Genomic DNA, 64,698 nt, shown 5'->3' with positions numbered 1-64,698 from the left:
CCCGATCCCCTGTGTGCAGGCAGGATGAGAGTCTGAGGGTGCTCATGTCTCAGGGGCTGACTCGGACAATCTCCACGGTGACGCCACCAGCCTGATATCCAGGACACAGGACAGAAGCATCCCCGGCACCAGGCAGTCTGCCAGGGTCGAGTGTTTGTGCAGGCTGGGCCCAGCTGCCTTGCCCAGCTCCAGACAGCTTCCTCCCTACAAGTCTCTGCTTACTTAACAACCATCTCTCTTATTCCATCTTCCTTCACCCCTCTCCCTCCCCACTGCACCTGAAGGGCTCCCTGTGTGTTTGGATTTCACCTGGCTTGCCAACATTTCCTGTCTTCAGACCTGTAGAGAAAGGCTGGCTATTACCCAAGCCTGTGCCTTCTCTACCTGGGGGTGGGGAGCAGAGCAGGGGAGGGGCCCTGAGGACCCCAGGCTCCAGAGTAAAACCAGCTCTGCTGGTTGAGAAACATCAACCTTGTGAGAATCCCATTCCACCAGGGGGCGCTCCCTCCCCAGCAGGATTGCCCTGCTCATTTATTGCCCGTTTCTGTTCTAGAATACACCATCCACGTAATGCCAGCTTTCCAAGGGGGAAAAATTCATTGACTATAACCATCAATTGTCAGGCACATTCCGATTTCTTACACCTTTTTTAGCCCTAATCAGTTTGGCTCAGTGGATAGAGCGTCGGCCTGCAGACTCAAGGGTCCCAGTTTCAATTCTTGTCAAGGGCATGTACCTTGGTTGCGGGCACATCCCCAGTAGGGGGTGTGCAGGAGGCAGCTGATCGATGTTTCTCTCTCATCGATGTTTCTAACTCTCTATCCCTCTCCCTTCCTCTCTGTAAAAAAATCAATAAAATATATATTTTTTAAAAAACCTTTTTAAATAAAACTTCATTGTTGAAAGTATTACATTCTTAAACCTTTTAAAATTTGTTTTTAACTTTCTGTCTGAGATAGTAGCCTTTGATTCAATCACCCAGGCCCCAGAGTACTTGCTCTCCCTTCAATGTACTTTTTTTAAAAAAGAAAACATTATGTCTGAGAATTGAGGAAATCTGATAGTGTTAAAACTGAAATAAAAGTGTGTGTGTGTGAGGGGGGTAGATTTGTCATGGAAAGAAGCCAGGGCAACTCAGAGCTCCTCTCCTGCAAAGTTCAGAGGCTCCCACAGCCAGCTCTTGGCCATCGGTGCCTGCCACCCTCTGGTCCAGGCCCCCCTCCCCAACCTCCATCCCAAACCCTGGTCTCCCAGAACCACTCCTGTCTCTATAGTCCACCCCGACTAGGCAGCCAGAGGGAGCTTTTCAATGAGAGTGCATTGCACCCCTTATTAAAATGCCCTCAGGGTTCCCAAGAGAAAAGAGCCTTGTGTGACCCCGCCCCACAGGGCCTCCCCACAGGCCCTTCTCCCCTCTGCCACTCCCCTGAGCCACCCTGGCCCCTTTGCTGCTCTCTGAAAATGCCAATTCACCCCCACCTTGGGGCTTCTTCCTGGCCATTCCCTCTGCTGGAAGACTGCACCCCCACCCCCTCAAAATAAAGAGCAGCAGGCACTGAGCTGGAAGCAGCTGTCACAAAGCCCGGGTACCACCATTCACCACAAAAGCATCTCCCCTTCTCAAGTCCCAGGCTGCTGCCTGGGGCACTGGACTCACGTGGGACGTGCAGGACTCGGGGGATCTGCTCTCTGTGCCCCGAGCACGGAGGCTGGTGGTACGGTCCCCTTGGGGAGCTCAGCCGCACAGAATACCCAGCAGCCACCACACCCTCCTGTGCCCCTTGGCTGACTGGAAGGGCCCCACTCCCATTGCCCACCCCTTGACCTTTGTCCCTGCAGTGTCCCCCCCCCCTTTTTTTTTCCAAAGTAAAGAAGTTGGAACTTGGACTTATGTAGAGCCAGGGTTAGTAGATTATGGAAGTATTCTTTTTCTTTTTTTAATCCTCACCTGAGGATATATTTTTTGTTTTTTACTGATTTTTAGAGAGCATATTTAGAGAAACATCCATGTGAGAAAGAAACATCAACTGGTTGCCTCCCAAATGCACCTCAACCAGGGATTGGTGCATTTTCTTCTAGATCATTTGGCGCAATCTGGCTACGTGCCCTGACCAGGAATCGATCCTGCAACCTTTTGGTGTCCAGGACAATGCTCCAACAAACTGAGCCACCCAGCCAGGGCCCTGCAGTGTCCTTGCCTGACACCATCCCTTACTCCCCACCACCTGCCAATCCAAGACCTACTCGCCCTTCCAGACCCCTGTCAAGACCCATCCAGCACTGAATCCACAACGAAGCCTGGATACCCAGAGCCAGTGGGATCCACTGCCCCTTCCAGCATCTTCACCGAAGGCTTGAGGCTCACAGGCAGGGTCTGCAGTCCCTGTGGGGAGGGACACTCCAACATCCAGCCAGGACCAGCGAATAGAGGACACACATCCCCAACAGAGGAAAACCACAGTGAGATCAACCTCAGAAGATCCCCCAGGGGAGACAAACTTTGAGCTAATAGTTATGAGTATTTATTGGACAAACAGTTCTCCAGCACCTGCAATGTGCCGAGCACCCCGCCAGGGGTGGGAACCTTAAACAAGACAGACCTTGTCCCGCCCGCCCTGGGGGAAGAGGACACAGTGATAGACATAAATACTGAAATTAGAGGAGAGCAGGGCAGGGCTTAGAGACGGCAGAAGGTTGGGCATTGAGGGGATGTTTGAGCAGGGCATGAAGGAGAGGCCATTTGATCGACCGGATGCCTCTCTCAGAGAAGACAGCAAACACAATGGTCTGGGTGGCTCTGGGCTTAAAGGCTCCCTCCTCCTGAAAGCCATCTTGGATCGCTTCTCCTGGTCCCCAGTGCATCTGCACACTGTTCCATGAGCTTCACCTGCCTCACCCTGGATGCTTGTGCTCAGTAAGATAATCTGGTGGATAAATGGATGAGAAGATGTATTCACACAACAGAGGGGTGATCTGTGTCCCCAAGGGGAAACGGCTGGGTGCTCCTACTCTGATGTCCCCAGTGCCCGGGACAGTGCCTGGCATACAGCAGGTGCTAAGTGGTGTCAGAAATATGGAAGTGGTGCCAGAAAATGAGGTCAATGGTGGCTTCTCTCTGAGGACAAGGCTTCCCCAACTCCCCTCCGTGACCTTGCGCCCCATCTCCTGGTGGGGGGACACCTGCCCTCCGTCTATCAGTGGGGTTGTGACCCCTCAGCCCAGCAGGGCCCAAGAAAACGTTTCTGCTCCCCAGCGGTAAATGACTGCTCCTTGCTCTGATTGTTAGCAGTACACTGGCAGGGGGGTGGAGGCATGGCCTTCCTGCTCCTCTCAAGAGCAGCCTGGCAGTGGCCCTAGATCAGCCGTGGGCAAACTACGGCCCACGGGCCAGATCCAGCCCGTTTGAAATGAATAAAACTATTGAAAAAAAAGACCGTACCCTTTTATGTAATGATGTTTACTTTGAATTTATATTAGTTCACACAAACACTCCATCCATGCTTTTGTTCCGGCCCTCCAGTCCAGTTTAAGAACCCATTGTGGCCCTTGAGTCAAAAAGTTTGCCCATTCCTACCCTAGATCCTGGAGAAGGTGACCCTCATGGTTGGTCTACAAGGAATTGCAGCGACAGACCATTTGCACATCACATGAGGGAAGCTTGAACGCGAAGGTGATGGGTTGTGTGGGTGTGAGTACATGAGAGACTGAATGAGTGAGGGTGTGAGTGAATATGAGGGTGTGAGCGCATGTGTGCACAAGTGCACAGGAAGACAGAAAAACGATCTAGAACAGTGGTTCTCAAACTTGGCTGCACATTAGAATCACCTGGGAATCTTTTTAAAATCCTGATTTCTGGGCCTCATTCTCCGGAAATTCTGTTTCTTTGTTATGGGGTGGGGCCACAACATTAGTAACCACTGATCTAGAAGAAAATGCACCAAAATGATCCCTGGGAGAGAGAATCCAGATGGTTTTTATTGGCTTCTGTGCTTTTCTGTATTTTCCTAATTTGCTATGCTCAGCCTGTGCTACTTTTAGAACCAGAAAAGAGCTAAAATAAGTCACTTTTTAAAAATAAGCCATTCTTTAAAGCCATGGTTGCAAAAGGCAGAGAGCAGACGAAAAGGAGACAGGTGTAGCTCTGCAGGCACCTGGGCCTGGGGAGGAGAGAGTGCTGTGGGGTGACCACAGAGAGGCAGGGCCTCCAACCCCGCTTCCTCACACCCAATTCTTGTGTGAAATTGCCTTCTTTGCCCCATTGGGAATCTCAGCTCCTGCTGACCCTGATGCTCCAGAGTTATCTGCCCAGTGTTCAGGTAGGGCCTGGGCCAGGAGGGGCTGGGTGTGGGCGGCCGGAGAGACAGGTCGAACATATCTTGGCTAAGCTCAGCCCCACCTTTTGTCCTGGGGCCTGAGATTCCACATCTTGGGCGCCTGGTGCCTGGAGGGGCTGCCTACAAGTTCAAGCTTGGTGTCCAGAGACAAATCTCCATGATGCGCTGCAGCTGGGGTTAAGAGGTAGTGTGCAGACTCCACAATTATTTTAAGTGCCTACAACGTGCCAAAACTGAAACACGTGGGCAAACGCAGTAAAAGACTGTTGTTAAGGGCTGGGTCTATTGAGAGAGGGCTCCCAAGTCCCAGAATCAGGTAGACGCTCCCCCAGAGGTTGGCATGTCCTGACCATATCAAGATCTTGGGACTTAAAGGGGACCCTGAGTCTCCCTCCAGGTCAGGGCTGTGCAGAGAAGCCTTGAAGAAAACCTCCGAAGCCTGGTAATTGCCAGGCCTCCTCCTCTCGCCTTCCCCCACCTCGGTTTTCAGAGGAAGCTGGCCCTGCCAACATGTCCAGTGGCCTCCAGAGCTGTGAGACAATGCATCTCCATTGTTTTAAGCCCCCAGTTTATGGTGCTTTGTTACAGGAGCCCTAGGAAATGGATGCGGGGATGATGTTGGGGTATAGCATGCAAATGTGTCTTGGCCTCACTAATCCTGGCTCCTGGATGACCCCTTTGCCTAAGAGCCAAGCCTTGGAGGGTTTGGTTCTCCGCAGCAGAGAATACAGTGCCCGTGGGAGGAGGCACGGTGACACAGGAAGCTCCCTGCTAGCGAGCAGAGGGAAGCCGCGCTTGCAGGCTGTAAATGAGAAAGGGAGAAGCAGTGGACAGAGATGTGAAGCCCCACATTCGCTCCTCAGGGCTGCGCCTCGGGCTGGATAGAAGGGGCCTTGGGAAACAAGAGTTACAACCAACTCACACCACACACAAAAATAAACTCAAAATGGATAAAGGACTTAAACATAAGACGGGAAACCATAAAAATACTAGAGGAATCCACAGGCAGCAAAATCTCAGGCATATGCCGAAGCAATTTCTTCACTGATACTGCTCCTAGGGCATTGGAAACTAAAGAGGAAATAAACAAATGGGACTACATCAAAATAAAAAGCTTCTGCACAGCAAAAGAAACCATCAACAAAACAAAAGAAAGCCCACTGCATGGGAGAACATATTTGCCAATGTTATCACCGATAAGGGTTTAATCTCCAACATTTACAGGGAATTCATACAACTTAACAAAAGGAAGATAAACAACCCAATCCAAAAATGGGCAACGGACCTAAATAGATACTCTTCGAAAGAAGACAGAAGGCCAAAAGACATATGAAAACATGCTCAAAGTCACTAATCACCTGAGAGATGCAAATGAAAACGACAATGCGGTACCACCTCACACCTGTCAGAATGGCTATCATCAACAAATCAGCAAACGACAAGTGCTGGCGAGGATGTGGAGAAAAAGGAACCCTCCTGCACTGCTGGTGGGAATGCAGACTGGTGCAGCCACTGTGGAGAACAGTATGGAGTTTCCTCAAAAAACTAAAAATGGAACTCCCATTTGACCCAGTGATCCCACTCCTAGGAATATATCCCAAGAAACTAGAAACACCAATTAGAAAGGATATATGCACCCATATGTTCATGGCAGCACAATTCACAATAGCTAAGACTTGGAAACAGCCTAAGTGCTCATCAATAGATGAGTGGATTAAAAAACTGTGGCACATCTACACAATGGAATACTACGCTGCAGTAAAAAAGTTCTTACCATTTGCAACAGCATGGATGGAACTGGAGAGTATTATGCTAAGTGAAATAAGCCAGTCAGAGAAAGATAAATACTACATGATCTCACTCATGTATGGAATATAATGAACAACATAAACTGATGAACAAAAACAGATCCAGAGACAGAGAAGCATCAATCAGACCATCAAACCTCAGAGGGCAAGTGGGGGGGGGGGCGGTAAGGGGGAGAGATCAACCAAAGGACTTATATGCAAGCATATAGGCCTAACCGATGGACACAGACAACAGGGGGGTGAAGGAATGAGTGGGCGGGGGGGGGGGTGGGTTGGGGGTAACGTGGTGATAAGGACACATATGTAATAACTTAATCAATAAAAAATTTAAAAAAAAGAAAACAGAGACCTCCAGGAACCCAAGCCTGCAGTCCACCTCCTGCCGCTCCAGCCAGCCCCCGCCAAGCACGGCGCTGTGGGTACCATGGCACAGCAGCGGTGGCCGCTCTGGCTCTCCACAGGCCGCAGTGCCTGTGACCAGAGTCCGCACGTTCCCCAGAACAGGATGTGGAGCTGCCGAGAGGGCTGGTCGCCCAGCAGAGGCCTTGACAGGTACCTCTGTGCCAGAGGGGGACAATGAGCTCAGAATGATGAGGAACTCCAAAGCCAGATCGTGGCAGAGCCAGGCCAAAGTGCCATTCGCCACACTTCCAGGTCTCCCTTGCACAAGAGCCAAACAGGGTATAAATACAGGAGTCCCTGCGCTGACAGTGATGGAGGACAGACACACAGCACAGGCAGGAGACAGACAGATGGCTGCTGGTCTCACTCTTGTGGGGGGTTGAACCAAGTTCCACAGCTCACCCCAGCGTCATTACCCAACCAATACTTCACCTATCTCGGGCCAGACAGCTGCAGCCCATGCCCTGTGGGAGGGACTCTCCTCCCTGCACCCCGCCAGGGGAAACATGACCCGATCAGAGAGCGAGCCTGGTGCCCAAGGGGGCGAGGGACACAGCCCAAACTCATGGACTCCAACATCCATGAACATTTATTTTCTTTTCCAGGCCTCTGGTGAAGAAGGTCAACGTCACCACCCAGGCAGAGCGCGGACAGCCAGGGGAAGTTGCTTATCCTCTGGGCCCAGCAGGGGTATGCCAGCGACAGACAGGACCTGGTCGTCCTGCCAGAGGACAGCAGAGAAGGCTGAGCTACCTCAGCCCCTGACGTGAGCCCTTCTTCACAGACCACAGAGGGGCGTCCTTCCGAGCCTGGGAGACCTGCTTCAGGGAGGAGGCGACCAGCGTGGGCATGGCCGATCTCTGCAGGGTGTGCCTGGATGCCTGGGACAGGACTGAGCGAGCCGACTGGGCCATGGAGGCTGACTAGGGCCGCTGCGAGGCCGAGGAGGACTGGAGCCCCGGGGGGGTGAACCTCCTGGTCAGGAACCCAGAGCCTGAGACTGATGAGAACAAGGAAGAGAAGGAGGAGATGTTAGTGTGCATGCTGGCCGCCTCCTTGCTCGGATGCAGGTCCTTCGAGACATTGTGGGTCACCGTGCGGATCAGCCGGACATGCTGGTCTATGGCCTTAGGCATCATGAAGTCAGGCTGGTGGGTGGGTGCCAGTTCAATGAAGTACAGGTTTTGGTAGATCTGAGGTGAGATCTGTGGGGAACAGAGCAGGGGCGTGTGGGAATAGGCAGGGGGCACCAGGACCCAGAGCAGGCTCGCAAGAAGGATGGGCCCTGGGGTCTTCCCAGGCCAAAGAAGTCTCCAGGGTCCTCTGGTTGCCACTGATGGCCACAGCCTGCTGGGCCCACAAGCCCACTGTGCCTGAGGCTCGTCAGCCCTCCTCTTGGTGCTGGCAACCATCCTGTGAGGTTGGCACTGGACGGTCCCCATCTTAGAATGAGGCCTCAGGCTGGACCCTGAGTGGGGCTCAGGTACAAGGAGCTCCCAGACGTGCTTCCACACCTGACATTAGCACTTGCCAAGATGCACTTTGAGTCCCGTCTCCAGTAGAGGGTAGGGAGGCCAAGCGGGCCCTTTTCACATGACCTTCCGCCAGCCCGGGACAGAGAGTTACCTCACTCATTCTAAGTCCCCGCCACAGAGGCTGGGAGCTCCCGTAATGCCCCTCTGGCAGAGAAGGAGGGAGAGGCTAAGAGAGGATGGGATCTGCCCACGTAAGAGACAGGATGGGGCTCAAAGTGGGTCTCCCCCAAGCCTCCACTCCTTTCTCTCCCCAGGAGAGCCCCCTTCCATTCCCCCTGCCTCTCATTGACCATGCTCCTGTCACCATCACACCTGTGTCTGCTCAGGAGGAGCCCACAGTGTGGAGACACGCACAGCAAACACACTAACAAACTAATAGCCAGACTCTGGGAAATGCTTTGAAGGCTGTGGACAGGTGCCAGGCCCAATGGAGGACATCCTCCCATAGACCCAATGAGGCTTGTCCTCAAGGACAAAACCTGTGTCCGTGGTTTCAACCAGAGCCTTGGCAAACAATTTCATGCTGAAATTGTCCTGCTCAGAATTCCATTAAAGGACCGATGTTCCCCTCACCCCACGGGAGGCCCCTGTGGGCTCTGACGGAGCCGCCAGCCCCAGCATCTCAGGGAGCAGCCCCACCCTGCCGCACCTGGTACTTCATCAGGCCATACTGCACACTGGTGGACAGGAGCCCGGGACTCCGCAACCGCTCCTTGGGCTTGTACGCCGCTCCCAGGATTTTGCTCACCTGCAAGAGTCATGGGCAAGAGTGAAGGCTCAGGACTGAGAGCTGTGGGCCCATCACACCCCCGTGTCCCCTATCAAGCCTGACCTGCTTGTCCTTGGACTCCCACTTGTGCCAGGTGTTCTCAATATCTTTCAGGGAGCGCTCTCCAGCCCATGGGGACGTCATGGTTAACTTCTGCAGCTTGGCCCAAGCTTCCGCCTCTGTGTCTGCCTTTCCATTCAGGAAAGCCAGGAGAGCCACCTCCTCCCGCCGCTGGTACACCAGGGCCGCAGCCAAATCCTGCTCCTCCCTGATGTGAGGGGCTTTTCTTCAGAAGATGCCCTCCGCACCACAAGCCAGGGACGCCCTCCCAGGAGCCCCAGGAGGGTTTCTCCCTCCTGGATCTGAGCCTCTCCAACCTTCTTATTCCTCCCGTGAGGCAGGATGCCCAGGGTGCATCACTGACGTTAGCAAAGCCCAGATTAAACTGGTTCCCAACAAGTCCCGTGATTCTTCCCATGACCCTGTGCTCTCCCCCGTGGAGGTCTGACACCCCATCCTGACCTTACCTATACGTTCCCTTTGGAATACTTAGATATCCTCTCCCAGGGTATTGCCTCTGCCTTGTTTGGTATTCTCCCAGAGGACTATAAAGGTGCATGCCTTGACAGAAACATAGGAGCCACAAGGACTCTATGGGTGCCTGGAAAACTCCTGCTTACATGTCAAAACCCAACTCCAAAATCTCTTCTCCTATGAAGCCTTCCTTAGTTAATCCACCCTATCAGAAGACTGTCCTCAGCCATCCCTGTTTGTTTGTTAATATGTTTTTATTGATTTTAGAGAGGAAGGTAGAGGGAGAGAGAGAAACATCCATGATGAGAATCATTGATCAGCTGCCTCCTGCACACCCCACAATGGGGATCAAGCCTGCAACTCAGGCATTTGGCCTGACTGGGAATCAAACCATGACCTCCTGGTTCATAGGTCAATGCTCAACCCCTGAGCCACGCCGGCCAGGCCCCATCCCTGTTCTTAATATCCATCACTTATCACATAGAATAGCGGCCATGAGTTTGCATGTCCATCTCCCCAGTGCACTGTGAATTATCAGAAGCAGGACTCATGCTTGTATTGTTTGGGATCTCTAGAACCTAGTACAGGGCCTGGCAACCAGCAGGGCCTTAATAAGTAATTTTTGAATAACCCCAAATTATCCAAGATTTGGCCAAGGATAAGGGTAGAGCATGGGTGGAGGAGGAACCTGTAGAGGAAAGAACAAGTGGGAAGCCTCCTGCCTTTCCCATGACTCAGAAAAAGAATCCAGTGTCTGTTCAGGACCAGAGCCCTGGGCACTCTCCTGCCAGGGCCCTGTGGCCACATAGAAATGGCGCCTGCAGGGAAGCCAGCACTGGCAAATCTGAATCTGGCTCTGGGGCAGGGTCCCATCTAAGGACATGGGTTTTTATGCGGCAAAGTCAAATGCTCAATCGTTCAGCTGAGCTGAGCTGAAAGAACAGAGCCTCAGGCTCTTAGACCACAGCTGCCACCTCTGGAGTCAAGTTTCCAGCAGGTCCCAGGCCTTGGGCCTTCCAGGGCTTTCCCTGAATGTGCCCAGCACCACCCAATCCAGGTGAGGATGCCTGGGACCTGGAGAGGCTCCCAGCACCCCCTCTTTGGGCCAGAGGAAACCAGGTAACTCACGGCAGCCCTGAATAGGTCTTCTTGGAGGCATGTATGGATTCACTTTTTTTCCTTAAGTTTTTATGTAGTTCTTTGTCATCAAGATTCTGGATATCCTTCAGCCGGCTCCAAACTTTCAGGCCAAATGTCCCTGTGATTTAATCAGACCCAACTCAGTAACAATGACTGGCCTAGCCTCCCCGACTCTGAACCTCTGCCCCTCACCCTCCACCCTCGAGTCAGTCAGCAATCCCTTACACCTGTCCCACACTTCATAATGCCCACCATATGTCAGGCATGATGCTGGCTACTCAACAACTATCTGAAGGAATCAGACACTAGCCCTAGTGTATACTTGGAGCTCAGGCCTAAGGCATCCTGCCCCACGTGTAGGAGAGAGTACTATGGCAAGGACTGAGTGATCCTCATTTGGGTTTCAAGTAGCTCATGTATGAAATGGCAATAATACAAAATGATCAGGTGTACCAGACATGGGGCTGGGGAGGAACAGGCCTGGAGTAGAAAGCAAGTAGTGAGCACAGAGAAACATGAGTCCTTCCACTTCTGGGCAGGGGCAGGGTATAGTCGTAGGCCATTACCCTACTGCAGAATTGTTTTTAATTAAGAAAAACAGCCGAAACCGGTTTGGCTCAGTGGATAGAGCGTTAGCCTGCGGACTGAAAGGTCCCGGGTTCGATTCCGGTCAAGGGCATGTGCCTGGATTGAGGGCATATCCCCAGTGGGAGATGTGCAGGAGGCAGCTGATCGATGTTTCTCTCTCATCGATGTTTCTAACTCTTTATCTCTCTCCCTTCCTCTCTGTAAAAAATATCAATAAAATATATATAAAAAAAGAAAAGAAAAACAAAACAGGTATGTTACAAAACCATATTTCTATAAAACCACTGGAGAGCTGTAGAAGCAAAGAAAATAGATGAACTAAATTTACAGAAAGGAAAATGTCTTTCCAAGAAGAACTGAAATCAGGAGCTGCTTTCTTTTCTGGGAACATTTTCTGAATCTGGACACAGGCTAGGGTGAGAATCAGGCTCAGCTTAGCAGAAGGAAGCTACAGGAAGGAAGAGAAACCAGCAGAGCCTCTGACAGCCATTCTGGCTGGCATGATGGATTAAGTTCAGGGGAGTTCCAAATGCATAGTTCTTTTTCCCACCTGACATTTACTTAGTACTGGGGGAGTTGAAGGTCTAGGGTTAGGCTAGAAAGACAGAGTGAGATCATTAGGAGACAGTGTCCCACTGGAGGAAGAAGCCTATAACAGACACAACAGACTTCACTCCAGAGACAACTGAAGACAGAAGTAAGGTCAGTCTACCTAAAGATACAGTTCAGTCCCAACCCAGCTCAGTTCCTGATTGCACTGAGATGAGCAGCCCTATACACAGAAAAGAGCAAATGTAATGGAGGAAAATCATTATCAACTTTACTCTCTACGGTCCTTTATACAAAGTTCAGAAAAGTTTTATTTTGAAGTATTTCTGTTTTGGGTTTTTTTAATGCCTATGACATGTGAAAAGATAGGAAAATGTAACCAATAATCAAAAGAAGAAATAGGCATTAGAATCAGACTCACAGATAATTTAGACATTGGAGTTAGCAGATAATCACTTTAAAATAACTATTATAAATAATATTTTAAAAAAATAAAGGAAGATATAACAAAATGGAGGAAGAAAGGGGAGAGAATTGCAACAGTGAATTGGAATCTATAGAAAAGGACCAAATTGGTATTCTAGAACTAAAAAATATAAAAATACAAGAATTAATCAGATAGATTTAATAGCAGACTGCATATAGGAGACAGAATTGATAAACTGGAAGGCAGGTCCATAGAAAAGATCCAAACTGGAGTGGAGAGATTGAAGAAAAACTGGGGATGAAAGTTTCGGTGGAGAGTCACAGACATGGTGGCCATAGGGTCAGAGTATGTGCCTTGGATGGATGGGTATAGAGTTAAAACTAATGGGAAAGCTGACAAGCGTGCCTGCAGGTCTAATATGTGCATCTATAAGTGTGCATGCAGCCAAAGAAAAGAAATTCAAAGAGCCGCTAATGAAACCAGAGAAGCTCCCCATATATACTTCACCGCCTCTCCAGTCTAAATATGCTGAAGAGCAGCCTGGAAATTTACAAATGGGCTTTGCCTCCATCCGCACTACAACTGGTTGTTATATTGGCTGGTGCAAGGATGTTTATGTCTTTGTGAAATATGGATAATGGAGACAGTTCAATTTGGAAAAGATGCACATGTTTATCTGAAGATTCCACCATGAGATTTTCTTCTGGAAATTGCAGTGATTACAGTTTCAGGATTGGTAGGCTTGGTTTCAGCAAGAAAAGGTTCTAGATTTAAGAAAATAGCTTATCCATCAGGACTGGCCACTTAAGTAACAGCTGTTTGTTACCCAGTTCAGTCTGTAATAATTGCCAAGGTAACCTGGAAAAGGGCATATGGTATGAGCCAGCAAATTTATGAAGCAGTTAAATCATTGTACACACAAAAACAACAAAAAAGTCACTTCCTGAATCTAAAGGAAAAACTAAGCTGGGAAGTTATGCAGAAATAGAAATACCTGTGAAAACAGCTCACGACCTGAAATATTCAATGGCTTTGTCAACAGAACTCAGATCTGAAACGAAGACCAAATCAGAGTCCACCTCAGGTGCTACACAGTTTATGCCTGACCCCAAGCTCGTGGATCACAGGCAGTCCCATCCAGAAGATGTGGATATGTACAGCACTGAAAGCTGAAATACTGTACATAGAGACCTACAAGATGTGTGAAATTTCAAATAATAATGGGGGGGGGATCATGTCATGGGTATTTGTGACACATACAGCATAACTTAAAGCAAATGTATCCCTTACATCTTCTAATGTATAGTTTGACCAATCACATAAGTGATTAAAACACAAACAGCAAATACAATCCAAACAATATTAAATGATTGGTGAAGAGACAGAGGTAGTAGTATTAGGATGCATTTGATGACTTAAGGGTGTTTATAAACAAAAATATAAATATATGTATGTGTATATCTCAGTGCTTGTACACACATATACTTGCTTTAGTTTTTTCTAATTAATATCAGCTAAATTAGAATGGTTTGTGAAAGGATATATTCCCTGTCCTCTTTTTTCATTTCCCAGAGCTGTAATAAAATAAGCATATTTTATGACCAAAAAAAAAGAAAGAAAAAATGAAAAGAACAGAGCATGTGCGACACGTCAAATGTCAAATGTTCTAATATACACATAATTGGAACCACACAATGAGAGGAGAAAGAGAATGGGCAAAAGAAATATTGAAGAGATAATATCTGAGGATTTTTCAAAATGAATGAGACTCCAGATTGAAAAAGATCAGCGAACTCCAAGGAGGATAAATACAAATGAAATCACAATATGGCACATCATAGTCACACTGCCAAAAAAAAAAAAAAAGCAGTCAGAGAAAAAAGAAAAATTACCTTCAAAGTATCAACTTACAACTGACTTTTCAAGAGAAAACAGAAGACAATGGAATGGTCTTTTTTAAGTACTGAAAGGAAATAAACTGTCAGCTGAGAATTCTATGTCCAGTAAAATAATAAACTTTTAAGGCAAAATAAGGACGTTTTCAGAAAAATAAGAGCTTAAAGAATTTATCACTAGCAGATCAGCTCTATAAAAAAATAATAAAGGAAGTTCTTCAGACTAAAGGAAAATGATTGCAGACAGAACCCTAGAACTTCAGGAAGGAACGAAGAGCAGGAGAAACGGGAAATGTGAGGGTAAATGTTACTGCTTACAGTAACATTAAGAACAATGCCTTGCTGGAAGTCATAACATCTGTAGAAGTAAAACATATGGGAGCATTCACACAAACAACAGGAAAGGGAATGTAAGGTTCTTGCATAGGAAGTGGTATCAGGTCAAGAGTGCATATTATTATCTAAAGAATAATTCAAAGACATATCAGTAAAAACTAACAGAGGAATAAAACAGGATAATTTTTTAAATACTTGATTAATCCAAAAGAAGACCAAAAAAAAGAAGAAAGAAAGAAAGAAGTGATGGAATAAACAGAAAACAAATATCAGATGATAGACTTAAACCATGAAAGTAATTTCATTAATATTTAAATGGATTAGACATCCAATTAAAAGGCAAAGATGGTAAACAGAATAATAAAATAAGGCTCGGTATAAAGAATCAAGAATACAAAGAATATTCAAGAATACAAAGGATATTGACCTGGCTGGTGTGGCTGCTGGTTGGGCATCATCCCATGCACCAAAAGTTTGCCGGTTTGACTTCCGGTCAGGTCACATGCCCAGCTTGTGGGCTTGATCCCCAGTAGGGACATGCAGGAGGCAGCTGATAGATGTTTCATTCTCACATCGATGTTTCTCTCTCCCCCTCCCCTCCTCTCTCTCTAAAAATCAATTTTTTAAAAAATCTTTTTTTTTAAAAAAGAAAAGAAAATGAGAAATTTTATCGTAGAACAGAAATAAATTTAAAATATTTTAAAAATGTAAACCCGTAAAGTTTACATGGGTGAAAATTCAAGAAAACCTAAGTGAACTTAAGAAAGTAATAGCCATGACCGGTTTGGCTCAGTGGATAGAGCGTCGACCTGCGGACTGAAGGGTCCCGGGTTTGATTCCAGTCAAGGGCATGTACCTGGGTTGCAAGCACATCCCCAGCAGGGGGCGTGCAGGAGGCAGCTGATCGATGTTTCTCTCTCATCGATGTTTCTCTCTATCCCTCTCTCTTCCTCTCTGTAAAAAAATCAATAAAATATATTTAAAAAAAAAAAAAGAAAGTAATAATCCTGTGATAGGAGAAAAGAGACCAATATAATCGAAGGAGGATGAATCCTCCATAGACAAGATGAGAGGAAACCAGATGAATTTTTAATGAACTTTAAACAACCTCATATGGCATGACAGATTATAATCCAGAAGATTCCAGGCACAGAGCAAGTCTTCAGCTACTACCAAGCGCTTTGAAAGACTGTTTAGCAGTATCTACTGAGACTCAATGTATATATACCCTGTGGTTCGGCAGTTCCAGCCTAGATATATATCCAACAGAAATGCATACATTTGTTCACCAAAAAAATCTGTGTAAGAATATTCATAGCAGTGTTATAGTTAATAGAACAAAATAGCCAGAAAGAACTCCAATGACCACCAATAGTAGCAGAGATGAAGAAATTATGGTATATCAACAACCAATTACTATTGAGCAATGAGAACAAATGAACTACTACCTTCAACAAATGGCTGAATTGCACAAACAATAATGTTGAGAGAAAGAAGTCAGACACAAAGGCTTTGTCGCATTGTTTCATTTATACAAAGTTCAAAACCAGACAAAACTAATCTCTGTATTTGGAAAATAGGATAGTGGTTGCTTTTGGAGGGGTAGATAGAGATGGTCGGGTTGCGGGGGTGAGGGTTGCCCCAACGACTGGTAATGTTCTGTTTTTTTATATAATGGAGGCTATATGGGTATAAACTTTGTGAAAATTCACCAAGATGAATCTTTAGATTTGGGTACTTTTCTGCATGTTATAATGTAAGAATTACATTTATTTTTTTAAGAAGAAAAAGGAATATATCTTATCAGACATATGATTTGCAAAAAAAATACAAAGACAATTAATAATGTGAGTAGGTGGATGGGTGGACAGATAGTGGATGGATGGATGGACAGACTGCCGAATGTGCAATTGAATAGATTCATATCCTGTAATACTATTTAACAAAGAAAGCTGCTGTGGTCTGAAACCCCTATCCCATGGATTATAAGGTTTAAGTCAATTTATGTTCTAACAGGGACAGGGACAGGAAGGGCCATGGGGCATGGCTGAACTTCAGCAGGACCCATACCAATGGCATCGCCGGAGAGTCTCCAAGCCTTGATGTCCCGGTCGTGGCCAGCACTAATCACCAACTCATAGCTGTCCACATACAGGATGTCTGCCACACTATCCAAATGGCCCTTCCAGGTCGCCAGAAGCATGGGGGGAGCCAGGGAAATGGTCTGGCCATCCACGACCTACAGGAGACCGTACAGGATAATTACTTATAGCAAGACCATCACATAGGCTCATCAGAGGGCACCCAGGGCTAGACAAAGCAGAGCCCTCAGGAAGGAACCAGGACAGGAGCCAGGCCTAGTTCTAGACACACTCCTACATGAATTTCTGGTGACCTTAGTTAAGTTCCCACACTTCTTTGGCCCTCACTGACCCTTTGGTAAAATCATAAAAAGCATTTACATATTGCTATATTATTTTTAATGCTTTTATTAATTTCAGAAAAAGGAAGGGAGAGGGAGAAAGGGATAGACATAAATGTTGAGAGAGAATCATTGATCGGCTGCCTCCTGTACGCCCCCCCTCCCGCCCCTCCCCAGCTGCCGCCTCCCAACTGGGGATCGAGCCCACAACCTGGGCATGTGCTCTGACCAGGAATCAAACCCTGACCTCCTGGTTCATGGGTCGATGCTCAACTACTGAGCAACACTGGCCAGGCATATTACTATATTACTTACCAATGCCCTCCCTATGGATTATTCCATTTGAACACAACAACCTTATGGGATGTGTATGAGTCTCACCATTTCACAAAGAAGAGAAGTGAATCAGAAATGTTCAGTAACCAGCCCAAGCCACATGCCGCGACAAGAACCCAGGTCTTCTAAAGTTATTCATTTGGGCATTGGTAGTAGAATAGGGTTAGTGGGGATGAGATATTATGTTATAGTATGAAAAAATAAACTCTTCTTAACAGGGAAATGAGTGAAAATATCCAAGACCACTGAAAAAAAAAAAACAACAAGATTAATTAAGGGGGCCCAGCCGGGTGTGGCTCAGCGGTTGAATGTCAATCCAGGAACCAAGAGGTCACTGGTCTAATTCCCAGTTAGGGCACATGCCCAGGTTGCAGGCTCACTCCCCAGTAGGGGGTGTGCAGGATAATTCTCTCTCATCATTGATGTTCCTATCTCTCTCTCCCTTCCTCTCTGAAATCAATTAAAATATATTTTTAAAAAGATTAAAATATGTAATACTTTCAACAATAAAGATTTAAAAAGAAAACACCATTATAACAACTTTACACTATTACAATTTAAAAAAAGATTAATGAAGGGGGACATATTTTACCATATGTTAAATCATAATAGTACAAACTTTAAACAAAACAATGGAAGACACTAGAGAGCTCAAAAACCAACCCAAATAAAACTTTGGTCTGTGATAAAAGTGGCAGGAAAGCTGTGGTAATACAGAGCAGGACCCAGTAAGCTGTGCTGGAATACCTGATGAACTACTAAGAGAAACTTAAATTATTGTCATATATCTTACAACTAAATAAACTGTAGATGGGTCAAAGAATTATTTTCAATGAAACCATAAAACTTCTAAAAGAAACAATGAGTGAATATTTATCTTACTTCTGAATAAGCTTAAAAGAGAAAGTAAGTCTGGAGATTCAAATTTGGAGTCACTAGCAAATCAATACCTTCATAAATAAAATTAAAAGGCAAATGACAAATTGGGGGAAATATTTGTAATATATGTGACAGACCATGAGTTAATACCTTGTAATATATTTTTAAATAAGTACAAAAGATGGTTACTACAACAGAAAAATGGGCAAAGGACATAAAGAGGCAATTCACAAAATTATACATGGTCAATAAAATAAGGAAAGGTGTCAACATCATTAACAAGCAAAGTTATCTTTGTTAAAATCAAAAGAAATCATTTGTATCTAAATATCAGCCTAAAGTGTTTGGTATGTGTGGTATTTTTTTTTTTCACTTCAAACATTTATTTATGTATTGAATGCCTTCTCTAAGCAAGACACTCTGATTGCCCCAGCGGTCCTTCACTCAGACGAATACCACTAATACCTTATGTTGTGAAAGATAAAACAAAACAGGCTAATAAAGTGCAAAATTGAATAAACTTTCTGGAATGCAGTTTGGCAGTATCCATTAAAGGTCTTAGAAAGGTTTAGATTCTTTTTGTTCTATTTAATGCTTTTTTTCCAATTTACATTCAATATCCTTTTGTATTAGTTTCAGGTGTACAGCTTAGTGGTTAGACAATCACATACTTTATAAAGTATTCCCCCTGATATTTCCGGTACCCATCTGGCACTATAGATAGTTATTACAATATCATTGACTATATTTCCTATGCTGTAGACACCCCCATAACTATTTTGTAACTACCAGTCTGTATTTCTCCATATCTTCATCATTTTTACTCAGTCCTCCAACCCCTCTCCCCTCTGGCAACCACCAGTTCGTTCTCTGTAACTATGAGTCTGTTGCTATTTTGTTTGTTCATTTATTTATATTGTTCTTTAGATTTCATATAAGTGAAGTCATATGGTATTTGCCTTTCTTTGACTGACTTATTTCACTTAGCACAATACCCTCTAGGTCCATCCATGCTGTCACAAATGGTAAAGTTTCATTCTTTTTATATTCCCAAAGCGGAATCACTGGGTCATAAGGCAGTTCATTTAAGATTTATGTTCTTTTGCATACTACTTCCTTGGGATAAATTACCAGATGTGCAGATAAACAGCTACAAACAAATAAAAAATATTCATGAAAAAAAATATTTGCTCTATAGTTTTATACTATTAAAAACATTTTTATTAAAATATAATTCACATACAATTTACTCATTTACAGTGCTCACTTCAGTGTTTTTTAGTATATTCATAGAGTTTTCCACCACCGTCACAATCAAATTTAGACCATTTCATCACCCCATAGTTTGTATAAATGGAATCATATAGTATGTGACTGGCTTCCTTCATTTAACATACGGTCTACAAGGTTCCTCACGTTGTAACATGCATCGGTACTTCATTCCTTTTTATTACTGAACTAGTGACCCATCGCACAAAATTGCACGAGACCCGGGCCCCCCCCACCTCCCACCCCCGTGCCATGGGACCACTCCGAGTCCCAGAGTCCCGCCCCATGTGGCTGGCGCACCACAGGATGGTCCCCGAGTCCTCGAGTGCCACCCAATGCCCCGCCTCCTGGCCACGCACAGCGGCTGCCAGGCCCTGCCCCCACGGCGTGCACACAGGGCCTCGGAAACCCTGGCAGAAGCTGCGTGGAGCAGCCACCGGCCCTGCCCCCACTGTGCCCACCACCATCTTGTGATGGTGTTACAGCGTGAGGGTCAATTTGCATATTGCCTCTTTATTATATAGGATAATAGCAAATACATACAAAACATTCATTTCCAAAACCAGATATTACTCTGTACAGTATATATACCACAATTTATTTTTCCAATCTACATTGATGGGCATTTGGGTTATTTCAAATGTGAAGTTATTACAAACAGTAATCCTATCAACATTCTTATTCATATTTCTTAGAGCATAGATTTCTCTGGGTTATAAACCTAGGAGTAGAATTGCTGACTTATGGAAGAGGCACATCCAGCTTTAGTAGCTATAGTTCTCCAAAGTGATTATACTAATTTATATTCCTACCAGCAGCGGAAATTCCAGCTGATCTGTATCCTTGTCAACATTTAGTATTGCCTATCTTTTTAGTTTTCGTCATTCTAGTGGGTGTGCAGTAGTATCACATGGTGGCTTTAATTTTCATTTTCCAAATAACTAATGAAAAGGTGCTCAACTTCATTAGTCATCAGAGAAATACTGATTTTTGAACTATATAAATGTATTACCTGCTCAAGAAAATACATAAATATTTTTATTATTTTTAAAAAGAATGCATGATTGCCTAGCCAGCCTGGCTCAGTGGCTGAACATTGACCAGGAGGTCACAGTTCAATTCCTGGTCAAGACACATGTCCAGGTTGTGGGCTTGATCCCCAGTGTGGGGCATGCAGGAGACAGCCAATCAATTATTCTCTCTCATCATTGATACTTCTCTCTCTCTCTCTCTCTCTCTCTCTCTCTCTCTCCCTTCCTCCCTCCCTACCTCCCTCTCTCTTCCTCTCTAAAATCAATAAAAATTGTTTTGTAAAAAAAAAATTTTTTTTTAATGCATGACTTCAGAGCCCTCACTGCAATGATTAAAGCCCATCAAAGGTGTGTGTGTGTGTTTGTATACATGTGCAAGTGCACTCATGTGGGTGCATTTAATGTGTGCATCCTTGTGTTTTACTGGTTAATGGTGACTTCTGGTTAACAAAAATTTGTCCCAATCAACCAGACAACCTTGAACAGGAAAAATGAGAGACTCAGAATCTCAGTGCAAGAATCATGGTCCAGCTATTGAGTAAAGCATATCCAGTACTCTTCCTACCTCCTTCTTGTCCGAGGGGATGCTGTATTCAAGGTTGGTCTGGATCAGTTTAGGAATTAAGAACTGGAACTTGTTTGTTCCACTGGATTGAGATGACTGCCCATCAGTGACTGTGCAGTAATCATCGATGTCCCAGATCTAGGCACAGAATGTGAGTTAGTGGCCCAGCACCACTTCATTCCAGCACAAACTCACTCTGGATCCCTCCCAGACCACTGCTCCTCACTTTAGCGGGGCAGTTCTTATTCACGCCTCTAAGATAACCAGATGGTCAGGCCCAGAAGGGGCCCAAGTAATCTTCTAGGTCAGACCCCTTACTAGCATGCAGAGAGGGTGAGACTGGCCCCAGGACAAGACACTCTTGCCTTGTGTCTCACCACAAAGCATGAAATCAGTTCCTGAAACAACAGACCACCGATAAGAGGCATGGCTGGGGGGTGAGGGAGCTTTAGGGAGACGGATGGAGCACAGGATTCACTGGGGAAGGCTTCGTGGAGGGGCCTTTTGAACCAAACCCTCAGTCCTTCCACTGGGCACGCCAGAGCAGGAGAGGACTTTAAAGGCAACCCATCCTACTGCCCACTATTTCACAAATGAAAATATACCCGTAGGGATTAGGCTAGGGCCACCTGTGACAGAGAGGAGGCTAGAATTTGGCTGACACCAGCCTCTCAGTCTCCATGCCATGCCAGCTTCCTCACCTTGATGAACCCTTTACTATCCCCCGTGACAAGAATGCAGTCATTTTCGTCAGTGGCCATGGCACCCACGACCACATCTCCGAGGCCTCCAGAGTCCACGCGGAACTTCCCCAGCAGGCCTCCATACCCATAGATGGACCAGGCGTAGATGTAGCCGTCAATGCAGCTGCTCAGCAGGGCAGCCGTCTGTGGCAGGCGAGGCCTGCTTTGCAGGAAGATTATCTGTGCAAGAGAGGTGGGCCTGCTCAGCTGGCTGCTGCCACACGGTGCTGAGGGGCCCGCCTGGCAAGTCACCACACTGACCTGGTCCCCCAATAAACTAGATGCCCAGTGAGAATGGTGATGGGGTACCACACTTCCTACCTCACTGGCGACCAGGAACATTTTGCTGAACTATGAGCTCCTAGATGGCAAGGATGTGTGTCTGTTTTTGTTCATGACTTTATCCTCAGCAACTAAGATGATGCCTGGCACACGCTACATGATCAATGAATAGATGCTGAATTGTCCTAAGGCTCCAGCAAGATTTTCTGAGACCTGCAGCTCAGCCCAAAGCGATTTGGAGGATGAGTTCATTCCCTTTCATATATCACTACAGTGAAACATTTCCGTTTTCAGCCAATTGCCAAAAATTCTTCACCAAATTCTTCTTCAAGTCTTAGTTGGATCATGCCCTTTGCTAAATCCCCCTAGTGCTCACTTTCGCTTACATGGTCACTCCCATGGTTTACGTGGGGGCTACAGTGGGGAGTTACTCTGTATGAGGAGCATGTGAAGAGAGCCGCTCGCCTGGGACCCACCTCGCATGAGGCAGAGAGAGCACAGTTAGGGATACAAAGTAAATCAGGCCACGCAGGGAAACTCATACGAAGTCAGAAATTACAGTGGTGGCTTGCGGGTTCCCACAACATGCCTTCAACAACAATAGAAATCTCATTTATTCTCGTCCTGGGGTCCAAAACAAAATGCTCAACCTGCTTCCCATTGGCCCAGGTGCCAGGATCATAGAACCAAGAGTCCCTAAACCAAAGGAAACAGCAAGCATTTCCCCATTTTTGCAAGTGTACTTGTGCACCGTACAAAATGTGGACAGCACGGGTCGATGAAAAAAAATTAAATCATCCACAGGATCCCAATAACCAGAAATAATCACATTACAATTTTAATGCATTTCCTTCAGCTTTTTTTCTAATTGCATCGTCTATAAAGACTTTTATCATATCTCTTAAAAATGTAAAACATCCATGCAAGAATAGACAAATATACCAATGGATCAATAGAGAGGGTCCAGAAATAGATTATAGAAGATTATCTTATATAATAATGATAGAATTTCAAGACAGTAAAGAAAAGATAAACTATTCAATAAATGGTATTTGAGTAACTGGCTACCAATTTAGGGAAAAAAGAACAACTAGATTCATACATCACACCATACACAAAGTTACTTAGATGAAAAAAAAGCTGGCTAAAAATATATAAAATCATAAATGTCTAGAAGAAAATATAACAAGCCCAGCTAGCATGGCTCAGTGGTTAAGCATCAACCTATGAACCTGGAGGTCTCGGTTCAATTCCCAGTCAGGGCACATGCTGGGGTTTCCGGCTTGATTCCCAGTGGGGCGGGGGGGGGGGGGGGGCGGTGCAAGAAGCAGCTGATCAATGATTCTCTCTCATCAATGATGTTTCTCTCTCTCCTCCCTTCCTCTCTGAAATAAAAATATTTTTTAAAAGAAAATATAACAAATTTTTCTGTGACCCTAAGCCTCAGTGTGATACCACAAAGGCAGATGAGGGGAAAATATTTTTAATACACAAACAGGCAAAGGATTAATTTCTAGAGCATATAAAGAGGCCAAAAACTTAATAAAAAGAATTTTAAAAGTATATGAATAGACATTTATTTCATTAAAGAAATACAAATACATGACAAATATACAAAAAGGCTCAATATCACAAATAATCAAATAAATAACCCCCCAAAATGCTGTTTTCCACTCACCAGACTAGCAGAAATGAAAGGCTAATGTCCACCTCCTCTGTGAAGCCATCCCTGACCACCCTATTCAAACAATAGTGTCCTCTTCACCTCCTCCGCCATTCTCCCTGCCTTCTTCCCAGTTTTCTTGTTCTCTGCTGTGCTGGCTCACCCTGTGGCCTATCATTTATTTTACTCACTAGAATGTCAGCTCCATTAGGGCAGGGGTTCTTGTCCCTCACTGCTGCCCCCACCCCCAGTGCCTGGCATGTGGTGAGTGCTCAATGAATCACTGTCAGTGCCCGGACAGAACGAAGTCACTGACCCGAAAGGAGGGGCTTTAGTCATCTCCCTCGGTCAGAGTCACGGATTGAAAGGACTGGGGTCTGTTGGCAATTCTGCTCCCAGGAATCCATGCTTTCAATATATTCCCATAAGTGCAGAGAAATGCATATACAAGGATGCCCAGTGCAGTGCGGCACGTAAAAGCTCAATGCAGGAACTAACCTGCCAGTCTATCAATAGTTTATGATACATTCAAACTATGGGGCACTGTGCAGTGATGAAAAAGAACAAGTAAACGTCAAAAGAATAAGCTGAATCTAAATTACTGATATAAAAACATATCCATGGTATATAGCTCCTTTTTTAAAAAACAGCAAATGGCACAGCCAGTGTGGCTAAGTGGTTGAGTGTCAACCTATGAACCAGGAGATCACGGTTTGATTCCTGGATTCCCCATCAGGGCAGATGCCTGGGTTGTGGGTTCAATCCTCAGTGGTGGGGGGTAGGGGGGTGTGCAGGAGGCAGCCAATCAATGATTCTCTCTCATCATTGATGTTTCTCTCTCTCTCCCTCTCCTTCCTTTCTGAAATCAATAAAAATATCTTTATAAAGAAAACAACAGAAAATGGAATGGCAGGACTATAATTTAGCTATAACCTAGCTATAATTTTACATCACTGGTCTGAAAATAAAAGGCCAAGGCTAAACCAATCCATTACCAGTGACGGTGACCATTACTTTGGGATGGAGTGGAGGGTTGGGGGAGGCAGAAAGGATACATGGGGGACCTTTACTCTTCGCTTTATGCACACTTTTTTGTTTTTTTACCAAAACAAAACTTTTAAAAGAGAGGAAAGCACATTCAGAACCTGGAGGAGAGAATGTTCAGAGGCTCGCCAGTCTCCGCTCCAGCGCACAGGACCCAGCTCTGCAGGGCACTGTTCCCCTGCTCGAGGCCCTGGTCCCCTAGGTAAGGGGGCAGCCCTGCCATACCCAACACAGCTATGATTCTGACTTTCATTGGCTCAGTAGATACAACACCCTGTGAAAGGCACAGCTGAGGTTTAACAGGTCCTGGGCTTAAGAGTCTTGAGTTTGCTTTGGGGGAAACCCATACAGTCTCTTAATGACCCTGTCTTTGCAGATGAAAGCTGGAAGGGGCCTTAGGTGACAGCACAGTGAGGGGTGATCAGAGCCTGAAAGGGGAAAGGTACAGGAGGAAATGAGAACAGATATGACCCAATCCCCTCACATGTCATACAAAACACCTCACCAGAGCACAGGAGGGCATTTAACAGTGGATTCTGGAAATGCTACTTTTCCTTCCTCCCAGTCCAGCACCCCCAACCAGGAGGGGACACTGTTCATCTTCCTAGACAACCCCCATACCCGTGGAGCTTCCCCCAGACACAGCAGTCCTGGACCCAAATCCTGAGCAGTACCATCATCTCCATCACTTCTCTCCAGACCCTGAGGAGAACCAGGCTGGGCCCCAGGCCCCCACAGGCACTGCATTTCCCACCCTCACCCCACTCTCCACCCCTCCTCACACCCCAGACCCTGCCTGAGCATGGCCCACCTTCTCCACCGATGCATTGGACTGCTGGAACTCCCTCTTCTGAAATTCCCCTTTTGTCCTTTCAGTCTCTTGGAGGAGGGACTGCCTCTCATAGTACATTTTTAAGAGCTTGATGTTGCCAACACTGTATTGTTTCTGGAAAACAAAATGGGCCTCCCAGGTCATCATAAGGGGGTCTCCCTGGCTAATGGGGAACAGAGACTAGAGGCAGATGCTGAAGGAGCATCCCCCAGCCCCACTCAGTAGATACAACACCCTGTGAAAGGCACAGCTGGGGTCTAACAGGTCCTGGGCTTAAGAGATTCGAGTTTGCTTTGGGGGAAGACCCTCCCTTTGCCCTGGAAGAGATACCCTGGCTAATGGTAAGAATAAAGGGGTGTGGATAGGCCATTGTTCTAGGACAGGGGTGGGCAACCTTTTTGTGAGTGCGTGCCAAAACCAGCAAAATCTCTGACTCAAAATTCTTCTGCATGCCAACCCTAATTTTTTGAGAACTTGTTACGCCTACTTGATATCTTTTAAGGTGTACGTATGTGAAGAACCTTGAAGAAATAATAAAATTCATTCGAGCGACAAAAACACAGTATATGATGATGAAAAATACATTTATTTTTTAATGTATACATGTACACTGATAGTCCGACAGAAAACTTTATGACTCCGTTTGATATTATCAGTGGGACTTTTGCTGCTGCATCACTGATGACAGAGATTTTACATCAGGTTTATATTTCGTGACCTTCAGAGATATGCACGAGCTACTACTTTTATCCGTCAGGCTACTCCTATTTCGAGACTTAACAAAATTCATCACTGAGAACAAAGATTCACAAGCGTATGTGGATGAAACCAAAACACTGGTCGGATCTAGGAAGGCAGGGAGAGTTAAGGCAGAGGCATAGAAATTGCTCTTCCCCTCTCTCATCAATCCATGTCTATGGTCTTTAAGATAACTTATGTAAAATTATTTATTTATCTAAGATGCACCTACACTGAATTTATCTGAAAAATAAAAAAGTTGATATTAAGAAAAAAATTGTAAATGGAAGATTATAAGAGAGGGTTTCGCGTGCCAGCAAAAGTTACTGGCGTGCCATGTTTGGTACACATGCCAGGGGTTGCCCACCCCTGTTCTAGGAGATTTGAAGGTAGTGGTACCACCCCAATACTCAGTGATGGTATCAGTGCCTTGTAGTGTTATCCAGTGGCTGCCCCTTACAGCAGAACAGAGTCCCAGCAGGTCATACGGGATCCGGGTCTAGACTACCTGGTGCCTGACAGGTCTTGTGTGTTTGGGGAAGGTGGGATTCTCATTCCTGGAAGCCCCAGTTCCCAGGAGTCAGACTTCAATGGCTAAGACGACCTGACTGGCTTCCAAGCCCCATTCAAGAGATTACTGTCTCCACTGTAGGGTCTGAGGCCAAACCACACCCAGTGAGTAGGGAGAGAGCAGCCCCCTGGCTCTTTCTCCCTACTCCACCCACCCCAAATAAGACCATCAGTCAAGCCTAGAAGGGTTGATCCTGGGGCAGACACCAAGACTCAGAGGAGGAGGGAAGTGGTTTGCACCTAGGAGTCTGGTCTCCAGGGAGCTAAGGCTTGTTGGGGAGGCAGGGGAGCCTTTATGGCTCATCTCTGCTGGGGCAACAGGAGCTGGAAGACAGAGAAAGCAGCCCAGGATTTAACCTCCAGTTGTAGGTTCTCTGGTTGTCTTGCCTCCAGGTCCTGCCCTTGAGCTTGCAGACATCAGGTCTGGTACTCGCTGCTCTCTGAGAAGGGACCATGGGCAGGTGCGAGGCAGCAGACTGGGTTAGATTCCATGGGCCTAATCAGGGAGGTGCCTGCCCAGCCCACCATACTCAAGAAAAGTGTGTTAACGGACCTAAAGGCATTCTGGGTAAAGTGCCTCCTAATAAGGAATCACACACACATGAGGCAAACTGAGGTGTCTAGAGCAGCGGTCGCCAACCGGTGGTCCGTGGACCACTGGCGGCCTGTGAGGTCCAAAAGGTTGGCGACCGCTGGTCTAGAGAGTAAGGGTGGATGCCTTGCTCCCACCTTCATGAGCTCAGGCTCCTCTGACTCCTTGGTGCTGAGGTGTCTCATCACAGGGGGGGCTGACATCAGGCTCTGCCTCAGTTTGGTGTTGGACCCAGTCTTGGTGCTGTGGTCCAGAGGATACACGGAGGATTTGCGTGCCCACTTCTTTGGCTCCACACAGGGATTGCTGGTCCTTTGGCCCTCGATTAAGCTCTCGCCATCTCTTTGCACCTGTGCCAGAGAGAGAGAGCAGCCCCTGGGGCTCGGCAATGTCCCAGAGGGAAATGCAGGGTCTCCCAGCCTCACACCAAGAGCACAGGCTCTCCAGGTGCCCAGAGCGTGCTTCCCAGAAACCGGGGACCCTTAGAGGCATCAACCCAGAACCTATGACCCTGTCCCGGGGCCGACCGCTAATGCTCTGAGTACCCATAGGCAGGAGACTGCTCCTATGAGGAGCTCAGTCTTCCCATCTCTAAATGGACAGTGGTTTCCAAATATTTTTTAGGATGTTTTTAATCTTAAGGGAAGCTCCAAAGTATAAAATAGATAAAAAGCTGGGCTGCTCTGGGAGAAGCCTCTGCAATAGCTTCCAAACATCTTTCCCCAACATGTTCCAAAAACTACTGCATGAGGTGACCCCAGAGGCCCTTCCAGCTTTGATGTGCAAAGATATGGCAATTCAGAGACTGTGTGAGTTTCCTAAGTCCTTGCCATGAGCTCAGTGAGCCCGGAATGGTCATATGTACCAGTGACGGGTAAGATGTGAGCCATCTTTCAGGACAGAGTAATCTATGGAGGAAACACAACTAGCACTCCCAGGCTCTGGAGTCAAACTGCCTGGGTTTGACCTATCACTTCTTGGCTGTGTGACCTTGGGCAAGATGCATAACCTCTCTGTGCCTTAGTTTCCTCATTTGTTGAATGAGGATAATCATAGAAATCTCCTCCAGCACAAGTCACCACCATCCTCTCTACTTCCCAGGATGCTCCCTACACCCTCCTTCCCCAGGTCCAATGTGATTCTGGCCCACGGCTAAGAGAAAGATGAGAGAACAGCACGTTCCTATCGACCATACCCTCTTAGGCAGCAAGGGCGAGGGGCTCTGCGAGGCGTTGAACTTGAGGATGGGCTTGAGCATATTGACGTTCCAGAAGAGGATGTCCCCGTTGTAGGAGGAGGTCCCGAGGAACTGGTTCTGGTACTTGGACACACTCAGGATATCCTCGGTGTGGAAGGTCTGCCAGTGGTTGCACAAGAGCACCGACTTGGTCTTGTGGAACCTGCACACGGCCAGAGGCAGGAGGCCTGAGAGCTCAGCCTTAATGCTCCATTGCAGGAACACGGACTCAGAGGAGGGCACATGGGGGTTGGGATAGGGCTGACGTTCTGCCCTGCTGACCTCATTTACTAAGCACCTATAATGTGCCTACTGTAAAGGCCCTGTCCTCGGGCTTCATGTAAACTAATCTTACAGATTTTCACCTCTCAGGCACCTGAGTAAGGATTCAGGTTTAGAGAAGAGGAAACCACTGCTCTAAAAAGGCCCTCTGAGGAGGAAGGGGTCTTGCACATATGCTAGCATTTCTTCCCTCTGCCTGGAATGTTCCTCCTATCCCAAGCTCTTAGCTGCTTCGGTAAGACCCCTCTGCTCACTCTTCAGATCCCCCTCCACCCATAAAATCCTCAGGTGAGTTTTTTCTGACCACCCCTCAGACTAAATCATATTTCTGTCTCCTTTCCATAGAAACCTCTATTCAATAGAATGTAGCATTCTGAATGAAGCTATTTGATCCGCTCAACCCCACAGAGGCTCCAGGAGGATGAAGAATCCATTGTTCTTGTTTATACCCATCCCCAGCACCTACCGCAAAGCCTAGAGCCTATCATCTAAGGGAGTGGTGAATAAATGGGTGGATGAGCAGATGAAGCCTTGGACATGAGCCACCACTAATGTCCTGCTGGTGTTCTAACCACCCGCAAAGCCAGGAATGGAGGAGCCCATCTCCCCACACACACCCTTGCTACTCACTTGTAACAGGTGATTCTCTTATTCCACCCGGTCACGTAGAACACGTTATTCATATGGATAATCCCACTAATCTGTGGAAGACGAAAGAAAACAGAACTCTAAGGTAACTCAGTGAAAATAGCTCTGGGCATGGAACGTCTTCCTAATCATACCAAGCAAGAAGCTAACACTCTCCATGTGAGGAGAATTCCCTAGAGGTGATACCACCACATTTTTCTCAAGGTTTTCTCATATCTCATCAGTTGATGGACTTAGAGAAAGCAAATCAGGTAGGTATCCATGTCCACTTTCTAGGGGATGACTGAAAACAGACAAGTGACTTGGCTAGGGTCAAATGACTGAGTGATAAGACCTGGACTAGTACTCAAACCCCTGGCTTCTTGACCATGTGCTCCTTCGGGGTTGGTTAAAGGACTGTGCCACAGGCATTAGAAATGGCCTCAAGTCCCAAAGTGGGACTGCTGGCTCGGCACGATGCCACACCCAAAGACTGTCTCAAATAGTCAAGCATGGGTGGCTCTGAATCACCTGCCACCACTGCTAGGATCCCAAGCTCTCATAGGTGGGGTAAGAAATGCTAACAAGCCCTGACCGGTTTGGCTCAGTGGATAGAGCGTCAGCCTGCGGACTGAAGGGTCCCAGGTTCGATTCCGGTCAAGGGCATGTACCTTGGTTGTGGGCATATCCCCAGTGGGGGTTGTGCAGGAGGCAGCTGATCGGTGTTACTCTCTCATCGATGTTTCTGACTCTCTATCCCTCTCCCTTCCTCTCTGTAAAAAAATCAATAAAAAATATATTTAAAAAAAAAAAGAAATGCTAACAAACTAAAAGCAAGTGAAGCTAACTAACATTTGTAGAACGCTTATTAAGGACAGGCGCTATTGCCTATCTTCACCTTCGGCGTGAGGACACGGAGGCTCTGGGAGGCGTGAAGCCGCACAGTCCACGTGGACAGCCCTTCAGGGAGGCAGATGAACTAGTGTGCCCCAGAGTCACTGGAGTTGTGCTTAGTTTCTCAAGAGGCCCTCCGACCCCACCCGATGGACCAGACTGACCTCCAGCTGGTCGGGGTTGGGGAAGGTGAGCAGGGATTCCCCAGTGCTGTAGTTCCACATCTTTACGGTGCCGTCACGTGAACCCGTGAGCAGGCACCGCTCTTGCTCATCCAGGGACATGGCAGTCAGCTCCATTTGCTGGTCATGACTCACAGAGAACTCCATCATCCTCTTGCCTGTGACGATCTCCCACACACTCACCATGCCGGTCACACAGCCACTCACCACCTGCGGGCGAGGACACAGTCTGGGGCTCCCGCAGAGGCGTGTGGCCTCTACCTGTCATGGCTGGGCCTGGCCCAGCCCCGCTCCATGCACTGGGAAGACAGGCATTCACGGACCCCAGCTGCCAGACCACCCCCTCTTGAAAACAAGCCTTCCTCAGGGCAGTGCAACCTGGCACAGCTTTCAGAAGGAGCCAGTTTGGTGAAGTTCCCTTTAACTCAGAAATGGCGTTTATCAGAATCTATCCAGAGAAAATAATCTCTAATTTTTAAAAAAAACCCTTTTATTGAAGCACCATTAATGATGGGGGTGGCATAGGAAATAGAGAAACTGGCCCCTAAGAAGGGAAGTGCAGAGAGTAGAAAATGGTCACTCCACTCAGTGCAACCTTTTGCTGCCATGACAAGCATTTCAATGCAACAGCAGCAGTGAGCCTATTTGAGACCAGCCCTCCTGCTGAGAACATCTAGAAAAGCTGGGGTTGGGGGTTATAACTGTTTGAAAGCATTGAGGAGCCCAAAGTATGCAGGATGGTGGTGCCAGGAGCCAAGATGAGAGGGAAGTGCTGAGAGACAAGCTCTGGCTTCATGCGGCCAAGGCCACCTCTGTAGCAGATACAGCCTTCCCTGCCCAGAATCCAGGCAAGAAAAGGGGTCCAAGTAGAAACTGGCAGAAGGCCTGGGGGCCCTTTCTGTCCCTACACCTCAGAAACCATGTGCCCAGTTTCCCTGACCAGCCCAGAGGTCTCTACTCAGGACCAGGGTGCTGCCCGCGGCCTGGGCCTCCCTCCCTTCCCTTAGTGGACAAAGTTGAACTGGGGCTTCCATAGAAAACGGTGCCCAGGAACCCTGCAGAGCAGCCCACCCCTACTGCCCCATCTCACACTCGCGTAAGAAGAGTGCCTGTCAGAACGGACCTGGGGCAGCAGCCAGGAGTGCACGGGTTCAGGAGTCAGGCAAGCCGCTGGCCAAGTGGTGGGGCTCCAGTCTCATCGTGGGCCAGCCCCTCTGCAGGGCTGTTTCTCATCCAGACCCCGCTGCCCCCACCACCATGACAGCTATGGGAGTCCGCACCACCCTACCACCTGCCCTGACGACCCCTTGGATCTGGACACACAGGAGTCTGGGACCTGCCCTACGTCACCCAGCTCTCCTGCCAGTCCCAGAGGCCAGCCGGCCCACTCACCTGCTTAAAAACCTTGCTGTAGAGGACAGCACACAGGGGTGCACTGTAAGTCGTGGTCTTCTCCCTGGTTTTCCCAGGCCCCTCGGTCTCCATGGACCCTTTTAGGATCCCGATCTGTAATGAGGAGAGGAACAGACAGCTGGGCAGTCCAAAGGGCTCTGCCCTCATTGACTGGCCCCAGGGAGAAACTCCCAGTAAACTGAGACATCAAGGCATCCTGACTACACACAGGCCTGAGCCTAGCAAGGCTCCTCTGATCCCTACTCCATGTCACCCCTCTCTGAGATCAGGGCTCCCAAATCCTAGTGCTCCTAGGACCCCAAAATCCAAGGTCCCTCTTATAACTCCTGAGAAGCATACAGCCTCAATCCAGTGTCCTCTCTTCCAGGCTATCCCTACCCCAGGCTAGGCTAAGGTCTTTTTCCTGTGCTCCATGAAGCACCTAGCATACATGTCCATCATAATACATTGCATTTTCTACATTTCCTTCTACCCCATAGGTTCCTCAAGGGATCGGACAGTGTCTAATTAATATAGTCTCTGCTTCTAAAAAAGAGCAGGGGGTTGATAATGTTTGATGACATGAGATGACCTTCAAAGGTCTATTTAATTCAACAAATGCTGGCAGCCAGTCTGGTACTCAGCAGAGATGAAGGAACTCACAACCTCCCATCTCAAGAAACCTACCATGTGGGGGAGAGCCAGCCAAGGACACAAGAACAATATACGTGTCCCCTACCAGGGTGGCCTGGCCAACAGAAGGTGCAAGTCCTCAGTGGAAGTATCCCTAACTCTTAGCCACAAATGACACCCTTGTCTCCCTTCCCATCTTGGCTGCTGGTTGTCCTTGCAGCTCCCTAAACCCCCATCTTGTCACAGGCCCCACCGCCACCCTGCCCAGTCAGCCCCCTTGCTTCTCCCAGTCTGTGCTGTCCTCCAGGGTCAGGGTCAAGACAGAGTGCACATGGGCCCCAGGGAAGGTGAGCTCACAGATGGTCTCACATGAGGTCTCTCCAGGTTCTCTCCTGTAGAAGAGCTGCTCAGGTGTGGTCCTGCCTTCCTGGAGTTCACAGTTTGTCAAGAAACTCCCATAAGAGTTTCAGAATAGAGCTGTAAGGGCTGTGATCACGGGAGGCACCGGTCCAAGGGAGCTTGGAGGGGGAGCCCCTAACTCAGCCTGGGAGCAGGGTGGGGGAGGGCTTCCAGGTTGTACTGGTCAGGAAAGAACAGACAGAGCAGCAACACAGAGGCTGACAGCTGGGGGCCTAGAGACAGCTTCTAGGAAATTCCAAGAGATGAAAACGCATGGGCGAGGCCACAGAGTCTAGCAGCTTCATCCTCACAGCATCATGAAGAGCAGTCTGGGGAGGGACAGTCTCTGACCATCCCTTGGTTGTCCTGTGGGACTGCAGACCCGGCCACAGTGGCCGCCCTCTATGTGCAGCCACGATGCCTCCTCCCTCCTGCATGGCACTCACTGAATAGGTGCTGCAGATGAGGGTGTTGTCATTCTCCCGGAGGTAGATGCTGGTGATGGGACAGTTTCCCAGGGCAAAAAGCCTCCCACAGAAGGACTGGAGGCACACATACTCCTGCAGGTCCCACACGCGGATATTCTAGGAGGTAGGAAACAGATAGAGAGGCTGAGAGTGGGACGCAGCTGGCAACGGAGGCCTTGGGATGTGAGCAGGTCAGGGGCCCACGATGCAAGCACTTCCAATGCACACCCACTGCGCTTAGTGTCTGCCCCGGGTCCTGACCCTACGACAGAGATGTTGTTTCTATGCTCTAAGAAAAACCGTGGCCCGGCTCTCTCCCGGTCCCAGCCTTCACCCAGGACCTCTACCCTGGTTGAGTGGGTGACATTCAGTGGTGGAGGACCATGCCAGGCAGCACAGTGCCCTTGCAGACCTCACGGCTGCCCCTCCAGCCTCCTCAAACACAACCCGGTAGAAGGCAGAGTGGCTACCAACATTGTTGCCAAAAGGCCCACCTGTCCCCAGAGGATCCCCGTCGAGTTTATCCCAGGTTGAGAAAGTGTCCCTAGAGAGGCCCCTGGAGAGCTGGGGGTGCAAGTTTGGGTTGGGGGGAGGGTGGAAGCAGGGAAAGGCTCACATGTATTGTACACCTACTATGTGCCAGACATGACATTACTCTTTTACCCCCCATTTTCCTCTAAGCCACTGACAACCATTCCATGGAAGGGGCATATATACTCCTGCAGGTCCCACACTCAGATAAGGGAAGGGTGTGGCCCAGGACCACAGCCAGCTCCAGTGGACTGCTGGGAGCTGGGCTCAGGCTCCGCATGGCGACTCCCCCCAGGCCATCTCCCTCTAGGCCTTAGGCCAGGCGTGAGGCCACAGGCAGGGAGGTCACACCATTCCCCTGGGCCTCAGGCTCCTGCCAACTGCCAGCCTCCCGGCTGCCCAAGCTAGATCACTGTTCCCAGGAAAGTGTCTCTGGTTGGGGGGGCGGAGGGCCATGCTCCGCAAGGGCTGCACCTTGTCCTTGGAGACGCTGATGAGGATGTTGTTGTTCTTGGTGTTCACCAGGATGTGCGTCACCGAGGTCTGATGCCCCTTCAACAGCCACACAGGCTTTTTCGAGTAGTGGGGGCTCCACAGGCGGATATGGGGGTTATAGCCACCAGTCACTGGGGTGGAAAAAAAATGAGCATCAGCCACTGGGGGCTTATGCTGGGACCTTTCCCTGGGGCCAGGTATCAATTCCAGCCAGGCTTGGCAGATGCGCAGGCATTGCTGCCAATCAACCCTCTGCTCCCCACCCATGCTAAGCACAGCCTGTGCCACCACACTACCCCAGGTACCCATGAGTGGGGGCCAGAGTGGCAGGAGAGGAGGCCAGACAGAGGCAGAAGGCTGCAAGGCCTCCTCCTTGGCTCTGATGGTCCCCATGCCTCCAGCAGCCCTCACCCCAGTTCTGCCAGGCCAACAGATTCTGCATGGCATGAAGATGACTTACCCAGGAAGTTCTTCTCTGCGCAGTAATCAAAGCAAAGAATTCCTTTCCTTACATTCAGCACCGAACACCTACAGCAGCAAAGAACAAAGGCTGTGGGGCTAGGAGAGGCCTCAGGGGAGCCTCTGAGTGTGGGGTGTGGAAGAACTGGAGAGAGGGCTGGGGGGAGGCCAGGAGAAGTCACTACCTCTCCACCCAAGGAGAGGAGCAGCCCCAGAAGCCCTGCCCAGGGCACACCCTGCAGCGGAGTCTCAGACCCAAACCAGCAGCTCAGGGAAGAGGCACCCACCTCTCACTTACAGGTGAAAACAGCCCGCAGGAGGAACTACTTACAGTTATAAGACATTTGCCTCACTCCACAGGCAAACGTCACTTCATCTTCACCTCAACCACAGTGGAACAGGTGTCTCCCCAACCACAACACACATCCAAAGGGAAGGGTTTCAGGGCCAGGGAAGAGGGAAGACAGCTCTTGGGGTCATGCCCTTGCTCCATGCTGTTCCCTCTTAGCCACACATCCTGCCCTGCCAGCTTCTTCTTGAACTCTCCCTTCAAAACTCAACTCAAAGGCCTCCAACCCTCTAATGCAGCATGCCCCACTGAACTTGCCTTTGAACTGGCTCCTCCACCACTCCCTGGGGGCCCAAGCCTGTTACCTGCATGTCATTCTGGAGGTTCCCTCTCCTATACTCCCCCACATCCCACCACAGCCCTGGCCTCTGCTTAGTTCAGACCCCCCTTCATTTCTGTCAGCCTCCCAGGGGGTCTCTAAACCTCCAGTCTTACTTCCCTCCAACCTGCTCCCCGCTCCACAGCAGAAGGATGCCTCAAACAATCAAAATGTCAGGAAGAACAACTGAATGCATGTATGACATTTATTGTCAAACCAGATATATCCTTCTCCACACATATATGCGCAGAGAAATCTTCTGGAAGAATGGTCCCAAAACGTCACTATAAATTATTTCAGGCTGATTCACCCATTCATTCACCAAAGAGTTCCTGGCTCCTGCTCCCTTCCAGGATTGCAGAGATGTGGATATGATGCCCTGGCCTTCCTGGAACTTCCTCTAGAGGGCAGCAGCATGAGCAAGTACATGAACAGAGGTGGGAGACGGACATTTATAGATCGTGGCAAGTCCTGCAGGGAGACACACAGTGGCTTTGACAGGATAGCAGGAGGAGACCAGGTCTGCAGATGGCTGCTGCGGTGCAGAGAAGGGCCTGGAAGGTCAGGGGGCATGCAGGGAACAAGGCCACTGCGAAAAGTTTAGGTGGCAGATAACAGTGGCTTCAATGAGATGGTGGGGGCAGAAGTGAGAGAAAAAGTGGGAAGCCAGGGAGATGCGGTGGGTTAGTCCACAGGTCCCTTCTACCCCGACCATAGCTCCTCCATCAGATTCACTGCTGGGTCCAACCACCTGGAAACTCAGCACATGCTGGCTGCTGGGAAGTCAGACCCTTGGACCCACACTGCCTGGGAGGCTGAGGCCCACTCCAGAGTTGGGTTGGCAGTGCCAGGCCCCACCCGCAGAGGCCACGCCCTCCACGGCCATCCCCAGCAACAGAAAACCAGCAAGCAGTCAATGGCGCCACCTACCAGAAAATATGTGTACTGCATTCAGGCAGGATATCTCAAATCCCTCCATCTCCACCCAACTGGTCTACTGCAGGCTGCTACCGTATGCACCCTGAATTGCTGCAATGGCATCCTCACTGGGTCCCCATCTCAACTCCTGCCCACATGCACTCTACTTGCAACAGAACAACAGAAGGATGCTCCTACACGTCACACCACACCGTTGCTCTGCTCAAAACCATTCTAGAACCCTGTTTATATCTGATTCCAAATAATTGTAAAAAGATATTTTTGAGACACTTGGGGAGAGATTAACTTAGACTAGGTACTAATGATATTAAAGTGTTATATTATTATCTCTACTTTTGTATGTGTTTAAACTTTTTCGTAATAAAAAATGTTTAAAAAACAAAAACTATTTTTAAAAAAGAGCATATTACTAGAGAGGAGCGATGCAAAGGCCCTGGGGCAGGAGCACGCCTGAATCACAGGGGCAGTGTGGCTGGAGCGGAAAGGTGGAAGAGGTGTGCTCAGGAAGGCAGCAGGGCCTGACCAGAGAAAGCCTCAGGGCCACAGTGAGGTGGTCCTCCTGATGGCCTCCTGCTGTTGTGACCCAATAGAACACGAAGCTGATGAAACACATATCACAGACATGAGATAATACTACCACCACAGCAGAGAGATGACACTCAGCCAACCAGCTCCAAGCAAAATCCCACCCCACAGCCTCACTAAAAGCACCGAAGCCAAGACTGAAACGCCCCCGCCGCAACAGATATTCTCCGAGGCCCCCTCCCCTAACCTGCAGTTAGTTCCAGGACTTGGGTGGGAACGTGCACAGAACACTCTGGTTAACAAGACAGTGGACTTACAATGAGGCCTGGGATGCAACCCCAGCTCAAAGGTCTGCTCCAAGCCAGTCACCTCCCCTGCCTTCCCTAAGCCTCAAGTTTCCAGTGTAAAACGAGGAGCTGGACCTAAATTAGCGCTGCCATCCCAGGACTGGATTCCCTCTGGAAAACAACCAGGATAAGAAGGAACAGACAGAAACTGGGCCAAAATGGCCCTCATTCTCCACACTGTACCTGACCCAGCTGCACCCCAGCACAAGCCTCAAAGCTCCTGCTGTTCCCCCAAGACAAGGAGCTACAGCTCATTATTCAGCCCGTTCAGGAGCAAAATGTCACAGACCAAAGGCTCCAGATGTAAAAAGGTGGGACAATAAGAAAACTGCAGAGGCAGGGACACCCAGCTAAAGGGATCCTCAGGAGGAAGTACCTCCTGCAAAGTGCCAAGTGCTAGGTGAACACTAAAATCATAGAATTGGGACTTTCGATAATGGAGTGAGTCACTGGGGTTAGGTAAAGGGAGGAGGGCTGCAGGATTCCAGTTTTATTTATAATGTTTTAACTTTTTTCCAGGACAATGTATATGCATATACAAAAAAAAAAGAAAAAAAACTCAGACTCCAGAGCCCATGCTGTAACAGCCCGCTGTTGGCCCATCGGACAGGTATTGCTGCCTTGGACCAGATGTGGTTCGTAGACAATGAGCTGCCCACAGGCAATGCCACTCACTCAGAGGTGGGGCCACCCTCGGTAGGAGTGACCCCTTTTGAATGAAGTGAAGCCAGACCCCTACCCACCTCCCTTCCAGCCCCACCACCTTAGCCTAGAGCAGCGGCTCTCAACCTGTGGATCGTGACACTTTTGGCGGTCGAACGACCCTTTCACAGGGGTCGCCTAAGACCATCCTGCATATCAGATATTTACATGACGATTCATAACAGTAGCAACATTACAGTTATGAAGTAGCAACGAAAATAATTTTATGGTTGGGTCACAACATGAGGAACTGTATTTAAAGGGCCAGAAGGTTGAGAACCACTGGCCTAGAGAAAGGTGCTTCTTACCTGGTGGTCTCAGAGGCTTTGGATGGTAATACTGTCAGCACCAAAGAGGACTTCTTGATGGCTGAACAGGAGGCCACCAGGTTCATCTCGGGGACGAACCTGACCTGCTGACACCAGTTGTTATGGAGAGCCTGGGAAGAGAGCAGCAGTGGTGGAGTCCCACCTGAGGACGGCCTTTCAGCCCCACCCCTGCGACGTGGCAGGTGTTGGGGACTGGAGGGACCCGGGGATCGCCGAGTCCAGTGGCTTCTAATGATCACAGCTCTGACCAAGTGATATGGCCCCAGCCCTAGCCCAGACCCCATGACCAGGAGGGTGTGGCCATTGCTTGTCAGTGAAAAAGCTGCTGTCATGTGAACTCCTGCTTATCAGGCAAGTCAGGCCAATGCTAAGATTGTTTGTCGCCCCGGCAGACAGGAGAAAGGATGGATTTGAGTCGGTGAGTTCTGTTATCTGCAGGAGCCCTGGCGCCGATGAACCTTTGCTTCCTGCCCCTCCGCTGCCCTCCATCTTTGTCAGGACATGGCGTGGAATAGTGAGAATGTTATCTGGCGCACTTGGGCAACAAAGGCCAAGGCCCACATATCAAGGGGGTGTTCCGGCTGCACAGGCTCTAAATACTCCAGTTCCAGCCCTGTGGTCTGACCCAGTGGCCTCCCCATCCAGCCATCTTCCTTCCCGGGGGGACAGGAATGGAGGAAGTGGGTTGGAGGGGTCGTCAGGCCCTGACTAGGTTTTGCAGGCCTATCTCACTGAGTATCACAGTGGGGCACCAAATCCAAGGCACTAAACAACAGAGCCTGGGTCATTTAGCAACTCGGAGGAAAACCAAGCCCAAGATGAGAATCCCACAGGAGATGCAGAAAAGGAGGACTAGCCTGGGACTCTTTCTGAGGGGCTCCCGGGCCTGCGCGGTCCAACCTGCTCCAAAAGAAGCTAGGAGAAGCCTGGGCCACCCAACGCAGACTTTCCTGAGTGTTGGAGTTACTCACTCATTTCTTTAACACATGTACCAGGAGCCCACAGCCCCAGGCACTGGAGACAGAACAGAGAAGAGAACCAGCTAAGTGCCTGCCCTCCAGGAGCTGCACTCATGGGGGAGGCAGGACAATACCCGGGAAGAGGTGGCAGCTGTGATGCTGTGATTTATAATGAGAAATACATATTCTGGTCTTTGTCCCTGGTTCTGGCACAGAGTTCCCGGAACCCTGGGAATTTCCTAAGTAATAAGAGCTATAAAGGTGTTCTGTAGTCATAGCAAGCCCCTTTCAACCACACCCCAGTTTATGTTAAGGAGGTGACTTTTGGAAAGCACCTAAGGATGGGGCTGGTTACCAGGGGAACCAGTCATGTGACTAGATAATTGGAACCTTTAGTTTCAGGGAGAGGAGAGGAAGTGGGGGCTGAATTCAATCACCAATAACCAATGATTGCAGCAATCAGGCCTCTGTAACCAAGCCTTCATAAAAAGTTCAGAGAGCTTCCGGTTGGTGAACGTGGAGATTTTAGGAGAGTGGTGCTCTCAGAGAGGCCATGGAGCTGCAAGTGCCTTCCCACATACCTCGCTCTACAAATCTCTTCCGTATGACTGCTCCTGAATTACAGCTTTTCATAATATGATCAGTGATCTAGTAAGCATAATGTTTCTGTGAGTTCTGTGAGCAGCTCCAGCAAATTAATCAAACCCAAGGAGGGAGGGGATCATGGGAACCTACTTTCTGTAGCCAGCAAGTCAGAAGCACAGGTAACAGCCTGGACTTGTGACTGGCATCTGGAGTGGAGGGCAGCCTGTGGGATGGACCTTCACCTGCAGGAACTGTGTTGAACTCTAGGACACCCAGTTAGAGAATTGCATGGTAGTGTGGAAAACACACACACACACACACACACACACACACACACACACACTGTAGTTGGTGTCAGGATTCTGCAGGGTGAAGGAGTAAAGGCAGAGGCAGGCAGCAGGGCTGTTCCAGGCAGGTAGGTTGGGGAATTGAAGGAAATAGAGAGGCGGGCATACAGATACCTAGAAAAGAGCATGCAGCCTGAAGAACAGCAGGTGTCAAGGCCCTGAGGTAGGAAAGGGCTTAGTGTGTTTCAGAGAGAAGCTACTGGGGATTTTGAGCAAAGCAGTGACATGACTGTATTTCCAGCTCCTAATTCCACTGGCTGCTGGAGAAAGCACCGTGTGAAGAAAGGACATGGGGAACAGCGAGCGGCCGCTGCAGCCATCCAGGAGAGAGGCGGTGTCTGCGGGAACCAGGGCTGAGCAATGAAGGCGCTGAGAGAGATGGCCACGCCTGGGATACAGAAAAAGCTGGTAGGATCCAACTCCACCCATTCCTAGAGACCAAGCCCCACGGCCCATGACTGAGCACAGGGCCAAATCCACTCTCTGCATTTATTTTTTTTAATGCATTTTTTAAATCTTCACTTGATGATATTTTTTCCATTGATTTTTTTTTAAGAGACTGGAGGGAAGCAAGAAGGGGAGAGAGAAACACTGATGCAAGAGAGACACATTGATTGATTGCCTCCCTCTCACACCCTGACTGGGGCCAGGGAATGAGCCTGCAACCGAGGTACATGCCCTTGACCAGGAATCGAATCCATGACCCTTCTGTCTGTGGGCGACACTCTCACCACTGAGCCAACTGGGCCCTTTGCATTCGTTTTTGACAGGTGTGTGTACAAATAATTATCATGGTAACAGGCTGAGGAAAGCTACAACTTACCTTCAGTCGGTAACTTTTATGCAAAGGGGACTTCTCGTTTAAGAGCTTCTGTATGGAAATATTGGTCCAGTAATCTGTTAGGAGAGAAAGCTGAGGTCCATGTCACCAGTTCTCCCCCTTTGCCAGACAAGCAAAACCTCAGAAGACACCGGAGTCTGCCTGCAATTCCTATGCAACTGAAAAGCCTTTTCCATCCAAATGCTCGTTCAAACCTCACTGTGTCCTGATGAGTTAGTTCATGGGGGGAACTCAACACCCAGAAAACAGACCCAGCGGGTTAACACTACCGCCCAGAGTCCCCCGCCAGCTCACAGCAGAGCTGGAACCAGGTCTCCGGGTTCCCCACTCTCCCCCCAGCTGCTACAATCTAAACAAGTTGATTCTGTTAGTTAACTCCAACTTTTCTGACATGAAAATGAATTACGGTCCTAGGCTCTATTCATTCTGAAAATAGTCCTTTGGGGGTTCCCCGTCAGGCTTCAAACTGCATGCCCACCTTTGCCCCGCAAACACAAGCACTGTCAACTGAGCACATCAGGAGGAACCGCACTAGGCGCAGCCTGCCCTGGGGACCTCAGGTCTCCTGGCTCTGGAAACCTCCCGTGCAAGGCTGCTGAGGGGCCTCTGGGGAAGCACTCGCCAGCCCCTGGTGCCAGCCGCACAGCTTGACACAGACGGGCTGAAACAGCAGTGACAGGGGACAAAGCAGGGTTTAAGGAGGTAGGTCGGAAGGGCCAGGACAGTCTGGGCTTGGGTGTGAGAGAAGCTTCCAGATGAAATGGAGAAAAGAGGGATCCAGGGCCTTATGACAAGCATTTTCTGCTGCCAGGTCACCAGCCCCATCTCGCAAGGGCCGAAAGAGGCTTGAAAAGGAAATCCCAAGGGATGGGGTGTTGCCCACTAAAATGGGGCAGGCCCTGCATGAGTGTGGGAGGAAGGAAGCTTAGTTGTGGCTGGGCTGTGCAGTGAACATGTTAGCCTGCCCGTGGCTGCCACTAGGCCCACGAGGCTGGGAGAGCCCCAGAGAGCAGGGGAGACCGTCACTGGACACTTGCCATATGCCTCACACTATGAACTCTCTTTCCATCTCACAGCAAAGCTATAGATTGAGTATGCTCATCCCTATTTGAATAAGGGAACTGAGGCACAGAGAGGTTAGGCAACGGGTTCAAGGTCACACAGAGCTGGTCTGTCCAACTCCTCCCAAGTTAACATGCTGCTGGGCCTACCTTCGTGTTTGTCCCCAGCCCTCAATCAGCATGTGGCATGGAAGGACGCCCGTCCAACAATTCAGCTTCATCTGCTCCCATCCACCACCTAACTTCCCATTCATCACCTCAGCTCAAAGACTACCAGGCCCCGCCATGCCAGCTCCCAGGGTGGCAAACAGTGACCAGAGCAGAGGCTGATGAGGCAGGAACATAGCAGGGTGCCAGCCCCTGCCGCATCCAGGGCAGGATGCGTTTTCTGTCCAAGCAGGAGGGACACTGCCCCAACAAGCTTGGCAGGAGGTGTCACCGAGGCCTGGGAGCCCAGGAGGATGTCCTGTTCAGACACTATGACTTGGAAGCCCAAGGGGCCACTCTGGTGGTCTGGATGGAGCAACCTGAAGCCTGACACTGTGAACTAAAGGTTTGATCCAGCTCAGATGAGTCCCCAAATGTCCCAGGCCCCAGGGCCTCAGCATCTAGTGCCCCTTGGCAGAGCATCCCACACAGCATCCTTCAATATTTGGTGTGCAGCTTAGCAAGTGGTTCAAGTGCAGCCTCAGGAGCAGACCGCCTGCCCAGATCTCAGCCACCACTTAGCCCTGTGGGGCCTGTGCAAAAGCTCCACCCCTGTAAACCTCTGCTCCTCCGCTCTTCAAGGGCTGTGGCTACAGCAGCTCCCTCCAGGCAGTGGGTGGGGAATTAGAGGAGGTGATGTGCTCACTTTCAGGGCAGGTGCTCCACCCACCCCTAAGCACCCAAAGGCAGCTCACCGCCAAGGAGAGCAGAACCCTCCTCACAATGACAGAGGAAGTTAGCACCAGCATCCTAGGGCCCAGAGCAGGTGAGTGACTTTCCAAGGTCACACAGCTGGCATGGGTTGGTTCTTCCCGGGATGAGGAGGGTCCTGAAGCCCCACTCCCCTGGCCCGTACCTATACAACCTCCCACCTTCAGAGTGATTGCCTATCTCCTCAGCCCCCCTGCCTCCTGCTGTCACCCCATCTCCTCGGTTCCCACAGGCCGCTCTGAGCTGACCGGGTAGTGCACTGTTGCCCGAGCTTCTGAAGAAGCCAGGGGCCCTGGAGCAGGGAGGTGGGGAGAGGGAAGAACACCCCAGGGCAGAGCCATTCCCCAATGTGTTAGCTACCCCACTTGGAGGTCCTGGGGAGGATTCGGGGGTTGAACAGCCCATTGGCCACATTGTCGGAGGTGAAGACAATGACGTTGCCTTTGGTGTCTCCGAAGCAGAACACGCCTCTGTGATAGTCAGACCTGGGAAAGGTGGAGACAGAGAAGCCATGGAGCCGGCTGGGCGCACCCCGCTGCAGTCCTCACCCCCTCCCCGTGCTCCATGCCTATGAACACCCAGGGACTGAGGGCAGTTCTTGCTCTCAACAGCTGATGAACATGGGCCCAGCTACCCAGATCCACAACATCGATGAACCAGGGCCAAAAGAAATCAGCATTTTTTAAAAACCACAATCAATGAGTCCCTGGTCCTCCAGCTGCTCTTTATCAAGTCACCCCTAGCGATAGACGTGACGCTTCCAGATCCTCGCCCGCAGTGGGACAAGCCTCTGCCAGGCTTCGGTGGCTGGCTTGGTGGGAGAGGGAGAGGGAGAGGGCTGACGATGACTCTGTGGTCTGAGTGACGGCGAAAGGTGACCCTGAGAGAGAAGCTGCTTGGGGGAACAAGGACACAGGCACACAGGATGGGAGTCTCTCCAGGACTGTTTCCAGCAAGGCTTTCTGTGGGCTCCAACCCCACTGACTGATGTGGCCGCTGCCCAGACCCTGCACCGATCTCCCATGAGACTCACCAGTAGTCCATAACCAGAGGGCAGCTGTCCAGATCGATGAAGGTGAAGGCCCGGGTACAGTTACGATTACTAACATCAAAGAACTCTGGGGAAAGACAGAGGAGAGGCATGCATAGAAGCCAAAGCCAAATCCCCGGCCTCCGGGTCTCTGGTGACAATGAGCAGTCACTGCTCACCACCCGGCAATACCCCCGAGGACTTTAATCCATGCTCAAAGTTGGCTCAGTGACAGATCTTCCCACATGCAGGTGCATGACTCCCAATGGCCAAGAGCAGGCGGGGCAGCCACCAGGGACTCACCTATCTTCTGGTCAGTGGATGTAATCGCAACTAGGTTCATGTTGTGGAGACATACCATGTCGATGACCCACATCTGCTGGTTGTAGAGCGGCTGTATCTGGTTAAGCTGTCCAGAAGAAGAGCAGAGACCTGGGCTGGGGAGGCTGCCCCCGGAGAACCCACCCTGCCAGCCGAGGCCCTGGACGCAGGCAGAGACCTGGTCATGGAGCCCAGTGTGACCACCAACTACTAACAATGGAGCTTTAGATAAACGCCCTATCCTCGCCGAGTCTCAGTTTCCATGTCTATAAAATGGGCTTTAAAAAACTGGTATCGCCCTGACCAGTTTGGCTCAGTGGATAGAGCGTCAGCCTGTGGACTCAAGGGCCCCAGGTTCGATTCCGGTCAAGGGCATGTACCTTGGTTGTGGGCACATCCCCAGAGGGGGGTGTGCAGGAGGCAGCTGATCGATGTTTCTCTCTCATCGATGTTTCTAACTCTCTATCCCTCTCTCCTTCCTCTCTGTAAAAAATCAATAAAATATATATTTTTTTAAATATATTTTATTGATTTTCTACAGAGAGGAAGGGAGAGAAATAGAGAGTCAGAAACATCGATGAGAGAGAAACATCGATCAGCTGCCTCCTGCACATCTTCCACTGGGGATGTGTACGCAACCCAGGCACATGCCCTTGACCGGAATCGAACCCGGGACCCTTCAGTCTGCAGGCCGACGCTCTATCCACTGAGCCAAACTGGTTTCGGCAATAAAATATATTTTTAAAAAAATAAAAATAAAAAACTGGTATCTTTTTTTTTTAAATATATTTTATTGATTTTTTTTTTTTACAGAGAGGAAGGGAGAGGAATAGAGAGTTAGAGACATTGATGAATGAGAAACATCGATCAGCTGCCTCCTGCACACTCCCTACTGGAGATGTGCCCACAACCAAAGTACATGTCCTTGACCAGAATCGAACCTGGGATCCTTCAGTCCGCAGGCCGACGCTCTATCCACTGAGCCAAACTGGTTAGGGCAAAAACTGGTATCTTTACAACCCCTTTTTAGAGCAGTTTGACAAGCTGGTCAAAGTTTTAAATGTGCAGTTTGTGATCCTGGGATCCATTTCCAGGACACATCTATGGACATGCTCACATGTATTCACTGAGACGTATATGCAAGGGGCACCACCCAGACATTAACTGTGAGGGAGCTGTGCACATACCAATAAAGAATAGTTGCCAAGATATATTATTACGTGAAAAAGCAAGGTGAAAAGCACCAATATAATGTGCTACCATTTGCATATTTAAAAGGAAAGGGGGTGGTATATGTATAGGCTATCCATGGGAGAGCACCCAAAACTAGTCACAGCAGTTGCCTCCCAGGAGAGGAACTAGGGTCTGGGGGAGGAAGACCGACTTTCCACTATCTGTCCCTCTGGATGCCTGAATCTTCCTCCCCCTTCCACCCCCCGTTTTATTGAGATATAATTGACATATAACAGTGTTTTTGTTTTGTTTTGTCTGAATCTTGTTTGCCACCTGCTGGTGTCACCTGGTCACCGTGGCTAATTAAGGAGAAATCATCCTGTCAGGCTGTGAGGAAGTAATGGAATCATAAAAGCGAAACTATCTAGAGTGCCCGTGGCAGGAGCCTGGCAGGCTCGGGAGCCCTTCCACGCTCTGGTGCCAGCCTCACTTAACACATGGAGGCAGATTGGAGCTGGCACTCCAGGCTGGACACCGCGAGCAAAGGCATGTCAGCAGAAATGAACTGCTATGTCCAGGGAAGAGGAGGCCGGCCTGACAGTCTTGGGTGGGAGGAGATGGGAGATGACTTTAGGGGTGGCCAGCTGAGAAACTTGTATTTTATTCCCTGAATAACACAGGTTCTGAACTGAAGAAAGAGAGGGGTTCCATCTGAAAACGAAGGGAGGGGGCATTTTAAGGCCGCTCCTGTAGGTGGATATCCGGAAGGGATGGCAAAGGCGGAGGCAGGAAGCACAATGTTCCAACAAAACTCAGAGCACGAAAAGCAGAGGCCTGCACTACTGGCTGGGCAGTGAGGACAATGGACCAGGGCCCTCTGATGCCCCTCTCTTGCCCAGGGCTGGGATCTAACCTGCACACAAGGGAGGTGACAGTAACATCCGTCACCCCGTGTTTAGATGAGAGAGCGAGAGCCCTAGGGAGTCTCAGTGGCCTGCCTGAGGTTGCACAACTCATAGGTAAAGCCCAGACCCAGACCCATATCCGGGCCTTCCATTTGCGTGACCATGGGTGTGCAGCTGGTGGTCATGGGTGGTGACTCACTCTTGACACATCTACTTGAAAGCAGCCCCTCAGGGAAGAATGAATGCCCAAGTCTGTTGGACCTTCCAGAGGAGCCTCCCTCTGTCCTCCTTATCCCTCCCAGGCTTTGGCCCTTAAAGGGCACTAAGGGGGCCGGCCATGTAGCAGCCACAACCAGGAGCTCAGGCTATAATGTGCCCCCTCTCCCAATAAACACACAGAGAAAAAGTGTGTGGAGTGTGCCCAGAACTCCAGCCTCGGGAACACAGTACGAATCCCCCTTGGTCCTGGGCTACCAAGAGCACCCAGGAGAGTCATTGGACATCCCCAGACTTTAGTTCCCACCACAGGCAACTGGGAGGCAGTGGGGGAGACCACCCAGAACCCTCCTGCCCAAGTCATAACCCCTGATGCAACTGGAAACGCTGCAGTTACACAGAGCTGATGAAGCCCTCACGCTGCTGGCAGCATCTCAATAAGCCTTTATTCTCCAGAGAGCTGCGCCTTCCTCATCTGCTAGACTGGCCTGGCAACACACACACACAGCGGGTTTGCCTGAGTGTTCTGTCACTCACTGCGCTCGGCCAGGAACTGACGACACAAAGACAATGACGAGGGCAGCTTATGTGCATCGGGCGCTTGCTGTGTGCCTTGCCCTGCTCCAAGCGCCATGCATGTATTATGTCATCCATCCTCCCACTACCCTTGAGGGATTACTACCCCATTGGACAGATGAGGAAAAGGAGGCACGGAGAGCTCTATAGTAATTGGTCGGAGGTCACAGAGCTGGAAGGTGGTGCACTGGGGTTCTAAGCCAGGTAGTCAGACTCCAGCGGCCAGGCTCACAACCACTGTGATTTCCTGCCTGGGCCAGGCAAAGGATTGCATCTGCAGGATTTGGTGATGGAGTGGGTGCAACAAAGAAAGGAAAGGGGGCTGACCTCCAACATAGAAACCTCTCACTGAGGTGGGGGCACAGGAGAAGCCTGGTGGGCAGGGAGGGCCACTGTCACATTTAGTTTGGACAAACTGGGTTTGAGATGTCTGTTGGACATCCACGTAGAATGGACATCAGGTGGAATCTTGCTTACAGAGGAGGAATATGAGGCTCATGGTCCCACGGTGAAGCCAGAACCTGGGCCCAGGAGTGTGACTGCAAGTGTGGACTGCCTAGTCCACAAACCCTGAGAAGGAGCCACCCTGAACCACAGTGCGAAGGCAGAGGCTCTCTGACCACCCCATCTGTGCTCCACATGTGGGCCCAACTCACCTTAAAGGAGCTGATCAGAGAGAAGGACTCTGACCAGAACTGCAGGTTCCCGTCCTTAGTGACAGTCAGAAAATGCCCAACCTTCTTGAACCGCTGCATTAAAAACTCCACTTTCACAACCTCACACCCGTGATTCCTGTGGGAGGTAATGAGAGAGAGAAGAGCCCAACCAAAAACAGAACAGACTCAGAGCAGGAAGGGAAAGCAATCAGGAGTTCGCTCACAAAAGCGCACGCGTGCGCACACACACACACACACACACACACACACACACATGCACACGCGCGCGCACGCACCAGGCCCACTACTGAGAAACTCCAGCAGGCTCCAGGAGACATGGGACCCTGCCCCTCATACTAGCATCATATGTGGGAAGATACCCACGTATGACACTGGTATGAGACAGGGCTCCCAAAGCAGGAAGCCTGTCCTGTGATATAGCCAGTCAGCCTCCACATCATGGGACGGGGAGATGAGACAGGCAGCGGCTTTTGCAGACCTTTTATTGGGAAAATGGCCCACAGAAGGCGAGGAGAGTAGGACTTGATTGGAAACTATAACATTGATTCTAGCAACTGCTCTAGTGCTCCAGAATGGAGAGAGGGGAAGTGGGCAAGGGTGCTACAAGACATCAGGGCCCCTCTGCACAACTCTCCCTCTCCAAGGACCTGCCCTGAGCACAGAAAACAGCTTCTGGGGCAGGCCAGGCCTCACTCAGCCTTCCCAGCAAGACTCAATGCTGCCTTCCAATAGCTTCTTTCCTGCCACAAAGCTGGCTAAGCCAGAGATCTGGCAATTAAAGGGCACTACCATTTTGACTTTCCAATACCGCACACACTCCCATTTGATGTACCCTCACTTCTGGGCCCAGCAGAGCAGGTGATGTTATCTCACCTTGTGCTGGGAATTATGTCCTGGTTACCAACAGAGCTGGTACCTTCACCCCTACTCCAGCCACAGCCCTTTCCAAATGATGTGACCCATGGCTTAAAAATAACCCAGTCACCGTGAAATTCTACCGCGTTACTACCTCGCGGAAGAGAGAGGGAGGTGCTGTCCTCTCCCTCCTGCTGTCAGTCCATAGCTCTGTCCAGTTCCTCATGAATATTCTCAGTCACCCTCTAGCTGTCACCTCCCATTCTGCCTCTTCTGTCAGGGCCGAGAGTGTGAGGAACAGACACAACAGGTGAGAGCTACGAAGGGAGGAGCACCCTGGGAAGTGACACCCCATCGTGGAGTCTTGGTCTCCCCATCTCCACAATGGCAGCACCTCCACCTCCTAGGACTGCAGTGGGAACAAGATGGTGCATTTGGTGAACTGGGCCCAGGCTACCCTTTCATGACGGTAACTGAACATTATTTGATTATGTTCTCCAACAACCTGGAGATGTCCTCCAGGTTGTGGGTTGAGCATATAAATAGGAGAACTCGGGCAAGCTTCTTGGCATTTTGGTCCAGGCCTTTTATGCACCCTCCGGAATTCAAATGTCCAAGAAAATAGACTGGTGACGGCTTGGCTACATCAAGCAAAGCTTCCAGGTCAAAATTTAAGATTATAAAATCTTTCATCATTCATGTACATGGACTATTCATCAATTAAATCTTGACCAAAATTTATGTAATGTACCCTTTCATGCTTTTCATTTAAACCATGTTCTCTATTAAACTTCAGGTTGCTGAGGGCAGGGGCTGCCTTCTAGTTTGTGGTGCTCCCCATGGCCTGCTCTGGGGATGGTCCCCTGAGGACAGACCCACCATGGCCCTTCCTGACCAGGCCACACATGCATGTATCACAGGATCTGGCTCCTGGTGCCAGGCACCTGCATCAGGCAGCTGGCGCTCCCACACAAGGTGTGCTCTGGGAAGGGAGCCAGCGGCCCAGCACTCCTCTCTTTTAGGGTGTTTTGAAGGGTAGGGGCTAACAGGCCACAGCACAGAGAGAGGATGAGAAGTTCCAGAGGGCACAGCAGGGGAGGAGCTGCAGGAGCAGCGAGCAGGCAGGGTCAGGCTGAAATCAAGGCAGGGACCGCTAAATGCTCCAGGAGTGACAGAGGGGCCGCCCTCCCCCTCCCCCAGGCCTGGGCAGGCAGAAGGAGCAGTTTCCTGCTGTGGCTCTTAATCCATGTCCCCACTGTGTGAGGCCTCTGTGTCCTGTGGATGAAACTGCCAGGTGTATTCAGCCCGGCCCCAGGAGGAGCCGTGTTGGGGAAGCTAAAGGCTGAGGGGGCAAACAGAACCACTCACTACTTCCATTTGACCTCTCTGAACCTCAATTTCCTCATCTGTAAAATGGGGACAAATCACTTACCTAATGCTCATGCCCATCTACCCAGTTGTGAGGCTGACAGGAGCTAAAGGACATCAAGCACCAGGCCCAGTGTCAGACCCTTGGTGGCCCCACAAGGGTGGCTCAGGGACTTCGGAAGGGCACTAGCTGCACGGCCGGCACAGCCTTGGGCAGAACCGCCCTTTCGGCCCAGGGAGAGGCTCCTTACATGGGGATGATCTTCATGGGCAGATGGAAGTGCAGGTGGTACTGGCTCTTCCTCATCAACTCCTTTCCCTGGAACTCGTGCATCATATAATCCACACAGTTCGACTGCCTCGAGGAGAAAGATGAGGCAGGGAGGGTGTTGGCTCAATGGTCTGAGCACTGGGCTTTGGGCGCCCAAGCTCAGCTTCCAGTATTCTCCCCCAACTCCCCCAGCCCCTTTCAAGGGGCTGGGAGCCCCACCCACCCAGGTTGGCCAAGGGAAGCAGCCTACAGTGCTGCCCTAGCATCTGGATCGGGGGAAGGGCTTATCGGCAAGTATTTGTGAAGACAGCATAGCAGCGCGCTCCCTCCTTAAAGCTTTTCATAACGCTAAATCACCAAGTTTCACCTTTTCCACCTCATGGCACACATAAACTAATGACTAAAATTCCGCAGCACACCAAAAATATGTATTTTTTGCCGCTCTGACAAAAAAAAAAATAGGTATAATTTTGATTCATTCACACCAGATGGCTATTGTTGTGTTGCTGTTGTTTGTTTTTTTACAATCCAAGGGTAAAAAGGCAGTGCCCCTAACTAACAGTCAGGTGTTACACAGGCACACTGGTTGAAATTCTTGTGACACATTGGTTGAAATCACTGTGCTATATACATCTTCACATCACTTCCACACCTGGCATCTCATCTGAGTGTTTATTCACCCTACTTTATGGACAATAAGACTGTGCCCAGATAAGTATAGATGAGTTGCCCCAGATCATTAGCAGCAAGGGAGGGCCCATAAGCCAGGCCACTAGGGCAACTCTAGACTCTACTGTTCAGCCTCATGAAAATATCGCCAAGGCCAAAACGGGCCCCAGGTGAATCTATGACAAGAAATAGGGAGTTTTTAAGAAATATCATTGAAATATTTGACAAAGGAGGCAAGAACATACAATGGAGTAAAGACAGTCTCTTCAATAAATGGTGTTGGGAAAATTGGACAAATACATGCAAAAAAATGAAACTAGACCACCAACTTACACCATACAAAAAATAAACTCAAAATGGATAAAGGACTTGCCATAACCGGTTTGGCTCAGTGGATAGAGCGTCGGCCTGTGGACTGAAAGGTCCTAGGTTCGATATCGGTCTAGGGCATGTACCTTGGTTGCGGGCACATCCCCAGTGGGAGGTGTGCAGGAGGCAGCTGATCGATGTTTCTAACTATCTCTCTCTCCCTTCCTCTCTGTAAAAAAATCAATAAAATATATTTTTTTAAAAAAAAAGACTTAAACGTAAGATGGGAAACCATGAAAATCTTAGAAAAAGCCATAGGCACCAAAATAGACATTTATTGTAGCAATATCTTTACTGATACAGCTCCTAGGGCAGGGGTGCGGAACATCCGGCCCCTGGGCCGTATAAGGACCGAGAAATAGTTGGTCTGGACCTGCCAAGGCATTAGGGGTGAGTTAATTAAATGTTTGACCAAATACAGCAGGCTAATTTTTAAGTTAATAATTTTGTATGGTCCTCAAATGATGTTATAAATATCCAAATGGCCCTTGACAGAAAAAAGGTTCCCCACCCCTGTCCTAGGGCAATGGAAACTAAGGAGAAAATAAACAAATGGGACTACATCAAAACAAAAAGCTTCTGCACAGCAAAAGAAACCATCAACAAAACAACAAGAAAGCCCACTACATGGGAGAACATATTTGCCAATGTTATCTCCGATAAGAATTTATTGGGAACTCATACAACTTGACAAAAGGAAGTTAAATGATCCAATCAAAAAATGGGCAAAGGACCTAAATAGACACTTTTCAAAAGAGAACATAAGGCCAAGAGACATATGAAAACATGCTCAAAGTCACTAATCATCCAAGAGATGTAAATCAAAACAACAATGAGGTACCAACTCACACCTGTCAGAATAGCTATCATCAACAAATCAACAAACGACAAGTGCTGGTGAGGATGCGGAGAAAAAGGAACACTTGTGCAATGCTGGTGGGAATGCAGACTGGTGCAGCCACTATGAAAGACAGTATGGAGTTTCCTTAAAAAACTGAAAATGGAACTCCCATTTGACCTAGTAATCCCACTTCTAGGAATATATCCCAAGAAAACAGAAACACCAATCAGAAAGGATATATGCACCCCTATGTTCATAGCAGCACAATTCACCATAGCTAAGATTTGGAAACAGCCTAAGTGCTCATCAGTAGATGAGTGGATTAAAAACAAACAAACTGTGGTACATCTACACAATGGAATACAACGTTGCTGTAAAAAGGAAGGCATTCTTACCATTTGCAACAGCATAAATGAAACTGGAGAGCATTATGCTAAGCAAAATAAGCCAGTCAGAGAAAGATAAATATCACACGATCACACTCATTTGTGGAATATAAAGAAAATCATAAACTGATGAACAAAAATAGATACAGAGACAAAGAAGCATCGAACAGAGTGTCAAACTACAGCGGGAAGGCAGGTGAGGGTGGCGGTGGGGGAGGTAAGAGATCAACCGAAGGACTTGTATGCATGCATTTAAGCATAACCAATGGACACAGACACTGCAGGGGGGCGGGGGGGATGTGGTAAGGGCATGTGCCAGGGGGTAGGAGAGCCGGGGGAGGGGGGGAGGTCAATGGCAGAAAAGGGAGACATATGTACTACTATTTGTAATACTTTAAACAATAAAAATATATATATCATTGTGCTGATAGCAGAGAATGCTGGAAACATGTTTATTACAGAATACTAAGGGAAATGAAAGCCAGAAGAAAATAAAAAGACCCAGAATGTACCTAAGCCAAGGGGGGGTATGATAGAGCAGTTAATGGATGGGTTCTTTTTTTTTAATGTGCATTTTTTAATTTTTTTATTGCTTAAAGTATTACAAAGAGTATTATATATGTCTCCTTTTTTTTTCTCCCCTTGACCTTCCCCTGGCCTCCCCTACCCCCCAGTGTCTTGTGTCCATTGGTTATACTTATATGCATGTATACAAGTCCTTTGGTTGATCTCTTACCCCATCCCCCAACCCTCCCCGGCCTTCCTGCTGTAGTTTGACAGTCTGTTCGATGTTGCTCTGCCTCTGTATCTATTTTTGTTCATCAGTTTATAATGGTCTTAATTATTCATAAATGAGTGAGATCATGTGGTATTTTTCTTTCATTGACTGGCTTATTTTAGCATAATGCTCTCCAGTTCCATCCATGCTGTTGCAAATGGTAAGAATGCCTTCTTTTTTACAGCAGCATAGTATTCCATCGTGTAGATGTACCAGTTTTCTAATCCATTCATTTGCTGATGGGCACTTAGGCTGTTTCCAGATCTTAGCTATGGTAAATTGTGCTGCTATGAACATAGGGGTGCATATATCCTTTCTGATTGGTGTTTCTGTTTTCTTGAGATATATTCCTAAGTGGGATCACTGGGTCAAATGGGAGTTCCATTATTAACTTTTTGAGGAAACTCCATACTGTCTTCCATAGTGGCTGCACCAGTCTGCATGCCCACCAGCAGTGCATGAGTGTTCCTTTTTCTCCACATCCTCACCAGCACTTGTCGTTTGTTGATTTGTTGATGATAGCCAGTCTGACAGGTATGAGTTGGTACCTCATTGTTGTTTTGATCTACATCTCTCGGATGATTAGTGACTTTGAGCATGTTTTCATATGTCTCTTGGCTTTCAATGTCCTCTTTTGAAAAGTATCTATTTAGGTCCTTTGCCCATTTTTTTATTGGATTATTTATCTTCCTTTTGTTAAGTTGTATGAATTCCCTGTAGATGTTGGAGATTAAACCCTTATCGGTGATAACATTGGCAAATACGTTCTCCCATGCAGTGGGCTTTCTTGTTGTTTTGTTGATGGTTTCTTTTGCTGTGCAGAAGCTTGTTTATTTTCTCTTTAGTTTCCAATGCCCAAGGAGCTGTATCAGTGAAGAAATTGCTTTGGCATATGTCTGAGATTTTGTTGCCTTTGGATTCCTCTAGTTGGATGGGCTCTTGATACAAACTCCCTGGGCCTGAGACAGGTTCACCTGCTAACTAGCTCTGTAACCCTGGGCAAGGTTCTTAACTTCTCTGTGCCTCAGTTTCCCAGCCTGTCAAGTGGAAGTCAACAATAGCACCTACCCCATGGGATTCCTGTGAGGTTTAAGGAAAACAATGCATAAAGTACTTAGCACAATGCCCACTGTAAATGGTAGTTATCATTGTCATCATCATGACATCAATGACAGACTTTTTTTAAATACTTTTCTGTATTCTGTATTCTTGATGCTGTACAGTATTTGCTTATTGTAGAAGTGTTAGAATCAGAAAAAAACAAAAGCATGAGTAATAACATACTCTAAAACCCTGACATTTTTGGATTTAACAGCCACAGGCTTGCCTGATCTTGAGTGAGCGTAAAGGGCCATGAGATGGTTGTGGCACTGGCTGAAATCCCCGAGCTGAACGCGGGACTGGTGAGCTGCTCACTGCTGTGCAGGCAGTTCACCTCAGGCAGAGACCACTGACATTCGTCATACACTCTCCTGAATCCCAGGAGGGGAATGAGCTGTTATAAGCCCCCCAAAGTCTCAGGAGGGCCCCCTCCATCCAGCATGCATCCCAGAATCCACAGGAGGCTTTCTAATGTTGTGACTGCCCCCACCTAACCCTCCGTGTGCTTCACTGACCCGCCAAGCCCTGTGCCCCCCCAGCCTCCCTCTGGCGACCGAGGCAGCAGGCTGCCCTCCTCACCCAGGTGATTAAGCCAGTGCCGTCTGTGTCCATCTTCAAAAACAGCGCCTCTAGCACATCATCTGACACATTGCTCAGATTATTCCTCATGGCTTTAATGAAAGCCATCTTGTCCAGGGCTTCAAAAGAGAGAGGAAAAGATATTGTCTACTTTATCACAACCCTCCACTGACCACAGCGTTTTTGGGTGTCTGGGTGCTGAGGGGGGACACAGAGAGGATCACATTTGCCAGGTTATCTGTTGCAATGCCTGTTCAACATTCAATCACCCCACAAATACTGGCTGCACACCTCCCATGCAATAGCACTATGTTGGCCCCACTGCTGCCGGGGGGGGGGGGGTGTACTAAAAAAGATCAGGTATCATTACTCAACAAATAAGACTGACCAGGCATCAAGACAAAGAAAACTGAAGAAGAAGGAAAAAAAAAAAAAACTAAGGAAAAAAAAAAAGAATTGCAACAATGAGACATGAATTCAAAAATATAGAGGGAGAGGTGAAGTGCATCTTTTAAAGGCAATTAAAACACAAACTTGGCTGGAGGGAAAGATGGGGAGAGGGGAGGAGAGAGAAGGGATGAATTATCTCCTGTGCTGGGTCTTGTGGTTCTAAGTTTCTCTGTCTACAAGTAAGTCGATAACCTCTGTCTAGATTTTTGAAAATAAGCACAGCATTTGTAACGTGCTTCTAAAATCCTCTCCAGCCCTGGATGGTGTGGCTCAGCTGGTTGGAGAATCGTCCTCTGCACCAAAAAGTTGTGGGTTTAATTCCCGGTCTAGGCACATACCTGAGCTGTGGGTTGGATCCTGTGTTGGGACATGTACAGAACAACCAATCAATGTTCTCTCAAATCTCTCTCTCTCTCTCTCTCTCTCTCTCTCTCTCTCTCTCTCTCTCTCTCTCTCTCCCCCTCTCCCTCTCCTTTCCCCTCTCTCTAAAATCAATATGCATAACCTCAGATGAAGATTTTTTTAAAGTAAATAAGTAACTAATAAAACCCCTCCAAGTATTTGGAGTCCTTGCCATGGTCTGAAGGCCGTGCATCATCCTGCTTCTTTCATCCTCACCTCCCACTGGGGTCCCCTGCATTCTCTGGTCCAGCACTGAAGTCCCCCACACTATTTCTAAAACCACTGAGCATACTCCCACCTGAGGGCCTTTGCACTGTCTGGCTCCCCCACCCAGGGAAGCCTTCCTGGAGACTAAGGAGGCCCCCGACCCCCACACCTGGCTCTCCTGTCCTGACATTCCTCATCACCACTCCAGCCCGTGAGCTCCGGACAGCAGGGCTGAGCCGTGCTACAGCCACGTTTGGTACTGTTATTGCTGCACTGAGGACAAATGAAAGCTTGGACAAAACATGCCCTGCCTAAAGAAGGATCCATTTTATTCATCTGAAGCTGGAGCCAAGAGGCTCATGCATTTTGAGTGGCACCTCCCAGTCCTTCTGTGTACAACATGGACATCAGATGACAGTTCACGAGCAGCAGCCTTCCCCTGGGGACAGAGCTGGAGTCAGCGAGCCTTTAATGAAAACACTCCTCCTGAGAGCGCCCCAGGGATCCCGTCTTTTCACAGTGTTTTGGAAACCGTAGACACTGTTCTCGGCCATATTATTTTAATATACTTCTTCTCACAAACAATCTACCAAATTTTTGAGAAAACAAGAGAGTAGACACAAAGGTATTTTAGAAAGGAAATGTACACTGTGGGGGCAGGCAAAACCCTGGCTCATCACCTCTGAAAGGACGCACTCACCATTTCGTCCTAAATGGTTAATTAAAGGCTCTCAAAGCTTAAATGTGACAACAGCACTCCCCTGGGGTGCGGGCACTACTAGGAGCAGGCCGGCAGGAACTTTCGGGGGAGGGGGGTCCCCGACTCCTGCCAGCCCACTCCTGAGCCACCAGTGACCTCTAACCCACATGCCCTTGTCTTGGGGCCTCCCGCCTCCCTGGGCAGCTCCGCCTCCTCCGGGCTCTGTTGCCCGCCCTGCCCTGTCACCCTGTGTCTGCCTCTTCTCATCACCGGCCTTTTTGATTTGCCGCTTAAAGCTCCCTTGAGTGACCTCATCTATTCACCCATCTCTCCATCTCAGGAGAGGATTTCTCTCCCATGTCCCTAACTTTATCTCCAAGTCCCCCTGGTCCCTCCAGCTCAGTGTTTTAAATCCAACTTACCTTTATCACAAAATGTGCTCCCCTTTCCTGTGTTTCCCTCCTTTGCTCGTGGTGTCACTTCCCCCAAGTCACCCAGGCTGAAAACCTGAGGGGGTTTTCAATGTCCTCCCTCCTAAATCCTCATAAGAATCCTATCCCTAGAATGGAGGCACTGTCTCCCTCCCATCACACAGGTAAGGGCACAGCGGGGCTGAGCAGTTCAGGGACCTGCCTGAGGACACACAGTGGTGCAGCAGGGATTGAAAATGAAGCCTTCCCTCCTCTCTGTCATAATCTCCACTCCCCTCTTACAGCCAAGCCCTCCCATAGCCACCCAGCCTCCTCAAACAGGTCTACATGTGTCACCTCCCCGTCAGGCCCACTGCTGGGGGGGCCCCTCCTGACCTGAGTCACCTTCCATGGCCCCCTTCCTCCCTACCTTGCCCCAGGACATCCCTTCTCCCTCTAGCACAGCAGCCCTCCTGCACCTCTCTTCTGCCTTTGCCTTCCTGGAACTGCCCTCCTCCCCATGTCCTGGGAAACTTCTACTCCACCTTCCCAGGCAGGTTTCTAGTCACACACACTTCGATTCCCAAGTGCCTCCCAACACCCCACCCCACCTCCACCCCTTTCTCTCCCTCTCTTTGTAATGACTATTTTTATATACTTCTAAGTATTTTTAAAAATAAATGCTATGTGCCCAGCCGGCGTGGCTCAGTGGTTGAGTATTGACTTAAGAACCAGAAGGTCGCCGAAACCGGTTTGGCTCGGTGGATAGAGCGTCGGCCTGCGGACTGAAAGGTCCCAGGTTCGATTCCGGTCAAGGGCATGTACCTGGGTTGCGGGCACATCCCCGGTGGGAGATGTGCAGGAGGCAGCTGATCGATGTTTCTCTCTCATCGATGTTTCTAACTTTCTATCTCTCTCCCTTCCTCTCTGTGAAAAATCAATAAAATATATTAAAAAAAAAAAAAAAAAAAGAACCAGAAGGTCATGGTTCAATTCCTGGTCAGGGCACATGCCCGGGTTGTGAGCTCAATCCCCAGTGTGGGGTGCGCAGGAGGCAGCCAATCGATGATTCTCTCTCATCATAGATGTTTCTCTCTCTCCCTCTCCCTTCCTCTCTGAAATCAATAAAAATATGTTTTTTAATGCTATATGAAAACTATTTAAGAAAAAAATGTTATTTCCTAACCTCCCCCTGCCCTCTGGGGGAAATGAGCACGTGCTCACAGACAGCCCCAGATCGCAATCACAGACCGGCCCCTGCGCTGCCTGGTCCCCTCTTCCTTCACTTACTCTGGCATCTGGGGTGCTACGCATGGTGTGGGTGCCCAAGAAAGCACAGGCTTTGGTGTCAGAGGCTCCGGGCCACTCCATTTGGGCATGTGAGCAAAGAAAGGCCCAGACTCCTCACAGACAGCCAGGACACTATCACCAGCTCTGCAGGGCCCTCATGAGAACTGAATAAAATCTGACAGGGCTTTACAACCCCGGAGACTGTCCTAACGCTGATTTTTATCATGCCTGGCAAAATGTCTGCTGGGGACCCCGTGCCACTGACATCCACCCAGGAGCGCCTGCACAGAAGGTAAGGGCCACACGGGGTCCGGGCAGGGAGCTGCAGGACTGTCGCTCAGTGCTAATCCCTCAACCCCTGAGCAGCCTGCAGGCTCCCCAGGCACAGGGTGCTGGGGCTGTGGGTACGTGGACACTTTCAAAGCCTCCAAAAGATGGGTTAGCACTCCTCTTAAAGAACCACAGACCCACCTACCTCAAAGACCTCGGTTCAACCAACAGAAAAACTAAGGCTGGGAAGGGAACTTGCAGAACAGCGAGGAGAGCCCTGTCCTCTCCCCCTTCCACCGAGGCAGGCAGAGTTGGTCAGGGTTCCCGAGAAAAGGCATCGAGTCCATGCCAGAATCCATCTGTTTTAAAGACTTTTAAAGGAGGAAAGCTATCCTATTTTCCTTTACCCTATACATCAGCTAAAGGTGAATTTTCCTCTCTTCCACTTAAAACCATGACCAGTTTTTTAAATATGAAGAGCCTCTCAATTACATTGATATGAAAAGATTACCAAGACATAGTAAGTAAAAAGCAAGAGGGGAAACTTTGGTAAAAATTATTTTTTGAAAAAGCAAGGAACAGGCAATTGTGGGGATCCTTTTATAATGTATACTAATATCAAATCATCACAGTGTACACTTTAAATGTATTATAGTTTTATTTTTCAATTATACCTCAATAAAGCTGAAAAAATAGCAAGTAGAATTATGGGGAGTAGGCTCCCACTGCACATTTTAAAAGGGGGGAAGCAACTATACCCACTTCTGTGCTTGTCCAGCAGAGGGAGACATTTCTCTGTACAACAAAAAGGTATCATGGGAAAGTGCATTTTGAATCTTGAACTGCATGACTCTATTACCTATTCAAAACAAACACAATCAAAATCATGGCCAAAGTTGGCGCTGTCGGGGTCCTCCAAGACACAGGTGGCAACTCCTGGCTGCCAAGCACGAGCAGGAAAGAACTCCAATTAGGAATCATCTCATCTTCAGGTCAGACACAAATGGTCCCTCTCCAGACTCACTTCCTTATTTGTAAACAAGATTTGTTATCCTTTCCTGCCCACATTACAGTGTGGCTGTAAAACTCAAAAGAAATTGATGGCTTGAGTAGACAGGGCCCTAGCATTGATGTTCATAGTTCAGGGATATAAATGCCTTTAAGTATTCCTACTATTTAACTTTATGTTTATCATCCCAAGGGTGAAAATCAAGGTGTAGAGAGAAAACATTTGATACAAAAAGGATGTTTTTCACAATGTTATTAAACTCAATAAACCTAAATGTCCAAATATAAAGGAAGAGATCGGTCAACCAGTAGAACACTTGCACATATTGGTGATGATTGTTTGGAAGACCACATGGCAGTATGAAAACACCCTTAAAGAGTGTCAACATTAAGAGAAAGAGAAGGGTCTGGAATTACATACATAGTACAATTACAGACATGTAAGAACACACAGAGCCATATGTGTAAGAGGCCCCATGAGGCCCGCCTCCTAGTGTTCATGTCTCCCTGCAATTCCCTTCCCTTGAGTGTGGTGGGACCTGTGGCTCACTTCTAACCAATATGGCAAAGGTGATGGGATGTACAGGACCACGTGTACATGATTACATTACCATGTGATAAGACTATAGCACCCATCTTGGTGGAGTTTCTATCTCCCTAGCTGGCTTGAGCCTTTAAATCAGCCATGTTGGAGAATCCCACATGGCCAGGAACTATAGGCAGCTTTAGAAGTTGAAGGCAGCTTCCAGCCAAGAAACAGAAGCCCTGAGTCCTGCAGCTGCAAGGAACTGGATTCTGCCAACAACCTGAATGAGCTCAGAAGTGGATCCTTCCCCAGTCAAACCCCAGATGACACCACAACCCCAGCTAACACCTTCATTGCATGGTAGTGAGACCTTGAGCGGAGGATCCAACTAAGCTATGTCTAGACTCTTAACTCACTAAAAGTGTGAGATAATAAATGTGGTCATTTAAGTCAGTAAGTTTGTGGGAATACTGTTACACAGCAATAGGTAATAAACCATACATATAAAATTTTTTGAAAAAATATATACCAAAGTGCTGACAGTAGTTACACTGTCATAGGTTTATGGATTAGGGATTTTTTTTTTTTTCTAGATCCCAAGTAGCCTCCAATATGCTTACAATACTTTTTTAACAATAAAGGAGACACTGGATGCAAAAAAGTTTGTCAAACCTGAATACTCCAAACACCACAGGTCCTAGCCCCCCCCCCCCCCCCCCCCCCCCCGCCTGTGCAAAAGCCAGGAGACTAAGGCCACAGTGCAGCTTTACCTCCGGTCGAGTTTATGTTGTCCTCAAATATTTTCTTAATCTTGCCCAGGTGTAGCTCTGTAAACGGCTGAGACTCATCCTGTACGCTGGACGTCTGGCTAAAGGTGACGGATGATGGCGAGAATCTACCTAGGGTGGGTGACTGGAACAAATCCTATATAATAAAAGGATAATATGCAAATAGACCGAACGGCAGAACAACTGAACAACTAATCAAAGTGTAATATGCTAATGATATGCTAAGGCCGCTCAACTGCTCACTATGACATGCCCTGACCACCTGGGGGCAGACAGTCAACTGGTCAACCAGTTGCTATGACGTGCACTGACCACTAGGGGGCAGGTGCTCCGATTGGTAGGTTAGCTTGCTGCTGGGGTCTGACTGATAGGGACTGAACAAGATGGGCCGGACACATCCTGGAGCCCTCCAGCGGTCCCTCTCCAGCCTGATCATGCACCAGTGGGGTCCCTCAGCCTGGCCTGCACCCTCTTGAAATCCAGGACCCCTTGGGGGATGTTGGAGATCTGGTTTCAGCCCAGTCCCTCAGGCCACTCCCCTTGGGAGGGTGCCAGGTGCATGGCTCATGGCTGATGAGCTCTGCTGTGGCAACAGGAGCCTCTCCTGATCAGGACTGATTGAGCGCAAGCCCACAGCAGGAACAGTGGGACCGGGATGAGCGAGAACTGCAGTAGGAGCTGCTGGCGGTGTTGGACTGCAGGCCACCCAGAGGGACCCCACCTGTGCATAAATTCATGCACTGGGCCTCTAGTATTACTATAAGAACCAGGGACTAAGAAGGCTGATTTCCTGCCCTGAACATTTTTAAGCACATCTGATGAAAAGAGAGAACCTTGCCCTAGCCGGTTTGGCTCAGTAGATAGAGCCTCAGCCTGTGGACCAAAGGGTCCCAGGTTCAATTCTGGTCAAGGGCACATACCTTGGTTGCAGGCTCCTCCCTGGCCCAGGCCCTGGTTGGGGCTCATACAAGAGGCAACCAATCGATGTGTTTCTCTCATATCGATGTTTCTCTGTCTTTCCCTCTCTCTCCCACTCTCCCTAAAAATCAATGGGAAAATATCCTCAGGTGAGGATTAATGAGAGAATGAATGAGAGAGAGAGAGAGAGAGAGAGAGAGAGAGAGAGAGAGACAGAGAGAGACAGAGAGAGACAGAGAGAGACAGAGAGAGACAGCCTTTGGGAAAGGACAGAGCATGTAGTGTTATGGCATGTTACTAACTGACCACTTTCAGATCTAGGAAGACCAAGAAAGATCTAGCCTGCTTCTCCTGACTTTGGCAAATTCCTCTTTTACAGATTCCCCTACTGAGGCTCAGCGAGTTTAGCAGACGTGCCAAGGTAACACCTTACACATAACAGGCCTCTGGTTTATAAGGTGCTTCAGTTCAGTAACTATATTGTTTCAAACCTTCAGTTGTCAGAATTCAAGCCCCCAAGAAATCCAGCTCTACGTTCCCCAGACAATTTGGTTCTGACTAGCCCGGACAGTTCATCTGCACACACGTGGAAGCTCATGTAGTCCTCTCCTGCCATCAGGGACTCACAGCTTCCTCCTCCTCTTCCTCCTCCTCCTCACCTCCCACATCCCCCTAAAAGCCTTTCCCACCCCTCCATCTCTCAACAATCAACAATGCTGACTCTCTTTAGCTCCTACTCTGATACGTGGCACAATGCTTCAGGTTAGTAAAGGCTCAGATTCTCAAAGTCGGCTTCCCCCTAAAGACTGCAGGTGTGGACTATGACATATAACCACTAAGAGCTGCTCACTGAGACGTGCTGCTTTGGGCTTTTTCGGTCAAGAAAACTTTAGTGGAGGTTGGACTATTCACTCTCCCAACCCCAACCCCACCAACCAAGCAAAATGCTCATCTCCTGTAAACTTTCATCCATTCCCTCAGTATCTACACACATTTGTTGAGTGTGGACACTCAAGTGAAGAGTGTGGAGACCTGCCTTCACGGGGCCAGGCAGATAAACTAGTTAATCTCTCACCAGCCATGCAGGCCCGCAGATTAGAAACCTGAGCACCATCTTTGGCTCTTCCCTCTTCCTCCTACGCATTCTTACTGCCCCTCCTATTAGTTCTTACTGCGATCCATCTCCTACATCTAAATCCTCCTCTCATGATATCCCTGCCCCAACCTGAACCCTGGCCTTTTGCTGGAACAAGTACAGTGGCTTCCACTCACTGGGACCAGAATTTGGCTTTCCCTATCAATCCACCTCCCAACACTGGCGGCACCTATCATCTTTCTGGAAGGCAAATCTGATCGGCTCTAACATCTTCCAGGCTGCTCCCACCACCTCCAACTACTGCGTGTGGCATTCAAAACCCTTTGCGATGCAGCCCTGACCTATCTGTCTAGTTTCAATGCACACACCGTGGTCCAGGCACAGCAAGGGCTCGCCCACATCCCCACACAGCAAGCACACCACTTTTACGTGCACTGTTCCCTCTATGTATTACTGACCATCTCGCCCAGAGGTGAACTCCTACCCGTTCTTCACAGTCCGGCTCAAATGGCACCTCCTCCAAGGAGTCACCACTGCCACCTCTGTACTCCTAAACTCTTTGTTCATATCTGCCATGCATGTGTTATTCTAGTGCATGTGTCCAAACGTGTAGACAGCATGGGCTAGAATTCTGCTTGGCTCCCTACTTCACAGCAAATTATCTTGGGCATATTACATCGCTTCTATGAGCCACAAGTGTCTTCATAGGCAAAAAGAGATCCACAATATCCACTTTGCAGGGTTGTGGTAAAATTTAAACAACATCTGAACACATGCAAAGGCCCAGCATACTGCAGTCACACAATAAATGATGGCTCCTGTTATTACTCCTCTCATAGTGAGCAAGGGCATATTTATCTTAATTTAACCTTAATTTAATTTACACTAATTATCTCTATAATTCCCCAGCTCCAAGTTCATAATAGATACTAAATACTTATCTGGCTTGATAGTAATTTGTACAGCCCATCGCACCATTATCACAATTGGGCTGAAGAAAATTAAGTCTAGTCCATGGAGAGGCTGCCTTTGGGTAGCCTCAGATTTGCTGCATTTGGCCCATGCAGTGCTTTAAAAAGGAAGAACCAGCCTGCCTTAGCACACACTTCAGTTTCCTGTCTGGCTTTGTAAATATCTGAGTTTGCAACCCCTGGCGAGAGACTGATAACCGATACAGACTTGTATTCTATGCCTATGAGTGATGTCTGGGTGGTGCTGGAATACCCCCTCCCGTCACCAACTCCGGTTTTCTTACCTCTTCCAGTTGAGGACTCTCTAAGTTCTCGAAAGATTCTGATGTTAACCTAGAATAGGGAATCATAGTCACCTTAAGTCCAGTCTTTGTAAGGACCCCGTGGGAAGCTGACCTAGCTGGGTCACAGGAAGGGGGAAAAGAAGTCAGGGTTAAGGCAGGGG

At 48.6% G+C, this 64,698-nt stretch overlaps 1 protein-coding gene and 1 pseudogene across 1 annotated transcript; one reads left to right on the top strand and one right to left on the bottom strand.

Moving 5' to 3' along the window:
• Positions 1–7,132: 7,132 nt before the first annotated feature.
• Positions 7,133–62,854, bottom strand: EFCAB8 (EF-hand calcium binding domain 8). Its single transcript, XM_059707504.1, has 26 exons — positions 62,846–62,854; positions 61,251–61,404; positions 55,218–55,336; positions 50,475–50,578; positions 47,980–48,115; positions 44,436–44,541; positions 44,136–44,220; positions 43,463–43,587; positions 41,106–41,179; positions 38,371–38,501; positions 34,883–34,950; positions 34,402–34,553; positions 33,376–33,513; positions 31,898–32,011; positions 30,488–30,715; positions 29,433–29,503; positions 28,479–28,683; positions 27,421–27,633; positions 25,363–25,497; positions 21,521–21,742; positions 20,820–20,957; positions 16,388–16,556; positions 10,511–10,640; positions 8,912–9,116; positions 8,729–8,827; positions 7,133–7,749 (listed from the first exon to the last, which is right to left on the bottom strand). The coding sequence occupies exons 1-26, from the start codon at positions 62,852–62,854 to the stop codon at positions 7,468–7,470; spliced, it is 3,612 nt and encodes a 1,203-aa protein (XP_059563487.1). The 3' UTR covers positions 7,133–7,467.
• LOC132239517 (MICOS complex subunit MIC27-like) lies at positions 12,470–13,275 on the top strand (annotated as a pseudogene).
• Positions 62,855–64,698: the final 1,844 nt, after the last annotated feature.

Source organism: Myotis daubentonii, chromosome 8, assembly GCF_963259705.1.
Source record: "Myotis daubentonii chromosome 8, mMyoDau2.1, whole genome shotgun sequence".
Classification (NCBI taxonomy): domain Eukaryota; kingdom Metazoa; phylum Chordata; class Mammalia; order Chiroptera; family Vespertilionidae; genus Myotis; species Myotis daubentonii.
This window is presented reverse-complemented; position numbering and strand designations above follow the sequence as displayed.

Bases quoted from the DNA above. Each gene is read 5' to 3' on its own strand.
- EFCAB8 (XM_059707504.1), bottom strand. The intron at 20,958-21,520 runs GTGAGGAAGCTG...TTCTGTGCCTAG, and splicing joins ATAGTAAAGGGTTCATCAAG to ATCTGGGACATCGATGATTA. The intron at 10,641-16,387 runs GTATGGGTCCTG...ATTAAATCACAG, and splicing joins ACTCTCCGGCGATGCCATTG to GGACATTTGGCCTGAAAGTT.